General features: G+C 37.2%; 3 protein-coding genes across 7 annotated transcripts; 1 reads left to right on the forward strand and 2 right to left on the reverse strand.

The window, feature by feature from the left end:
- Nucleotides 1-12624: 12624 nt before the first annotated feature.
- LOC306866322 (coatomer subunit zeta-1-like) lies at nt 12625-26925 on the reverse strand. 2 transcript variants are annotated; one of them, XM_079411436.1, is made up of 10 exons: nt 26862-26925; nt 24662-24730; nt 23953-24037; nt 22339-22430; nt 22040-22095; nt 17411-17488; nt 16792-16843; nt 14961-14999; nt 14742-14774; nt 12625-13508 (listed from the first exon to the last, which is right to left on the reverse strand). In XM_079411436.1, exons 1-10 carry the CDS (start codon nt 26877-26879, stop codon nt 13461-13463), a joined length of 570 nt encoding a protein of 189 aa, XP_079267562.1. In that variant the 5' UTR covers nt 26880-26925; the 3' UTR covers nt 12625-13460. The 2 variants fall into 2 exon arrangements, with proteins under 2 accessions (XP_079267562.1, XP_079267563.1); XM_079411437.1 differs by lacking the exon at nt 14742-14774.
- A 1428-nt stretch (nt 26926-28353) lies between these two features.
- Nucleotides 28354-44319, forward strand: LOC306868973 (endoplasmic reticulum membrane sensor NFE2L1-like). The gene is made up of 6 exons (XM_079415478.1): nt 28354-28536; nt 32338-32978; nt 39452-39643; nt 39907-39996; nt 40096-40239; nt 40962-44319. Exons 2-6 carry the CDS (start codon nt 32457-32459, stop codon nt 42183-42185), a joined length of 2172 nt encoding a protein of 723 aa, XP_079271604.1. The 5' UTR covers nt 28354-28536; nt 32338-32456; the 3' UTR covers nt 42186-44319.
- On the reverse strand, nt 43888-56001 carry LOC306868974 (chromobox protein homolog 1-like). Of its 4 annotated transcripts, none has more exons than XM_079415481.1 (7): nt 55802-56001; nt 53556-53667; nt 50376-50535; nt 49973-50141; nt 49311-49405; nt 45916-46064; nt 44213-44790 (listed from the first exon to the last, which is right to left on the reverse strand). In XM_079415481.1, exons 2-6 carry the CDS (start codon nt 53605-53607, stop codon nt 45920-45922), a joined length of 621 nt encoding a protein of 206 aa, XP_079271607.1. In that variant the 5' UTR covers nt 53608-53667; nt 55802-56001; the 3' UTR covers nt 44213-44790; nt 45916-45919. The 4 variants fall into 4 exon arrangements, 3 of the variants coding, with proteins under 3 accessions (XP_079271605.1, XP_079271607.1, XP_079271606.1); XM_079415480.1 differs by having other exon boundaries at nt 44215-44790; nt 45890-46064; XR_013784141.1 differs by having other exon boundaries at nt 44334-44790; nt 44873-46064.
- Nucleotides 56002-72089: the final 16088 nt, after the last annotated feature.

A 72089-nucleotide genomic window follows, 5' to 3' on the forward strand; every position in this document is an offset into this window, starting at 1 on the left:
TCAACCCTTGGGAGCACCCTAAAATGATATAATGGACAGAAAGGTGGGCCAGTCACCCAGGCAAAAAAGGATGATACAAATGGGCACACATGTACATTCTATTATATCTGTATAAATGTACCTCTTGACATTTCTCTGTAGACTTGCATGCGAGACTGCATGGTTTCTCACACTCACCTATCGCTGATGGACAGCTCGTGTTTTGAGCTCGCTCAGCAGTCTGTCACTTGATTAGACTCCCCGCCATGGCACTTCTTTCCTCCGTTGCCAATGTTCTCTCCCCCCCTCCACTCATGCATATGGAGAAGCTTAATTTAAAAGGACAACAGCGCTGCCTTAAGATCTGCCGCAAAGAGACAACATAGACTGACACATGAGTACAAAACAATGCAGGCCATTCGGTGTCCAGGGCAGTACTGAATGTGAAGGAGCTTTTGCGAGCCTTTGAAGGGGAAAAACTGATTTTTGAATTAGATCTCTCCTTTTTTGAAGATGAAATGTATAATTTTGGTACATTTGGATGTTTAAATATTATCTTCCATTATGGTTTAGTGCACAGACCAAAAATATCATGAGTTTTGCAGTTCTTTGTGGTGAAGAAATTATACACTTCACCTTTAAGTAACAGGCGTTCAAATCCAGCATTCACATTCAATGTCCACTCATAAACAAGGCAAACATAGTTCATTTAAGTTTAATTTCATTATTCCAATCAGATGTAGTATAAAGTCATTTACTTTCACGTATACATTGATGGTCGAATTACCTAAAAACAAACACACACACACACAACTCTTAACTAGGTATAATTCATCCAAAAAGTTTTTAAAAAATGCACCCACCTTTATGGTTTCAAATCTGTGTGACTGATATTTTGAAGAATGCTGGCAACCAAACAATTTCAGTTCCCATTGACTTCCATTGTATGGTCAAAAAATACAATGGAAGTCAATGGGAATCAAAACCATTTGGTTACCAACATTCTTCAAAATATCCTCTTTTATATTTTAAAGAATGTGGGTACCCAAATAATTTCGGCTCCCAATGTCTTCCATTGTATAAACAACACAAACAAAAACAATGTAAGTCAATGTGAACCGAAACTGTTTGGTTTCCAACCTTCCTACAGAAGTCAGTCATACAGGTTTGCAACGACATGAGGGTAAGTAAATGATAACAGAATATCATAGTTTTTAGGGTGAACTTTATATTCTCCATTTAGTCTTAGAATGAATCACTTATGTTGTAACATTCCTCTTTTGTATGTTACTTTGTCTAAAAGCACCTGCTGCTAAATTAATGAATATAAGTAAACTTTCCCACGTGTCAAATGCTGCTTCTCATTAACTACCAACATCTAACTCCTTGCATTTGTTTCAAGAAACAAGCCCTTTTTGACTTTATACTGCTCACAAATCAGCAGGCAGATCCAGATCTGGCCTACGGTCGTCTGTTAACATGAAGCTGTGCAACCTGCAAACTTTCTCCCAGAACATGGTTCTGTTCAGCGTCAGCCATTTCTGCCTTTGAGGGATTAGAGTGATGTCATCGGTAAGGTCTCAACCCTTTTTGCTGTCATCCTGGCTCAGGTCGCCGTTAAGTCCGAGCGGCGCAGCTTTTGCATGCGCTATAATTCAGACTGTGACTTTGATGATAATAGCACTAATAATGGCCTGACAGTGACGGATGGGTGCAGGCAATTTGGGGGCCCGTGAAGTGACCCTCGGCCCAGTCAGAGCACTTCCAGGTTAAATGTGACCCCAGGCAGCCGACAAAGAGGGAGAAATGTTGAATGGATGAAGGAGAAAAAGAAAGAGTGAGAGAGAGAGAGAGAGAGAGAGAGAGAGAGAGAGAGAGAGAGAGAGAGAAAGGCGAGGCACTGAAGTGAGGAACACTCCTCAGGATAGTAATTGCTGCTATACGCCATTTCTTCCCCGTTTGGATGCTTCTGCAAGATTCCAAGAGTAGAAACTCTGTCCGCTAACCACAGAGGCAGCCGCATTCAAATCCCCAGAGCTACACCCGAAATTCTGCCGCGTTGCCAAAACCTTTCGGTTTCACAACCCAAGTCTTTGGCCACAAAAACAGTTCTCTTAATCAGTCCAAACACCTCCCCGGGCAGCAGTGGGAATGCTTGGCCAAGCCATGTGTTAGACATTAAACGCAATCAGTGACGGCGTTTTTTTGAGTGCTGGAGAGATTGAGAGGAAGGGAGATCCAGGTTGATAAATAGCAGAGCCACTCAAATGCCCGTCTGTTCACGGGGAGTCTGGGTAATCAAACCGAGGCCTGTTTGCTTTATTTATGCCGCACGTCAAAATGAGAGATTTATCGTTATTGCAAGGCAGCTCTTGATTAGTGAGGAGAATGTGGGAAGCTAACTTGGAAAAGCTCCACTGGCGTTTAGCGTCTTCTTGTCGAGATGAGCACAAACCGAACAATGGCTTGCCAGTGAAACGCATGTTGGTAAAGATGAAGAAGTGACAAGAATTAAGCGTTCTTTGTGGCGAAAGCAACTCTCTGCGCAGCATTTTCTCATTGTTACTTTACAAAAGCGCTCTTCAACTCGGTTCAGAAACAACTAACATCTGATTGCCATTCATCCTTTAGCGTTATCATCTGCAGATGGGAATTGACACCAAAGAAAATATGAGCTATGGAAATGATTAAGCAAGACCTCAACAGCAAATAGCTCGGTTATGCAGTACTACTATTTCAATTTCTTTTGCAAACAACTATTTCAATATACGCCTGGACAAACCAAATAAACACTTCTGATGTACTTACAGTTTCTTGAGACATATAACCTTTTATCTTTCCCTGCCAGAAGCAAACGGCATGTTAAGAATTAGCTCAAGGTTCTTCCCTCTAGGTCAACACCGTTCCTCACCGTTCCTGTACTTTTCCATTAATCCTCCTCCATCTCCCTTAATCATACCGTTGGCCCGGCGACTTGAGAGGCGCCAAGTAACACGCAACCTGTCAGATCCAGCAAGGGAAATATGAATTAAGTCCAGAGGGTAAAGTTGGGACGAAGAGAAGTGTGAGTGGGCTGGGTATTGAGCCCTGGGGCACCCCGAAAGTCATAACTCAGAGCTTAGGTACTGTGGCCCGCCTGAGGAGTTACCGTCTGCCAATTGATTTAGTGTCATCTGAGGTCTTGGCCGCCTCTTACGATTATGTGCCTTATTAAGTGATTCTCTGAGCATGACAGCTTTAGGATATTAGGTGGTACTTTCTGTGGCCCTTTCTAAGTACATGAATCGCCTGCTTTTATTACTCTGAAGGACACTGCATCTAAGGTCTGGAATGATGGTGTGAAGCCTTTCCTATGTAATACTGACTAATAACTATGGCAGTTGCTTTAAAATACTTATGTCGTCCATAAAGCGTATTCCCTCTTCAGTTTTGAGGGATTTGTAACATCACCAGTTTTCACATTTTGAGGTCGCAACCCTCTGGACGTCGATGTTTCTAAAAAAACGAAACACAAATATTTTAGTACCAAAACATGCTGTAACACCAAGTGAGCGTGTTTCCTTTAGGAGGACATTTCATTTGGAGAGTGTTTGTTTTCTTTCACCTTTGTTTGATGGAAAGGTTAGGCAAACATATATAAAATAATTATTTTTGTTTGATGTGTGTATATCTGTGCCTGTGTGTGGATGTTTATACGTGTGCAAAGAAGCCAGAATTGTCAGTTAAATATTGTCAAAGACACTCATTAGCCAAGTGCAACAAGTACAGGGGACTTTTGACCAAAGTTACAACTGCAGGATTATTTTTATCAGAAATCACATACACAGAGTTCCCAGAACTCCCCAGGAGGAATCTCTTCATCCACCATGTTGGATAAAATTTGTGAAGTACTAGAGATGCTGTTTACTATGACTCCAGGGCTTCATGCATTACTGGAAATAGACAAAGAGAAACCAAAAAAAGATTAAATAAATATTACACTTAATATTGTTAAGTGTAACAATAATGTCTTATAATGACTTAGTAATGTCAATACATTTCCTTTCGGGTAAAATTGTCTTTTGCAAGGTTATTTTATTATATGAATCATAAAGAAATGTTTCTTGAGCAGCACATCAGTGATTTCTGAAAATTCATGTCACACTAAAAACTGGACTAATGGCTCATGAAAATTCAGCTTTGCCATCACATGAATAAATTACATTTTCAAATGTATTTAAATAGAAAACAGTTGTTTTAATATTTCACAATATTACTGTTTTTACTGTATTTTAGATCAAATAAATGCAGCATTTGTGAGCATTAAAGACTTCTTTCAAAAACATAAACTAACCCCAAAATTTTGAATGATACTGTATATACAGTTTAACAATTTTTTATATTTATTAAATAAATGAAATTGATCTCTCTGTCATCCTATAATGCTGTAAGGCTGTAAAACAGTCACAACTTTAAAACAAAATTTGCCTTCATGCTGTTTCCTTTGATTTGACAAACTTTTACATTTCTTTTACAGTTTAAATTTATAACTGAAATTGCTGTTCTTCATCGTGCTGGATGCATATTTATTATATGGATGTATATTTATTATATTAATTTAAGATTAAATATTTAATATTAAATATCTTTTTTTTTTTTTCAAAAATTTTATTGGAATTTAAAAGGCATTCTCTATTAAATTCTGAATGGCACACAACCAGATTTGAATTACATCAAGTGACTGCATTGTGAGACATAGAAACCTCATACTGCCCCACACTACTGTCGAAGGATCATCTCAAACTTTACATTTATCAAAAATATAAAACAGCAAACATGAAACTGCATTACAGCCAAAGTGTTAAAGCTATAATCGTTCCACAAAGACAACATTCAAAACAAACTGTGCTGAGAAAATTTTATGTTTCCAGGGTCAGGACTCTGAACCATCAGTCTGCTGAATCTTTGTGCCAGGGGAATTTGACAACATGGCATTATGTGCAATTTATGTCAGGCTTGGTTTTGTGTGTGTGTTTATGTGCGAGAGTGTTTGTGAAAAAGAGTGTGACAGAGATTGCATTCATATGTATGACCTTCCTCTTTAGAGGCACCATCAAAGATCACAGTCGGTGTTGACAGAGATATTTCTCCCATGCATTGCAGCGGTGAGGGCTGCTGTCTAAATGCTTACTCACCAGGCGCCGACTGCACAGGCCGCCAGCAGAGCCAGCCGGTGGCCCTGAATGCCCTTTTGCTGAGTAGACTCTAGCAGCCAATAAATGGAGCTGTCACTCCTGTCAATCTTGCTTTCCCTGACACAATCGCCCTATCACGCCCACACATGCCGTCCTGCCCGCCTCAATTATGTCCCTAAAAGGACAGATTTCTGTGACAGCTCTGCCTCTTGCATGACGGAACGCAAAGATAGCCAATCATCTCATTCTCCGCCCTGGGGTTTGAGAGAGAAAGAGAGAAAGTGAGAGAGAAAGACTTAATGCTTTTTTATATATATAAAATGTGTAGCTTAACAAATCAGCCTCTTTAATTCTTTGAGCATATTATTTAAAAAAAATAATTCCCATAAGATATGAGCATGTGATACATCACAAAACTCTCAGTAATCCAGTCCATCTCATGATGTTTCATCATACTTACAAACAAACAAAACAATTAAGAAATTGACTGAAGAAGTAACGCCACTCTGTACCTTCATATTTCTCAGATTCTTGTAGTTTCATGGATAACATAAAACACAAGGCAAGGCCAGAAGCACATAGCGTACATAAGAGGTGGTTTAAATCAGAAATTTGGAAAAGGCCTCAGAACCTCTTTTGGAGGTTGTCTGGTCCAACTGCATCTTGATGCAGCATCGCTCTCTGCTGGATGTAAGGTTGATGCGCAGTCTCACTGTAAAAACAGGCAATAATAATGAGTAAAATATTTGTTCTTAATTAGACAGTTTTTTCAATACATATAGTTTCAAAGAAGCATTTTAGTGATGGCAGAAATGACAGCTATAACATACAAATGTGTCATATTAATTTAAGCAAAAACAATGAACTTGTTAAAGCAATGATTATAAGGACAATTTTAAATTAATCCAACTTAACGTTAATCAATCTTTTTTTTTTTTTAAATCTTGTTCATAAAAGTATTTTACTTGATTAATATTTATACTTTTTCCTCAATCACATTTTCATAACTCTTTTCATAACAACAAAAATATCAATTTCAGAAATTCTAATGGAGTGTCACGTGATCTTTCAGAAATCATTTTAATATGCTGATTTGGTGCTCAAGAAACTATTCTATACTTATTCAACACTGACAGGCTACCTTTTTTGGTAAAACGTTTAAAATAATATTTTTCTCTAGGTGGATATCTACTATGCTTGTCATCTTCTAGCAAATTGGACTTTTGACATTTAGTCTATAAGTGGAGCCCACTGTGGCTCTCTGCCTGAAAACCTTATCATTTATTTCTCCAAACGACTTCGCCTACACTTTCCCTTGATTACTTTCCTGTTGACTGTATAGCTACTCTGTGAAACCTCTCCATTGCACGGGTCTCCTCATATATTCAGAGCCCTGTCGCCCTGTTTGTTTACCCTTTGCGAGGATAAATCGTATTTTTTCCCGCGCTTAATTCCCGCGCGTTCTGAATGGCGCGAAGGTTTATTTGTTTAGGAGCGCGGCATTTGCTCTGTTTGGGCAGATGGTGGGCCTCGCCGCGCCAAGTGGACCCGGGTGTTTATTTGAAATGGGGCGTGCGGCACGCCAGGGTATTGAGGAGCCCCGCGGACCATGTGTTCCTCTAGGCGCCCTGATTGGATGGAGTTGGCACTTGGCAGGCGACCTGACGAGAAACAGGAGACAAAATGGCGGGCGTCTCTCCATGAGCTCAGGCCTTCCATACGGCGTTGGGTCTGCTTGGAAGGGCCTGGCTTCATGGATGGATTCATTTCATGAGATCTCGAGATCCAGCCCAATACATATTTTAACATGATTTTAAGTCCATGTGACAGTGCGGTGTAATTTGGTACGATACTTAAGGAAAGGACCCTGATAGTTAAATAACACAAGCCTCCAAAATACACCATACTGTTCATTTCTTCCAAGAAACGGACGATTAAAATAGTTAATTTCATACTTTTTTCTTTCAGCAGTTTGAGTAATAAGTTAATATTCTGGAGGAACATGCCAGGAACATGAATGTCACGAACACTTGATGTATTAATCGTTAGCTATAGCTTGAAAAATAGGTTTTCATCTGTTATTTTACCTTCATTTTTAGGTGCAGTTTGACTGATTTTTTGTTTCCGTTATGCCATATTTGTCTTTAGTATGACTGAGCTAAATAGAGAAATTGTTAAATTGTTCAGCAGATTAAAAGTGAAATTTTGTGTTTGTTTGGTATGCATGAAATACTTGTCTTTTATACAAAAGTGTTGATAATCCATGGTTTAAATTATAAATATTGGTAAAAACTGTTAACACTTTCTTTTTGTGTGGAGGGCCCGCGGTGATTGACAGCACACATTAAATTAGCCACACCCCATAAGTTTAGCCCTGCCCTGCATTTGAGAACGTCATTTTTTAGAGGAACCAATCAGTAAAGATCCAATCCATCAATGTCAGCTCCTTAGCCAATCAGGGAGAGTATGCTAAACAGCTGCTGACCAATCACGCTCAGTTTCTTCACTCCAGCTCCTATATATGCAGCAACCCCTTGCTGTGCTGCATGATTTGACTGAAAATGTGAGCGAGGTTAGACTTTAATGATTTGTGCTGCTCTTCGGATGATTATGGATTTTAACTTCTGCAACTGAACACAAAGGAATATTTTCAGATTGCTGAACTGTAAAGTGAGGCTGGTCATATCCGGCAGAAATGCAGTCACAATCACCACATAGGCTACACGATATCTAAAAATACAAACACCCAGCACAGACAAAACTTTCATTTTGTGTCCTGTACTTCCAATCACTATACAGTTCACCATGTCTAAAAAAGGTTAAAACTACCACACAGTCTCTGTCACATGAACTCTAGCTCTTCCTGTTATCCGTAACCGATCGTATCCGAACAGACTAGCAGTACGATTTCCTCATGTCAAGCATGACACTTGTGCCAATAAGTGAAATATGAGGAATAGTTCAAAGGTCCCACCATATGCCAACTGGCTCCTGTGATGTAAAACAAAATCCACATTGCCTGTACTTCCCAGATGCCACTTATGCCCAGTTATGGGTGGCCATGCGACCAATCAGTGTTTCAGAACTGAACCCCCTCATAATTCATTGATTTATAGAGCCAGCTTGATGTTTTGATCAATATTATATGCTTTTATCTGTCTTAAAGCTCATCTTAATACACCATGAAGTGTGATTGTAATTTATTACTTAATTAGGTGCTTTTATTTTGAAGGCTCAGCAGCCATATATACACATATACAGTGAATTTGAATTTAGTTTACTGGGTCAATATATATATATATATATATATATATATACATATACACACACATGTATGCATACACACACACACACACACACACACATATATATATATATATATATATATATATATATAGCATGGGTATATTTATAGCAAAAGCTAAAACACATTGTAAGGGTCAAATTTATCAATTTTTCTTTTATGCCAATAATCAGATATTAAGTAAAGATCATGTTCCATGAAGATATTTTGTAAATTTTCTACCATAAATATATCAAAACTAAAATTTTGATTAGTAATATGGATTGCTAAGAACTTCATTTGGACAACTTTAAAGGCATTTTTATCAATATTTTGATTGTGTTGCACTCTCTGATTCCAGATTTTCAAATAGTTGTATCTGAGCCAAATATTGTCCGATCCTAATAAACCATACATCAATGGAAAGATTATTTATTCAGCTGTCAGACGATGTATAAATCTCAATTTCCTAAAATTGGCCCTTATGATATTTGTGGTCCAGGGTCTCTCTCACACACACACACACACATATTCAGTAGCCTATATATATATATATATATATTAAGGCATTTCACACTAATGTAATATGCCAGTTTTGGTGATTGGTGATATCGGCTCCTGAAAATGTTTGAGGGTGAAGTACCCTGTAATGAATGTCTCTTATTATTTGTAAAACATAATATAGTTATTATGTTATATTCTTGGCTTTTAATTTACACATAAATATGAGTTTAAATATATTTTATTAATTAGTTTAGATCCTAATGAAAATGAAAGATTTAATTATTTTAATAAAATGATTTTTTAATTAATTGTTTATTTAAATTTGCCATCATGTGACACACTGTGAATGTACATGGCGAGACAAATATGCCCTTATACATAAGAAATGTCTTTGGTATGGCTGTCACACTTGACTGACAGCTGTCAGTCTGACTCCTCCTGCTCCTATTGTGTTAATGGATCTGTAAGCTCTTCAACATGTCAACTCTATGCTTGAATTATAGAGCTTACATGAAAGCATTTGTTTGACTTTATGAATGCCTATAGCTTTATTTCTTTCATCATGTCAATAAAGTACTCAGAACAGGGGAAACAAGGTCAGTTTTCTCATGGCAAAAAAAATGAGAAATATGTAGACAAATCCTCTCAAGGTTAAGTCCTTGAGGAAATTAGCGTGCAGTTGTGACCTCGTGGAGGACTGTATTTTGGGATGAGCCCACAGCATTGCATGTCTCCATCCCATGAAGAGGTCTGTAACAGATGAAGGGGCGTTCTTTCATCCGGCGCTTCTTCACTTTGAAGCACTTTATGAGAGCAGCTGCAAGCGATCTGAAATCTATTAACACCCGCTACTCTCTGAAAAGCACATTTCCTGAGGATGTGAAGATGCAGCAACATGTATGTGTGTGTTCTCTTTATGACCCCTCTGTATAATTACATGCAGGAAACATGATGGTTTCCTACAGGGGTTAAAAATACCTACATGATATGTTTGGGGAAAAGGATGCTGCAAAGAGATGCCGGTTTGCTGGTCCTAGCTGGTTTTAGAAGGTCTCACATCCTGGACAAGCTGGTCTAATTTCCCAGCCTGGCCTTGTTTAACTTCTAAACCCAGCCAACAGACTGGTTTGACTAAATTAGACCAGAAGCCATAGGCCTTAGGTTTAAAGGGATAGCTCACACAAAAATGAAAATTCAGTCATACTCACCCGTATGAGTTTCTTTCTTCTGCAGAACACAAAAGAAGATATTTTTTCCAAACAGTTCCTGGAAGCCATTGACCTCCATAGTATTTTTTATATATTTATTCAGTGGCTACCAGCAACTGTTTATATATCTTCTTTTGTGCTTAATATATTTAATTTACATTAAGCACAAACGCCTTTGATGCTGAGAGTCTGGCTTTCTGAAGTTGACAGTGTAGGTTTCCATTTGTCCACTGGATGGCGATAAGGACAAACACAACAATCATTCACCACTCCTGGCAACTTGAGGGATGAAAGCGACGAAAGTCAACATCTGTAAAGCTACTTGTGCTTCTGAGAAAACACATTCAGTGACAGTATTAGCTACAGTTCATCCATTTAACTTTTTAATAATTAATGTCAATTCTATTCGATTTCACAGGTTTTTAACCTACATTCAGCTTGATTTCAATTCAATTCAAACTCGTAAAAAATTTAATTACTTTCACCACTGCAGTCTACATCACTGTATTTTTAACACTGCACAATGTCTGCACAATAGGTATTTCTAAACTCAATTTCATCATTTCTTGTGGCTGATTTTAAGGGAAATCCTGTAAACTGTTAAAACAATAGGCCTATACCTGCATGTGAATATTGACAGCGTTTGGGAACTTCATGATATGGCAGAAATAACTCATAAATTCTGATTATAAGGCACAAATTCATTAAATTTAAATTAATTAGAGGATAAAACAACAACAATATTGATGGTGTTCTAAGCGGAGTAGGCTATAGCTATTTTGTTGAGGGGGGGGGGGGTCCCCCTTTTTTTCCCACAAAATTAATATATTAATTAATAAATTGAATTTAATAATAAAGCTTTGTTCAACCTCTCTCTCTCTCTCTCAACATATAAATAAAGAGATTTAATAAACAGGCCAAAAATGGTAGGCTATTGTGGAGGTACCTACACCCACGAGGAGCCAAAACAGAGGTTCAAACAAACACAGAAGTAGGAGATCGAATGAAGAAACGTATTTTATGGCAGGGAGGAAATGAAGACAGTAAAAGTCCGGAGATGTTAGCTGGTTCTGGTCAGTGCTCAGACGCGTCCAGGACACGTGCATTACGCGCCTAGTGCTTTCTCTTTGTCGCTATTTCTTTCTATTTAAATCGGTGTATGGTCATTTAAAATAACATTTTAAATTCAGAAACGTTCATGGATGGCCTAAGTTTTTAGTTAAATTTATAGCAACCGTTTTAAATAGGCCTACATATTTAAAAATAAATAAATCCAGTCATTTTTAGTGATACATTTTTTAGTGTAGCCTATACCGTGATAGGCCTATTAACATTTTGCAAGAGTTTAAATATTATGCTAATAAACAGATGATTTATAATTTCAACAACTGTCTCCATTTTGAGTCTCAATATTAGTCATGTTGCATTTTTTTGTTTTTTGTCTCAATATTAATCATGTTGCATTTTTTGTCTCAATATTAGTCATGTTAAATGTGTTTTTTTTGTTTGTTTGTTTGTTTTTTACTGGATGCGCATTAATGAACTTGTGCACACGAATCACTCAGATATTTTTAATGATCACGATATGATAAATACGAAATCGCCATAACACAAGCTTTAAAGCTGCTTCCAGACTAAAATGAATCCACTTTTATTATGATCTCTGGCATAACCATTTATTTTAGTACAAACCGTTCTGGTTTTCATGTTTATGGTGAAAAGGGTTTTGCTCTGTCAGTGATTATTATTAGGCTATTATTATTATTATTATCATTATTACCTATTATTATTCGATGTGATCACCTAATACTGATAAGAATAAAATTAATTAAATATAATATTTTGATATAAGAACGGAATATACTGTGTATATATATGTTTAGGCCTACTGTTTAACACGTGTTAATTGTAGGCTATACTATGTACTGCGCAAATTGTGCTTACTTTCTCATACCCTTAGGCTATTTATTGTAGATTGTGATATGGTGGGCTATATGCTTTATGCTATTTGTTGTTATTTTTGTCAGCTCTAAATTATCTTCACTAAAATAAACAACTAAATGTATCCTCTAAACTTAACCAAAACATCTGGGTAAGTGGTTAATGTTTTATTTGGGCTAGTAACAGGTCAGATTTGGCTGGCACCGGCTGTCTACGGAGTGAAATGTGATTGGGTGTTAAGGTTCACCCACTTTCTAAACTCCACACCCAGCTTTAATATCTGCGACCAGTCACGCCTCGACGAGTCTCTTTGGTTCAGTCGTGTAGGCGGAGCCTCGGCTTCGCGATTTTCATTGGCCTACGGCATCCAATGGCAGTCCAAGCCACACCCTCATTTTATTACGATTAAACATATAAATATTATGCAGAATATTCATTATGGAACAAATCTGATTGGTTTACATTCACTGTTCTCTCACCAATAGAGAATCAGCATCGTTGTAATATTGTCACAGACTGAAACAACTCAACAAATAGGAAAAAAAACATATTTAATAGTTTTAAGTGACATTTCTGTGCGTAATTATTTCCTGAAACCATGGTTTTAAAAATTAAACAGAATACACAGCTTATTTTACTAGAAAATAAAATATATGGAAATGTTACTTTATTATTATTTTGTAAAATACCCAAAACAAAATACTTTTTAAAAAGTCTTTGAATTTTATATCAACCTTTTTAAAGATACTTTTCATACTTCTAAACTACAGTACATGTAGTGTTTAGTTGTGGCTTGTCAGACAATCGTTATTATTATTAGAGTGGACATATCATAATATTAACTGACTTTCACAATATTACCCTTTCCTCATTAAAAAACACATATATAGATAAATATTTAGTTATAAATAGGCCTAGAGTAACAGAACTTTGTCAATTATTTTTTGACAACAGGTTGTAAAGCGAAACAAAAATACCAAAACTGATAAAAGACAAGTTTAGACAAAGTTTTGACATGTGATCATTTAAATGAGAAGTTATGCTAAAAGAAAACATAACTGTCTAAACAGAACAGCAATATAGCCATATTTGCAGGGGTTAGAAAGAATTGCAGTTGCTTTAAAGCTGCTTTAGACATAGACAGGTATTTGTGTATTGGCTGATATTTGGATCAGAGCCCACTGAGCAAATGTGCCTCTTTATATCATTTAAAGAACACAAATGGCCTCTTTGACAAAAAAAAAAATATATATAAATATATTAGCACTAAACATGAGATGCAACTACTCATGTACACTACTTCAATAATTAATTAAATTACAAAAAATAAAATCAAATAAAAAATTCCCTTGCAATAATTTATGGAAAATGTTATTTTAGAATTGACCACTTGATCTGCTCCTTTGCTGACTGTAACACCTGAAAAATAAAAAACAATGGATTAGTCAGATCAACCCCCAGAAAACTGTAACACAATTACTCCTAATGACACTATACTATGATACTGTGTGTGTGTGTGTGTGCGTGTGCATGTTTATGTGGTTTATGAGGACACAAATTTGTATAATGACATGGGTATGACAGAGGTATTACAATATGAAGGTGGTTTATGAGGACACTGCCTGTGTCCCCGTAATTCAAAAGGCTTAAAAAACATACTAAATGGTGTTTTTTTGAAAATCTAAAAATGCACAAAGTCTCCTGTGAGGGCTAAGTTTAGGTGTAGGGTTGGTTTAGGGCAATAGCACACACAGTTTGTTCAGTATTAAAACCATTACGCCTATGGAGAGTCCCCATAAACCACAAAAAACAACATGGGTGTGTGTGTGTGTGTGTGTGTATATAGGATTTTATATTTTGTAGCTAAACAACATTATGGAATCAAATATGCAAGCAATTAAAATTATTTATTTTCATAATACCAGACTCATTAGCGCCATAAGGAGGTGTATGCAATAAAAATATGTTCTAAGAACGTTTTGCAACTGTTTTCATTAAGTTATGAAATCACTATTTTTGAATGTTTTTTCAGTGCCCAAAACACCCAGTTTGTTTTAAATAAATAAAATATAAATCGATAAATAAATAAATCCTACTTATGAGAACATTAGATAATTTTGCAAACATTATGGGAATGTTACTTTTGAATGTTCTCTAAAACAAGGCCAAGAAGAGGTCTAAATAATGTTTTGTGCTAATGTTTTGACAACATTATTAAAGACCAGATAACGTCGCACAAATGTTCTTTTAAGGTTACTGGAAAAACACTTGTTCGTGTCTTTGAGAGAATCTTGCCAGAACGTTCTGAGAATGTTTCCTGATAGCTGGGTATATTATAATGATAAAAAACTCCCCATCCACACTAACAATTTCACATTATGGCCAAAAGGGGGCATCTGAAGACCACAGCACAGTTTCTTAACAAATGCTTCTATCCTCTTCTAGAACCAAACTTCACTTTAGACTAGTTTTAGTCCATTATCTATGATATTACACCTCTGTTGTAATACACCTGTGTTATAAAGTTTTAAAGATTTACCTAAAAGGCTGAATAGCTTTTTTAAGAGCTTCAATGCACATGCCTGCTCACTTCAGCATGCATTCATGTTTGGCTGTCCAATAGCACATATGTGTGAGTGTTCATGCACTTACATTAGAGGTGAGAGCCAGTTTTTCAGTGATGTGCTGTCAAGGTTAGAGTTAGTGGTTAGAGCGAGACTAAAATCAGTGCAAGCATTGATGGTTAGACAGAGCGAAACATTTCAGACCAAGTTTTGAGCTTTACAAATGTTTCATGACAAATATGTTAAAAGAAGGGAAAATGCATCAGTGTTTTTAATTTTCTATGTGCGTTCTTTATGCGTTCAGTACCTGTGCCACACTCTGTTCTGATAATGGGTTGTCATCTGCCTGTAAAATAACCAAAAATCAAGAATAATTATAATTAAAATAATAACTAACCAACATAAACCACAACCAACCAAGCTAAACATATCATGCAATTTGTTTGAAACTGTTACTGTATGCCAAAGTGAAGGTTAAAGGTCAACAACACACCACAACTCAACTGCTACTACTGTTAAACATCAATAATGGCCAAAAACAATGTCCCGAAGCTGTAGCAAGAATGCACAGAGAACATTTGAAGTAGTAATAGGATCTGCAAATTTCAGCCTGATTTGAGATTAATAGCACTGGTTGATAATAATGCCAGCTTGCCCAGTTAACAAGTGTTAGCTCGCCTTAATAGGATCTTCGACAGCCATGATAATGGATATTAAACATTTTCTGTTGTCAATTAAGCAAATGTTTTGTAAATATTATGGATGTATTCTTTTGATTAAGTTTATTATGTATATATTGGACTTATTTTAAAACATAATAAATTCAATTTAATTCATTTAAATTTGCCAAATAAATTACATTTAAAAAATAAAATAAAACCGTTTAAGATTTATTTTAAAATACGTTTGTCTAAATGTTAAAGTTAAACCTTAGTGGGACAACAAATTCCCACAGATGACATCCCAGCAATGTATATGTGTACCTCATATAATACATTGCAATTGTACTACTAATAAAAAAAAATTATACATATAATTAACATTTTTAATTAATAAAAACAAACAAAAAGTTTTAAAAATGCATTAAAAATCTATATTGGTCAATCACTGTACTGGAGCAGAACCATCACTAAAACGGAGTCTGAAAAACATCTAAAAGATGACAAATGGATAATACCTTTTACTGCTAATAATTTTGTTTTTGCTAATAATAATTTTTTTTCTAATAAATTAAAAATAATAATAAAGTATATATTGACAATATACATTTGCCTGTGATTAGAATTTTAGATAGAATTTAAAGATTAATTTATCTATTTGTATTCTATTTTGTAATGTATTTCAGTCTTATTTTATGGGTGGATCTCAGTAGGACAACGTCTTCCACCCTTGCACATGAATAAAAAAATAAAACTCATAACAGCATAAATCAGAAGCATGGACTGAGGTCAGCTGCGCTGAAATCATGCCCGGTCATTGATTGAGTGAGTTTATGTGAGCGTAACTCAAAGATGTGACTCAGTGTCTCCCACTCTGCAGCAAAAGGTTTATGGTCAGATGTCAGCGAGAAGTTTTCTTAATATTGATCGCCCGCCTGGGTTACAGCTGTTCCTCTTGTGAGCCTCACACACATTTGTGCATGCCATGCAGTTACCTGCCCACTTTCTCACCCTCGTCCCTCTCTCTCCCGTCTCTATCCTGCTCTAAATCGGATGGAGAGAGGGAAGGAGAGCTACAGTAGCTGCCGTCTCTCTCCTTGGCCCACCACGTTACCAGTGATGTAATCAAAAAGGACGAAGCCATACGCTTGCTCCGACAAACACTGACAGGGCAAGAGAGGCGACATTTAGTCTGTGTGTGTGTATGTATGTGAAAGGGACACATTAGTTATAAAATAACGGAATGGAATCTTCTGTTTATCTCTCTTTTCCACATACACATTCAAAATAAAAGCCACAAACTGGACAAAAAAAAGGCCAGCTTCCGGTCAAGCTGAAATGATGCGCCGAGGTTGCTGTCACATCTGACAACTGTCTGGGGTTTAATAATAAGCTGTCAGAGCAGAACCCCTAAATACAGGAAACAAACACCGTCTGTTCATTACACAATGATATTTGCTTCTCTATACAGTCTCTTACCTTGTAGTTGACCTTTTCAATGACCTGCTGGGGATCACTCTCCAGGATCACCCTGCAAACATGTCAACGAGCAACATATGAATAGAAAATCGTGAATTATGAGACACAAAATTGTCAACGGTGACATTTTTTATGTTTCAACCCTCGTGATAATGATAAACTCAGTCAGTCTAGTTGAGTATATACAATTTCAACAAAAATATTAAAGGTTTGGTTTACCCAAAAACGTCATTACTCACCCTTGTGAGTAACAATATCCTTCCTACCTTTATGGGCCTTGAATGTGTCAGTTTCATTGCTATCTATGGAGGATCAGAAAGCTCTCGGATTTCATAAAAAATATCTTACTTTGTGTTCTGAAGATGAACGAAGATCTTACGGGTTTGGAACGACATGAGGGTGAGTAATTAATGACAGGAGTTTCATTTTTGGGTGAACTAACCCTTTAAGAAGCACAACTGTTTTCCACATTAATAGTAATAAGAGATGTTTCCTGAGCATCAAATCAGCATATCAGAATGAATTCTGAAGGATCATGTGACACTGAAGACTGGAGTAAATTTAAATTCAACTCTACTAACTGACTGTGAAGGTTCTAAAAGAGAACCGTGCTACTTACCCTCCATCGATGATCTCATCCACCACTAGGAACACTCCATCCATATTATCCAGCAGAGTCCTTTTCTCCACATTCTTCCTGTTGGAGAAGAACCAGACATCTGAGCACACAAGTATTCTTCTGTAACATCCTGTGCTGCACTTCACCAGTTTTTGTGGTTACCACTGGAGGCTTGATGCCAAGAATTCTGGGAATTCTGACATGATTTTGCATATAGGCAGCTAGAACTGCACATAGTGTTAGAATGGAACTGTTCTTAAAGGGGTCATCGGATGCAAAATTCACTTTACAAGTTGTTTGAACATAAATGTGTGTTGGAAGTGTGTGTAATTTGATAAAAATCCACCCAGTGTTTTTTTTTTTTAAATCCCTGTTTTAAAACCAGTGTTTTGCAAGTTACTTCCAAACTGTAATACATTACAGATTACTTGTTACTGTTATTTAAAAGTAATTCCTTACCTTACAATATTACTGTCTCAGTAATGCGTTACATGACTCCTGTATTACTTTTGAGTTACTTTTGAGTGTCCGACTGAATACCTCTTACTGGCAAATTCTCTCTCAGAAACAACAAAGTGCAAATGTGTGTCCGAATCTGTAAGATATTAATTTCATAGTGTAAACAGCTTCAGTGATTCTAATGAGAGTTTTTGAGAGTGCTTGAACTAGACTCAGTGAAAATGTTCTTTGATAATGTAAATGTTCTTTGCTCTCTTTCTGTACAATGAAAGTGTTATGATTAGTAGCCTAACGTGCAATGTTTTTATTCACATTAACTTTCAATGTTAAATTCACATTAAAACTGGCATGACACCCATAAACAGACAGGTTTTTATGCATAGCCTAGTTAATAGATTACATTATTAGACCATCGTCCACTATTAAGGTGAGAATCAAGATATTTCATTATATAGTTAATGCGTTTGGGAATGTTTCGAATAAAAACGAAAAAAATAAATAAAGCATAAGTGCTGTTCTGGCTGCTGTGTGTGTGTTTTGTTGTTGGATGTAATAATGAATATAGCAGTCGACATTTACTCCCGACATCTGAGCCGCTGAAGATGCAGAGGATTAATGTTACTTTCACTTTGAAGTGAATGCCCCGATCCCGATCTGCCTAAATATGTCTATATTCTCGTGAATAATTAGTGATCCAGCTTCAGCTTCTTCTACAGAGGAAGTGAGAATAAGACAGGGGTGTCCAAACTGTGGCCCGTGTATGAATTTTAAGCGGCCCGCAGTTGTCTTCTATAGCCTATATTATACAGTCAGGTCCATAAATATTGGGACATCAACACAATTCTAACATTTTTGGCTCTATACACCACCACAATGGATTTCAAATGAAATGAACAATAAACAACAAATGCATATGTGCCTCCCACTTGTTAAGGGACCAAAAGTAATGGGACAGAATAATAATCATAAATCAAACTTTCACTTTTTAATACTTGGTTGCAAATCCTTTGCAGTCAATTACAGCCTGAAGTCTGGAACGCATAGACATCACCAGACGCTGGGTTTCATCCCTGGTGATGCTCTGCCAGGCCTCTACTGCAACCGTCTTCAGTCCCTGCTTGTTCTTGGGGCATTTTCCCTTCAGTTTTGTCTTCAGCAAGTGAAATGCATGCTCAATTGGATTCAGGTCAGGTGATTGACTTGGCCATTGCATAACAGTCCACTTCTTTCCCTTCAAAAACTCTTTGGTTGCTTTTGCAGTATGCTTTGGGTCACTGTCCATCTGCACTGTGAAGCGCCGTCCAGTGAGTTCTGAAGCATTTGGCTGAATATGAGCAGATAATATTGCCCGAAACACTTCAGAATTCATCCTGCTGCTTTTGTCAGCAGTCACATCATCAATAAATACAAGAGAACCAGTTCCACTGGCAGCCATACATGCCCACGCCATGACACTACCACCAGCATGCTTCACTGATGAGGTGGTATGCTTAGGATCATGAGCAGTTCCTTTCCTTCTCCATACTCTTCTCTTCCCATCACTCTGGTACAAGTTGATCTTGGTCTCATCTGTCCATAGGATGTTGTTCCAGAACTGTGAAGGCTTTTTTAGATGTCGTTTGGCAAACTCTAATCTGGCCTTCCTGTTTTTGAGGCTCACCAATGGTTTACATCTTGTGGTGAACCCTCTGTATTCATTCTGGTGAAGTCTTCTCTTGATTGTTGACTTTGACACACATACACCTACCTCCTGGAGAGTGTTCTTGATCTGGCCAACTGTTGTGAAGGGCGTTTTCTTCACCAGGGAAAGAATTCTTCGGTCATCCACCACAGTTGATTTCCGTGGTCTTCCGGGTCTTTTGGTGTTGCTGAGCTCACCGGTGCGTTCCTTCTTTTTAAGAATGTTCCAAACAGTTGTTTTGGCCACGCCTAATGTTTTTGCTATCTCTCTGATGGGTTTGTTTTGTTTTTTCAGCCTAATGATGGCTTGCTTCACTGATAGTGACAGCTCTTTGGATCTCATCTTGACAGTTGACAGCAACAGATTCCAAATGCAAATAACACACTTGAAATGAACTCTGGACCTTTTATCTGCTCATTGTAATTGGGATAATGAGGGAATAACACACACCTGGCCATGGAACAGCTGAGAAGCCAATTGTCCCATTACTTTTGGTCCCTTAACAAGTGGGAGGCACATATGCAAACTGTTGTAATTCCTACACCTTTCACCTGATTTGGATGTAAATACCCTCAAATTAAAGCTGACAGTCTGCAGTTAAAGCACATCATTTGAAATCCATTGAGGTGGTGTATAGAGCCAAAAATGTCAGAATTGTGTCGATGTCCCAATATTTATGGACCTGACTGTATATGGCCTGCCAAGCATAATTTACAAAATAGGTCTGTGCAGTTTCACAATGTCTACACAAGATGAAAGCATTAAATTTTATACAAGATGTAGCAGTAAAACACGAGTGATAACAATTTGATAACTCATATGCACTCTCATTTCTTTAGTGCGTGCGAATTCCTAAACATGCCAAAAGCAGAAGAGCGCAACTCCTTTGAACCGCTCCGCACGTACCGTTATTAGCTCTGCCTAAAGACAGCGCAGCGCAAGCTCAGAACAAATGCGTTTACTTGCTGACTGATCTCGATCATGAGACCACAAAAGTTAGACAGCGCTGTGAGGAGCGTTTGAGTTTGGAGCAGAGGTTTCCACACAAACTACAGATGTCAAAGGCAGATGAAACAGCACTGACATTCTCAACAACCCTAACGTGGAAAATAGGATAAACATTGTGCGACAACAATGCTGTAAGAATACTTTTCAATCCACAAATCACCAACATTTACAATTGATTTACTGTAGTAACAGTAACTGTGGTATTGTGGCAGAAATGTTGCATATTTATATCTTATATTATTATTGTAGACATATAGGCCAATTGAATGTAATGTAAGGGAGTTGTGAAATATAGGTCAAATTACATACATTTTTCTTATAAGCAGTTTTGTGCTTTCTATTTATACCAAGTAAATGTGTTAATAGACTAAATACCATAAATCAATTCGATGTCATAATTATTAAAGCTTTAAAAACAAGATATTTACATATTTTTACATCTTCACCAAAAACTCAAGCTACTGCTACTGTCAACTCAAGCCACTGTCATTTATATTTGTGTGTGTGTGTGTGTGTGTGTGTGTGTGTGTAGAAGCATCCGGCCCCCCAGTGTTTCCACGTCATCGAATACGGCCCCCGAAGTTTGGACACCCCTGGTATAAGGGTGTTTTTTATGAATCTTTGTAAATCGCCTTTCCTAATAATGTACTAGATAGTCAGTTTTGTGGCTGAACTTTACGGTCTGCTCATAACCCCATGGAAGAGAAGGGCGGGGTCAGCAGAGCTCATTAGCATTTAAAGCAACATGGACTAGAATGCTTGATGAAAACAGAGCTGATTTTGACAGGGTAAAAAAAGTGTTTTTTACACTACCAGTGAGAAATTTTAACCACAGTATGTTAAAGACTTTTCATTAAGACCCTAAAGAATCATATCAACTTGTGGAAAATGGGCATCCGATGACCCCTTTAAAAATCAAAACATATATGTGAATATTACATGGCCTCAGATTTCATATACAACCGTTCAAAAGTTTGGGGCTGGTAAGATTTTTTTATGTTTTTGATATAAGTCTATGAGCTCACCAAGGCTGCATTTATTTGATCAAATATTATAACTTAATATTATTTTAATAATAATAATAATATTATTTACAAAAAAAAAAAAAAAAAAAATTTTTTTTTTTTTACAAATGATTTCTTCCTGTGATGCAAAGCTGAATTCTCAGCATCATTACGCCAGTCTTCAGTGTCACATGATCCTTCAGAAATCATTCAAAAAAAAGGTTTTCCGCTTTCTTATTATAAATGTTGTGCAGCTTAATATTTTTGTTGAATCACTGATATATTTTACTCAGAATTCTTTGAAGAAAGACTGCATTTACAAAGGAACTGAAAAGAACAGAAATCTGTAATTGTCTTTACTGTCACTTTTGATCAATTTAATGCATCCTTGCAGAATAAATGTATTAATTTCTTTTAAAAAAAAAATCCCACTGAACCCAAACTTTTGAATGGTAGCTGTATAGAGCATGAACTCACCTCAACATCTGACTGAGAGACTCAAACAAGCAGTTCAACACTGCCATCAGCATGAGCTGAGATCAGACAAATACAGGAAAAGAGAGAGAAAGATAAAAAAGGAAACGGAATGAAACACAGCTGACTTTTTGTTATATGTCCATCCTCTTTGACAAACAAAATGGCACAGATATCAAATAGTGTCCAAAACTGGCCAGCTCTCCATAATGGTCAAAAAGAATTGCTGTCATGTGACAAGATTGGAGAATGAACAGCACTTCAGCCAATCACAGGCCAGCTCATCTGCATACAAGTCTTACCTCATTCTCCTGAGCGCTGCCAACTACATAGAAGAACAAGTCTATGCTGCTCTTGTAGACTATCGTCATTCCCTCTAAGAAGGTAATTTCATCTGCGCAAACAGAAAATAAACACATAAAATACATAAAAATATTAGAGATACCGAACAAACATTTACCAATCTATATAAACTATTTTACACTTTTGGGTACAAACTAAATTAAATATTTTTGACAAAAAAAAATTCTCAATATTTTAAGGAATATTTTGATAATGATAATTAAACAATATTTTGCTGAGTGTGTTTTTGTGCTGGTTTAGGCTTGTCATGCATAAATAAATATGATACTAAAACCACCACTAGGTGGCAGCAAGTCCCCGCCTTAATGAGTGATTCATTGAAACCATTCGTTTAAAATGCCTGATTCCTTTAGAAACGAAGCATGTGACTGTCTTTATGAATGGATCATTGACTCAAATGATTAGTTCAAAAACATTAATTCAGGAAAGAAACACCACAGTGTTTCTCTAATGCCGAGTTCACACTGCATGATTTTCAAAGTCATCAGATCGCCGTTGTTTTCACACTGCAAGACTATCTGGGGTAGCAAACTGTTGCTGCTGTGTTCACATTGCAGGATGGATCGGCGACAGGAGGTTACACACTGCATGACTTTACAATTGGAAGAATCACCAACAACTCTGTCTGGTCCGCAAACTACATTTCACAACCAAACACATGTGAAAAGTGATACACAGCCCTACTTTTAGGCAAGTCTTTGTCAAGCCAACATCAAAGTTATTTTCATCAATGATCAACATAATAGACAGAATGAGACCACAGAAACTGCAATGATTGAAAGCAATATGGAGCACACTAAAAATATCACATACCATTTTAATGCTAATTGAAGATCAGTTTCATTTTTTCTAAAATGTACTAGGAAAACTGATCCCAGAACAGTGTTTTACTCTGAGATGCTGTGTTGAAAGGACCGGGTGTCTGATTACTGAAAGTTTCATGTGAAGCGAAACAATTGCAGGTCAGAAGCTATTTCTGGCCCTTTTCACCTAGATTAATCTCTGTATGGTTGTATGGATATCTGATTGAAGAATAACAGCAAACTCCAAGAAATTTCACACACAGTTTCACATTTCTCCAGGTTCACCTTTAAGAGACAAATACAGGTGTGTATTTTGACCATGTTAAATCAGTTAACACCTAAACAGGTGAAAGGATCAGGGTGGTTTTGTTGTCCCGGTGTCACACTCCTTCACCCCACAGGGCAAGTGACAGAAACATTTATGAACTCTAGAACAGGTTCTCCACCCAGTTTTCCAGTAATCTGACCTGCAAACCACAGAGGAAGCTTGCAAATGCAAGTTCAAATGAACAAGGACCACTGTAAACTAGCAACTTGATCTGGGACGCTTATTGTTTTACTTTGAGAGTGGTTGTGGTCCTAATCAGCACAATCAAATCTCTAAACTTCCTTGAATTTACTATGAAACGTTGATCTGAAGAGCTTAAACAAAGCAGCCGATCAGGTCTACTCACCACAAGCAATACATTTGGCAGTATATTGGTTAGTGCAAAGCAACATACAATAAGAGCTATTAAATAATGAACTTACTGTCAGCTTTGTGTGTTTTGTTGAAGACATTCTTTTCAAAATTCTTCTGCTCTTTCATTGAGGGATAGAGTTCTGGGTCATAGTACTGAAACAGCACAGGAATCATTTGTTATAGTACATGACTATGTATGCATAATGCTTAACTCATATTTCCACTTTTTCATGTCTGCACATGTTTGTTTTTTCTTCATAAAACAGCTCAAAGTTCATTTCCAACACTGTTCTAACAAATATGCTTGTAATTTTCTTATACTTTTCGAAATAAATTTCTTTTTTGAAAATTCCAGATTGTCTGGGAAGGTGTGTTTAATTAGTGCTGAAGATAAACCCTGCCAGAATTTCTACAGGAGCATGATTTTGCACCTCAATCGATATAAAGTGTTGATTATAAAGCAGCATCAAAGTTCATTAGTTTCTGTTACTCTAAAAAGAAAAATCATAGAATTTCAATGAATAAAATTTTAAATAAAATAAATATAATTTTTTTTTTTAAATGTCATTCTTTGATAGGAAGTTCCTTCATTTCTCTTTCTAGATATGTAATTAGATTATATCTCTGTTCTCTTCCATATTATTGAATGGCTAATGTGCCAATAGTTTAACAATTGCAACGTTTTTGAAAATAACCTAAATGTCTAAAGTACAAGAATGAATTTCATCTTCAATGACGAGAAATAATATTTAAGAAGGGTACATGGGGTCTATGCACCTTTGAAAGCAGTCTGTTTCCATCGTTGTCTACGATGAAGACAGCCTTCACAGTGTATAGCGAGGGTTCCTGGTTGAAAATAAATCGACGTTATTTTCAAACATTCAACATTTTTTTCCTATCTCAGATGTCATAAATACCCTTGAAATAATACAGTTGCATGCCTACAGACAGGAAAATACTATAAAAAGAGAAACTCTAGTCAGAAGAGGCTGATTGTTGGCTCTCACTCGACTGCGTCCATCCGGGCCAAAGTTCTGTCATGCACTGACTACCACTGATTCAAAGTCTGAGTGTATCACAGAACTTGAGCCAGGTGAACAGGAGGAGAAAACTATCATCTTTTCAGGTAGTCTGGTTTGAATACAAGAGAATCCTGTCTCGATGTGGACCTTCAGGGCCCAACAATGAATCTCTGTTATCTATTTCACAGTAACACCTTACACTACAGTGGCCGAGAGAGCTCAACGCGCTGCAACTTCAGAAAACACATGCAAATAGAAAAAGCACCAGCAAATCAAGAAAACATCTTCATCAGTTTGAAAGCAGGTGGTGCAAATGCTCACAACACAAACAAATAAAGAATTTTATTTGCAGCGTTTCTTTGTTTGGTTGTGTTGTGAGTTTTTGCAGTGCGTTCCTTTATTTGGTTGTGTAGTGAGTATTTGCAGCGCGTGCGTTGTAAAATTGAGGAAGTTGTTTTCTTAATTTGCAGGTGTTTTTTCTACTTGCAGCTCGTTGAGCTCTCTCGGCCAACGTATTACACTGCAAATCCATCTATTAAAAGTGTTACCAATGACCCTTTCACTAATATAAACTGTTATATATATAACAATAAAATATGCAGCATATCGCCATCCATTACATCCAATGTTACTTCCATGTATGGGTTCCTTTAGTGTTCCTTAATGAGTAAACAGTGCAAAGCCTTGTGTTTTTACAAGAATAGTAATGAATTATTTTTTTTGTTTGCATAATATACGTTCTGTGTATATTTATTATGTATATATAAATACACACATATATTTTGAAAATATTGACATGGATAAAATACTTATGGATAAAAGCGTGTGCTAAATGACTAAATAAATAAATATATAAATACACACACACATACAGCATATATTTAGAAAATATTGACATGTATTTACATATTCATAAATTTTATATTATATATATATATATATATATATATATATATATATATATATATATATATATATATATATATATATATATGTCATATATTAACAACATATTTTTCTTAAATATATACATGCATGTGTTTGTATTTATATATACACATAATAAATATACACAGCACACACATAACAAGAACTTTTATTTTGAATGCGATTAATCGTTTGACAGCACTAAATATATAAGTCATTCTTCGTCTTATATAGTTTAATTTTTTTTTTTTTTTTTCACTTTTCACTTGTCTACCTATAAAAAGCACTAAAACGCCGCCAAACCGAGGTGCTGCCATTTTTCTACAGCTACAGTATTAATCATTTGCAGTTAGTATTGATGTTGTCCATATAGGTGAACGCATAAGGGTATTAAAAAGTCCATGGCAAGCAGTATCCCTGATCTCCTCCAAGTGTCCACCTGTGGAATCAATCACGCGCTGCGCTGCGCTCCGGCAGAGACGCGTCGAGGACGTGGCATCCACGTCCCACTTTGAAAACCCACATCTCCCGCGAGTAGACGGAAAAAAACTTTCAGAACAGACCGAACACAAGTGGAAAATGAATAGCTATAAACAAACCCGTAGTGCATGAGACTCGAGAACACATTACAATGGCACTACAATGTATGATCCGTTCGTAATCGGAAAAATAATGTTATGGCTTGTTCCCATGAATATTTGTTCGCTCGCAAAGAGAAACTTGATCGGTTTCTGGCAACAGCAAATTCGTTTTGGCAAGAATAAATGCATGCACGAGCGTTTATAATACCAGACACGAAATATTTCCAGTAGTTCACAACTGTGGAGTTTCTTAAAATATTGTTCAACTTAGCACGCTAAGGCTTAGAATAATATAAAGAGTAAACAGCTGCTGTCGAAAACATATTTTTCTATTCAGTCAAAGACAAAAACTGCGTGCAAGCTACCAAAGCCAGTCGATCTACTATTTCAACGCTTACAGTGAGTAAAGGGATTAAAAACAGCGATTAAAAGGCACGCATCTCCTACCAGAGCCGCGGAGTCCATGGTGGTAGCAGTGTTGACGTGGACAGCTTTGAGCTGTCATTACAGTAGCGCTCCTAAAACCCTCTGACTCACAGGGGGCGTGTCTGCAACTACAGCCCTTAAGCCACCATGTTGGCTCAAACCCACCATAGCGTTCTGCTTCGGCAGCGCTGCTGTACAGGAGCCACAATGGCGGCTTCCAGTGCAAGCTCGCTTACGCTCTGCTTCTCACTCTAAGAAGTCTTGAGAATGAAATTTTGGGCGACATATTATTTGCTCTAATGAGCAACTCACAAGTAAGTTTAATTACGCGTGACTGCCACCAACGTCAAGTCTTGAACCAACAGGATATGCAATGAATAGATAATGAACGGCTGCTGTAGGCAAATTAATTATGTCACCTCTTACTAGCGCGACAGGGGGCAGCAAAGCTGAAAAGGTTTCAGGGATCAGGGGGTGAAGCTTGCTTACACACAGCTTACTGTCGATACACTCATTAAAATGGCTAATTATAATAATAATAATCTGCTCCTCTTTTCTCCTTAAAGATATGGTTCACCCAGAACTTACAAAATAAATAAGTAAATAAATAACAATTTACTCAGCTGATGGAAGCCACTTACTTCCATATATGAAAAAAACAAAAAACAAATTCTGAATTCCTACCATTAAAGAGGTAGTTCACCCAAAAATGAGAATTCTGTCATGAATCACTCACCCATGTCAGTGTAAAGCAGTAAGACCTTTGTTCATCTTCAGAAAACAAATAAGATATTCTTAATGAAATCCAGGAGCTTTCTGACCCTCCATAGACAGCGTCAACTGACACGTTCAAGGCCCAGAAAGGTAGTAAGGACATTGTTAAAATAGCCCATGTGACGTTAGTTGTTCAACCGCTACGAGAATCATTTTTGTGCGCAAAGAAAACAAAAATAACAACATTTTTGTCTGTCAATTTCTTTTTTTCTTCTCAGACTTTGATGCACGTTCACAAGAGTAGTTTTTTTTTTTCTTTTCTTTTTTGTGGTCTGAGGATGAAAGGAGGTTTTATGTGTTTGGAAGGACATGAGGGTGAGTAATTAATGACATAATTTTCATTTTTGGGTGAACTATCCCTTTAACATTTTGCTTACCAACATTCTTCAAAATATAGCCTATTCTTTTGCTTTCAACAGAAGAAATAAACTTATAGGTCTATAGGTTTGAAACAAGTGAATGGTGCATAGTCTAAAAGATGTCATAATTTTAAATTTTTTGGGGTCAACCATCCCAATAAATATTACCGCACATTGCATAATTTGCCATTATCCAAATATGCACATGTGTAGATAACAAAATAGTTCAGAGTAGGTATCATTTTATTCCTGTCAGTTATTCCGTGGCACAAGTCTCATGGTCCAAAGATAAACGCGAAAGCTCTAGAAAACACATGATGTGTTATTGGAAATATCTGCAATCTCTTCCAAACACTGACTCCAGCCGAGAGAAAACCGAAAGTCTCATCACGTGACGTCCTGTGGGGAGGAGACCAATACTTTCCACCGCTTACTTCTGCCATATAAATACACTCGCGCACTGTTTATAGAGCATGTGATGTAGTGTGATTCATATCATCCAAGAGGAGTATCCCACTCTCACGTCTGTCTAGTGACAGAGAGACCTCTCGTCCGCAAACAAGGTAATGTTTCATTATACATAGCATTTATAAATAGAAACATCAGATATTGTGAACACAGATATGCGAGCTGTCATGAATCTAATAGCCCTGCTGTTCATTTGATAATGATTAATCACTTAAAAATTACCAAGGCGACCTAATGTTTGTCCTGTTAACTGTAAATGTGTGTTGCATCGCTATTAATCCTGATCGCCACCTGTATGAGTTATGAAAAAAAAAAAAGTAAAACGTTTTGCAATATTTTATTACTTAAAATGTGTAACTTTTTTATTTTTTTTTTTCTGAAGAAACCCCAACTCTAGTCGCCCTGAAACACTAGTGTTTATTTCATGAGAAAGGTTTTGGTTACATCATGGGGTGACTCAGTCGCCTGTTGCCCAGTTATGAGGAAATAAATAAGTGGATCAACGGGAGAGTCAAGCGATGATGATTGCTGTTTATGATCTTGAGTGTTGTGCTCAAGATAACAGAATATTCTCGCAGTGTACAGTTCATTTATGTTATGTTTGAAATTGACAGCTGCCTATGTTTGAACTAAAAAAAAAAAAAAAAGAAAGAAACTGCATACACAGCACAGCTCCCCATTGCCCCCCCCCCTCCCCCCCGCCCATTTTTTAAATTTAAATTTTATTCTGTAAATTAATTAGATAATATAGACATAACACAACGTTGTGTGTGTTATTTCAAAGTAAACAGCTGGAACGCTGTATTGACCAATCAGAAGCAGGTTCTCAACAATGCATTTAGGCTAGGATAATTAGGCTATTATACAAATTAATGATGTTTCGCGCGTTTACACTGAATAAACCTGAGGGCTGTTTCATAAAAGAGGCTAAGAAAAGTGGGGTTTAAAGTCCAAAACCTGACTTGAAATAACCTAACAAATCAATCTGGACTAAAGCAGTTTCATAAACGACCATTCAAGTTCACGCGATCTGACTAATTTGATCCAGGTTCAGTGAGTCGGGCTAATGTGACGTGCACGCCTATTCGTAAGCAGCCCTTAATGTTGATCATGGATCAAATCGATCCACCATTGCAAACAGCGAATATTTGTGCTGTTTAATGCATTGCGCTTTCCTCAGTGCATAACTGACACGTCACAAGTATATTTTTCATCAATAAATGTTAGAAAGTCATGCAAATATATCCGTTTTGCTGTCAGGAGTGGGCGAGGCTTACGCAAGCGAACGAGCGCTGCTGTGCGCATGCGCGCGCTACACAGAATAGCATAATAGCGCAAGAATTCAGAATAAAATATACATTCTGACAGAATATTTGTTGATAGAATTTTAATCCTACATATAAGTGTATTTTTATGATAGCAGTAACTGTAAATGTAAGCTGACTAATACTAGCTCAAAAATGTGTTCCTCAGTTAAAATGTAGTCTGATTTCTATCATATATTTTCATTTTTAATTCAGTGATTTTAACTTTTAATTTAGTGTTTTTAATGCTTTAAAGAGCAATTTTAGATTGTAATGTTTTAATAACCATAAAAGCTGTCATAAAACCAGAGAGAAAGGCTGCATGGCTAGAAACTGTTGATTAACTGAATGCACAAGTAACAACTGTTACAATGTTTTCATATATCTTAAAAAAAGGTCATTACATTTTTGGCACAATACATTAAATACAGTTGGTTGTAGCCTATTTTGTTTGTACTTATTTGATTATTTAAGGTGCATTTTCTGTATACTTTTATTTTTGGACTAATAATAAAGTCAACTAATTGTATGTGAGAGAGAGTAATATCAGTCCGTGTTAGAGGAGCTCAGCTTAGCCTGACAGTTAGCCTGCTCCTGACCAGGGGGCTGTTCCATAAAAGACGCTAAGAAAAGCGGGGATTAAAGTCCAAAACCTGACTTGAAATAACCTAACAAATCAATCGGGACTAAAGCGGTTCCATAAACGACAATCCAAGTTCACGCAATCTGACTAATGCTATCCAGGTTCAGTGAGTCAGGATAATGTGACGTACACGCTTATTCTGAAGCAGCCCTTAATGTCGATCATGGATCAAATCGATCCACCATAGCAAACAGCGAATATTTGTGCTGTTTAACGCATTGCGCTTTCCTCAGTGCATAACTCATACGTCACAGGTATATTTTTTACATCTGTAAATGTCAGAAAGCCATGCAAATATATCCATTTAGCTGTCAGGAGTGGGCGAGGCTTATGCGAGAGAACGAGCGCTGCGGCGCGCATGCGCGCTACACAGACGGAGCAGAATAGAATACTAGCGCAAGAATTCTGAATAAAATATACATTCTGCTAAAATATTTGTTGTTGGACATTAAATGTGACACATAGAATTTTAATTTCCTACATATAAGTGCATTTTTATGATAGCAGCAACTGTTAATCACTGGCTCAAATTAGTTAAATGTGTGTTCCTCTTATCAGTTAAAATGTACTTGATTTCTATTATAAATTTACATTTTTAATTCAGTGATTTTAACTTTTGATTGTGTTTTTATGCTTTAATGCTTTAAAGAGCCATTTTAGATTGTAATGTTTTAATGTTCTAATAACCATAAAAGGTACAGCTGTCATAAATTCAGAGAGAAAGGCTGCATGGCTAGAAACTTCTGATCAACTGCATGCACAAGTAGCCACAATGTTAAAATGTCATTCGCCTACATTTTGGGCACAATACATTAAATACAGTTGGTTGTAGCCTATTTTTTATTTATTTGATTAAGGTGTATTTTCTGTATACTTTTATTTTTGGACCGATAATAAATTAAACTGACTGTATGTGAGAGAATCAGTGGTAATATCGATGCGTTCCTATTGGTCAGTGTTAGAGGAGCTCAGCTTAGCCTGACAGTTAGCCTGCTCCGGACCAGGTTAGTTTGCCAGCATAAGTTGCCACAGTGACTGAGTTTGAGCTATGGTAATTTTGCTTTCAGAAACCAAATCAAGTGAAAATAAATCAGAATTACTGAAATAAGCCTGGCTTATTTGGTAAACTAGTTTTATGGAACAGGCCCCAGGTTAGTTTCTCAGCACAAGTTGCCACAGTGACTGAGCTTGAGCTATGGGAATTTTTCTTTCAGAAACCAAATCAAGTGAAAATAAATCAGAATTACTGAAATAAGCCTGGCTTATTTGGTAAACTAGTTTTATGAAACAGCCGCCTGTTTATGTAGAAATAATTTTCACTTAGAAAATTGCTAGTAAACTTTACTATTAATTACAATAGGCAGCAAGTATCACCGAATTAAACATGCAATTTTGAAGTAAACTTTATTATTTTCTTATAAAACAAAATCCAGTAATATTTATTTACTTCGAAAAATAGTGTACAGTCAGTAAACAATGTTATTGCTCATTATCCATTATAACTAAAATATGATTTCCATTTACCACTCTAAGTAGCCTATTTTATTATTATTAGTATTATTTAGTCATTTAGCAGACGCTTTTATCCAAAGCGACTTACAAATGAGTATGATTATTTTACATCTCTTATTTTTTTTTTTTTATTCAATGTGGAAGTAAGCCTATGGGTGAGACTTCCGGTTCATTAGCCGTAAATAACGAGAATAACAACGTGCAGTAAATGGAAAAACTGTTTACACTACAAACCAGTGTGTTCATAATTAAGATAATACATTATAATAATTTTGAATATCAAGCAGCAAAACGAACTGTTTTGTACAGCTAAAAATAGCTGGATGCAATGAGACCAGAAGCTAGACCCATACAAGAAAAAGGTGGAGAAGCTAGGCTACATTAACGGAGAATGTATGAAACTTACATTCTTATATCATTCTGCTCTTCTGTTTCAGGATTTTGTGTAAAACATTTTCTTTTCTTTTTTTCTATGAACTAAAAATCAAAAACAAACGCTCATATTCAATTTGAGACTGACTTGGCTCATTCTTTGCTCTTGGCACTGGTTTGAGCCATGCCGGACCTGAAGAAGTACCTCACAGAGGGCCTCATCCAAGTAGCTATTCTTCTCAGTCTGGCTGGGATGCGTATGGATGTGGATCCCTACCTGCCCCCTTTTAGCGAAATCATTCTGGGCCCAAATTCAGCTCTAACTCAGACTCAGTTCCACAATCTTAGAAACATCCTGGATGGATATAACCTGCACCCAAAAAGTGCAGATTTGGATGGATTCTTCACAGCTCGCAGGCTTCTGAACTGGATTCGCTCCCTAGACTGCCTGCAGGTGCCAGCGGCGGAGTTGGAAGCCTGGTTGGTCCACAGGGATCCTGATAATGAAGTCTCCATTCCAGCTCAAGTGGGTCTCCTTGAGGAAGGTGGAGGACTTGAAGATGTGGAGGAACCCTCAGAGCTAAGCATGAGGTTGGGAAGTGGAGGAGAACTGGGTTATGACGTAGCTGAGGATCAAACCCTTGGAGCTTTGGTGCACATGCCAAGAAACCTCGACCATACAGACGATGATGAACTCATTAAAGAGGTAAGCGGTGAAGACAGTGAAAACTTAAAAAATGTTTGCCTATTTCTGTCAATGACCTGTTTTGTGGTTCGTTACATAATAGTTCAAGTAAATATTTGAGGAAGGGAAGTTGGTGCTAGCAGCTATTGTTATAGCTAAAAAGCAAGAATAAAACAAAATTATATAAAATAAAATTGTTTGGAGAATACATTTTCATACACACTACTAAGAATAAAATTAAAATTAAATAAAATTGTTTGGAGAATACATATTCATATACACTGCCTTTCCAATGTTTGGGCTCAGTACGACTTTTTAAAAAGAAATTAATACTTTTATTGAACAAGGCACATTAAATTGATCAAAAGTGACAGTAAAGTAAATTTATTTTCAAATAAATGCTGTTCTTTTGAACTTACTATTCATCAAAAATCTTGAAAAATATGTATCATGACTAATTCAGCTTTGTCATCAAAGGAATTAATTATGTTTGAAAATATATTGAAATATATATTTTTTTAATTGTAATAAATATTAATATTTCACAATTACTGTTTTTATAGTATTTTTTGAATGGTACTGTAAAAATATGTACAGTCAGGTCCATAAATATTGGGACATCGACACAATTCTAACATTTTTGGCTCTATACACCACCACAATGGATTTCAAATGAAACAAACAAGATGTGCTTTAACTGCAGACTGTCAGCTTTAATTTGAGGGTATTTACATCCAAATCAGGTGAATGGTTTCATCCTGCTGCTTTTGTCAGCAGTCACATCATCAATAAATACAAGAGAACCAGTTCCACTGGCAGCCATACATGCCCACGCCATGACACTACCACCACCATGCTTCACTGATGAGGTGGTATGCTTAGGATCATGAGCAGTTCCTTTCCTTCTCCATACTCTTCTCTTCCCATCACTCTGGTACAAGTTGATCTTGGTCTCATCTGTCCATAGGATGTTGTTCCAGAACTGTGAAGGCTTTTTTAGATGTCGTTTGGCAAACTCTAATCTGGCCTTCCTGTTTTTGAGGCTCACCAATGGTTTACATCTTGTGGTGAACCCTCTGTATTCACTCTGGTGAAGTCTTCTCTTGATTGTTGACTTTGACACACATACCCTGGAGAGTGTTCTTGATCTGGCCAACTGTTGTGAAGGGTGTTTTCTTCACCAGGGAAAGAATTCTTCGGTCATCCACCACAGTTGTTTTCCGTGGTCTTCCGGGTCTTTTGGTGTTGCTGAGCTCACCGCTGCGTTCCTTCTTTTTAAGAATGTTCCAAACAGTTGTTTTGGCCACGCCTAATGTTTTTTCTATCTCTCTGATGGGTTTGTTTTGTTTTTTCAGCCTAATGATGGCTTGCTTCACTGATAGTGACAGCTCTTTGGATCTCATCTTGACAGTTGACAGCAACAGATTCCAAATGCAAATAGCACACTTGAAATGAACTCTGGACCTTTTATCTGCTCATTGTAATTGGGATAATGAGGGAATAACACACACCTGGCCATGGAACAGCTGAGAAGCCAATTGTCCCATTACTTTTGGTCCCTTAACAAGTGGGAGGCACATATGCAAACTGTTGTAATTCCTACACCGTTCACCTGATTTGGATGTAAATACCCTCAAATTAAAGCTGACAGTCTGCAGTTAAAGCACATCTTGTTTGTTTCATTTGAAATCCATTGTGGTGGTGTATAGAGCCAAAAATGTTAGAATTGTGTCGATGTCCCAATATTTATGGACCTGACTGTACATTTATTTGTGCATCTCAAAGCGATGCAATGTATTTGTTTTCCACAGAGTGCAGAAATGTGCTTGGACAAGTATAACAAGAAGAAAACAATTGTTACATCTGACTTTACTGATCTTTCAACTATAGTTATATTTCCTTATGGCACATCATTTCTAGTTAACTTGTACCCTACAAAATAAGGAAGTGTTTTCACCTATGAATCTTATTATTATACAACATACTCATCAGCGAGTTGCAAAATAAGTTAATGCACGTACACAATTACTTAAAAAAAAGACTATACTATACATCATGATATGCATTCATTCAGATATTGTTAATACATAAGTAGCTTAACCACATCAAACAAACTCATTTCACTAATAATTCTGTAAACACACACCCAGACAGAACTGACTGTCATGTCTGGTCCGGATATGCAAATGGTTTGTTATTTAGTTGGACAAACATGTGTCCCTGTCTTTGCCCTGAGGCACAGCTGAGTGTTAAGCAACTTCAAGCATCTGATAATTCAGCTTGGCTGGGGTTCCTCTCCATGCGTTACTTAAGTGTTGCATGTTGTTTTCTGTTCTACTGACCATAAGAGGTTCATGAGGCCCAGAGTATTCTGGGGAATGGGGGTAACACATGATCGCTGGCCTGTATACTAGCATGTTATATAAGTTTCTATATTGTAAACACAACTGGAACTAATGATTTTCGGACTCAAGAATAAGTAGAAACACTTCAAAATATAAATAAAATATATTATACCTCTTAGATCAAGGGAAACATTTGTTAAACCATGATTTTGTGAAAAATTGTAAGAGCAAATAAAACACGAGTGACAAAGTGAATAGTTCACCCAGAATTGAAAATTTGCTGAAAATGTACTCACCCTCAGGCCATTCAAGATGAGGATGAGTTTGTTTCTTCATCAAATTTGGAGAAATGTAGCATTGCATCACTTGCTCACCAATGGATCCTCTGCAGTGAATGAGTGCCGTCAGAATGAGAGTCCAAACAGCTGACAAAAATATCACAATAATCCACACCACTCCAGTTCATCAGTTAACAGCATGTGAAGTGAAATGCTGTGTGTTTCTAAGAAACAAATACATTATTAGGCGTTTTAACTTTAAACCATTGCTTCCAGCTAAAATATCAGTCCATAATCCACAATAAAGTTTCCTCCAGTGGAAAAAGTACATCCTCTGTTGTCCTCTCAACTGACATATTTGTTTAGAACTTTTTTTTTTGGACTTGTTTATAAATGGTGCTTTGTGGATATTTCTCTCTTGTTTCAGACGAGATGACTTGGTCAAGTATTATTATGGATTAAGGACTCAAATTTTACACGCTTCACAAGACATTATTTGATGGACTAGAGTCTTGTGGAATACTTGTGGATTATATTTATGTTTTTATCAGCTGTTTGGACTCTCATTCTGACGGCACCCATTCACTGCAGAGGATCCATTGGTGAGCAAGTGATGCAATGCTACGTTTCTCCAAATCTGTTCTGATAAAGAAACAAACTCATCTACATTTTGGATGGCTTGTGGGTGAGCAAAATAATTTTTTGGCATAAACTATTTGTTACGGGATTTAGTGGTTGTAGTAAAAATAAACAAAGGATCACGAGAACGAAGTAGCATCAACACACTTTCCTTTAATGAATGTTAAATAACATTAAACTCAGGCAAAGACAAAGGGAGAACTGAGGACTTATAAAGGAACAAGAACAAAAGAGCAAACAAGATGATTAATACAAAACAGGTGAATGGAATAAACGATGATTAACTAAACTAGGACAGGAAATACCAAATATGGTCAAAACAGAACTGAAAGGAAACCGACATGTGACACTATTCCTTTGTCGCGTTAAACTGGTTTGTCACATGACCCGCAGCAGACTGCCGTATGTGCACACACTGTCCAGCAGACTATTTAGTGTGACTGTGAGCGTCTGCCTGGCTGTGCTCCCACATTATCAGCATTTGTGAGAAGCATCAAGCCACTTTCTTTTGCTTTCTGTGCACACGCATCAACTCAGTGGGACAGCTAGGGAAATTTCAACTGGATGCTTTTTACTTTCTGTTTCTCCAGTGGGCTTTGTAACAGAATAAGAGGCTGCTCATAGTATAGCAGTTAGTGAGCCTGAATTCCCCTTGAGTAAGGACCCTGTACTTAGAAACAGTTGCCATGCGCTTGTCAAGTCCTCACATGTGCAGACCAGATCAGATTTGACAGGTTTCCATGCACATGATCCACAGGGCTATTTCTGAACCAAGAGCCAGTCTGTTTGTTAGTGTGGTATGTAGAAAAGGCTGCAAATTCAGCCCTATGGTACATTTGGCCATCAGACTGTTGACTTTTTTTTCTCTAGAGATTATTAGAAATATGCAGTTCGCAGAAAAGTGATCCTTCCTCAGAGACTTGAACATCTCATCTGTTCAGTTCAGAGCTAAATGATTAGTTAACATAAGTTAAATTCAATTTAGCTGAGGGTTGGAACATACAATTTTGTGATAGGATTCTGTTGCAGGGTTATGATTATTTCAATGATGAAAAATAGATATTAATTTTGGGATTTTCTAAATATTACATAACAGTGTTTTTAAACGATACATGTTTTAAAACATTAATTTAAATGGTTGAAAGATGACAGCAAATTAGAGCTACATAGCGAACAACTCACTTCAATCATCACTACTCTTATTGTAAAAGTACGATTCGGGAATGTCTATTAATGTCTCTGACACATATGAACAAACTGATGGATAAATCTAATTTTTGTACTGTGTATATTTGGTCTTTTCAACGTCGTTATGATGTAAAGTGGCTTTCTTGAGTCCATCATTGAACAATTTATTAAGTCAATTCGATCTAACACTTTGATTCATTCAGGAACAAAACAACTGAAAGCCATTATGAGCGAGTCATTGAATCATTCATTCAACCGATTTGTTCAAACTTCCTCATTCAAATTTGTAGTTACTTTCAAAAATACAAAAACGTTCAACAAATACACATCAGTAATATATTTAGGCATACTCCCTTAAAAGTGTGTAAGGTTGATATTTTATGTAAACTTTTAGTTAATTTTTTTTACTTGTATATTTTGATTCACATTCTTCAAACATTTTATTGCATTTACATAAACCGAAGAACTGAACATTTTGTCAGAACCTCAAGTAAATAAGGTTATTTACTTCTTTAGTGGTGTATCGTTCAGATTTTATTAATCACTGAAATAAATTTGTTTCTTCAGAATTGCAATTTCAAATTTTTCTTAAAAATTATTCTCATTTATACAGAATCAAGCAGCTCTGCCAGAATCAGTAATCGATATGTAAAAATAAGGTAAATTAACCCTATATTAACCAATCTGATAAATGAAAAACTCTAATCACTCATACTGATATATCTGAAATATCCCTAATATCCTCTGTATAATGTTAGATCAACACAAGGAAAATCAATGAGAAGGTCAAAAAACATTTTTGAAAATCCCCCTGTCTGGATCACTGTAGTTCAAATGAGTGCGTCTGTACTTGACCGGACAGGCTTGTTGTGACCCGTTTGAAGTTTGACCACTGTTAGATATGCCTGAGCATGTGCTGGCTTGCGTCCAGCACCAGCCTGGTTTGTTTCGTAATCCGAGACGACAGGCACATTTGCTTTCACAATGCCTGTTTACAGGCTACTGATCAAGGGTCTGGGTCCATCCCCTCAAATCCAACTCAACGGACAGTACATGAACATCTTCCACTGCTCCACATACCTTAAGATTAAACATAAACAGGCACAGTGACCCTGTCAAAACCTTTCTAGGACTGAGCCTATGTAGGTGTGGATGTTGATGTGTACTGAATAGGTTACATGATTAAGTGACACCCTAACCTTAACTATAAGGCAGGGGGATTGGGTTTGTTATTCCCCTAATACCAAAAAACATATTAGTCAACTACCATGCCTGCCACAAGAACCACAGGGGTCTGTGGAGGCTAAGGTGACTTCCAATAACAACAGCACAGACTCCCAAGAGACCAATCGCTTGCATTAATCCCCCTCCAGAACAGGGAAAGGTTAGCTCTATTTATAGCCAAGAACTGTCTGTTGTCTGTAAACGTATGGATTCCATATATAAAAGTTGTACATCACCTATCTTGATGTTAGAAAAAAAAAGAAATATAAAATAAAACAATCCCCAGGAAGTCGTGCTGCCTTCATGTGGTATCCAAATTATTGTAAATATGAATTTCCTAGTCAGAAATTAGACATGGCCTCTCAAGTCAAATTTACAACTGAGGAACTCTTGAGATAATTTTGATACATGAGCTTCCAAGTTGGACAGACCCTAAGAATCGTCAGCCAGCTGAATATCTTGTGCAGTCGATGTTTTAATGGTTACTAATGAATGGGACGCTACATTTTATTCAAAACCTGTTGGATATTGACTTAATATTTATACATATTATACATATATATCTATACCTTTTGGCTTTAATAAGATTTCCCCAAGAAACAGGCAATAACGAACTCATGAATGGGCCTTCCACCCAGAGTCCTGTTTTTTCCGACAACAAAGCACTTGAACTTGTAATTACAACTTCAAGTGGGATGCTTCCAAAATCACATGAAGGCAGCAATAGACCATTATGACTTACCCGAGACCGCCACTTCCTATCCATTAGAGAACATGCTTCCTGAGATACTAGACATGATGCTTACTTTTACATTTGCAGGAGGGAGATGGTATGTCTTTCTTCTGGGAGCAGGAACCTCAGCAAAATGTCCACCAGGAGCAGCTGGAAAATGCAAGAACCCAACCTCTCAGCTTGTTTAATGAGGAAGAGGAGGAGGAAGATGAATTTCTGGTGGATAGTTGGAGAAATTCAAATCCATTTCACAACCAAATGTTTGACGAGGATCTACAGGTATGACAGTGAACATGTTCAAAATAAGGCACTAAATATTTTATATTCATATGTATTTATGCAATTAGCCGCTATATATATATATATATATATGTAAAAAGCAGATTTTGGCAGTGAATTTATGACCTTGTTGCTGCTGACCTTTATGAAGTTCCACATTCCAAAGCAGTGCACCATTGCTGTCATAGTTTGACCTTGACAGATAACAGAGTGATATGAGTTTTAGTCAACAGTTTCCTGATGCTCACTTGCTCCACTTTCAGTTGTCAGGTGTAAGGGACGACGCTTCTCTTTCCATTGAAGAGTGCTTACATCTCATCGATGCCAACTTCCCCTCAGAAGGAGATCCAGAGGTAGAAACTAAAATTATTTTAGGACTAGAGACAAAAAACCCTCTCAAAAGGAAATGTAGGCTTTCCAAACTACTTCAAAAATCTTCTTAATTCTCTCAGTTGACAGGTCCTGATGTACAGAATGTAGGACAACGTGCACTTTCAGAGTTTCAGAGGCCACTCGTGTCACCCTTGTTGCCTGAACAGGAATCAACAACTTTAGAGCAACAATGGCAAGATGTTCTGGCCATCATGGAATCACAGGTAGGAAATGACTGACATCTTCCCATCGGGTCCCCAAGTTAATCAGTTTGTTTAAAAATTAGTGAACATCATGTAACACGCTCTGACATTTTGAGTAATAGTTGTTTGAGGAGAAACACGATTATATTAAGTTGGAAAAATAATTTCAACTGTGTAACGTTATTTTTATTACAAAACGTAAATTTTCAAGTTATGTCAGTTTTAGAACAAAATTCAAGAATAAATGGTGTTTTGGCGCTATTTAATGCTGTTGCCGCTCCAACACGGAGCGTGTAAACCTATCGTCTCTTATTACTCTTCTCTATTGTAATCGAGTGAAATAACACGAATGAACATCAGAGGATGTGTTCAAATATACACTACAACTTACTGAAATGCATTGTCTCTCATGTAATGACCAAATCATTGTTTGAACCGTGGAAAAGACCTCAACAAAATCGCTAGTGAACAACATGTCACGTGATGTTATATTTACCTCAGAAAACAGCTCATTAGTTGGCTAGCAAAAATAACCTTTGAGAATGTTGTAAATATATAGTTAAATTTATGCACTAATATATATATATATAAATAAATTAGCCAGCCACGATTTAAATGATTATTCTTTATAATGGTTTGGAGTGAAAAATAAAGTTTCTAGGTCAAATACTTAAAATATATGGAGCAGGTGACATGTTTTATTAACCAGGCAGTCAGAAAACTGACTTCTCCTATCTTTACAGGACATGGATACAGCTGAAACAATCTGTATCGATTCTCCTCTCAGTATCAGTGATTCAGACAGAAATGCTGGATCAATGGAAAACGTTATTCATCAGGATGTTAGCCTTCACCAAGCCACTCTGCCAAGATCTGCTGAAGCACAAAATAGCGTCACCATGGAAGAAACCTGTTGTATTGACAACAACTCCATGCCAAACATAAATTTGGACACTACTTCTAATGCAGAAGCTTTTGAAGACTCTGATATCATAGACCTCCTTCTGACTACTGGGACTAGCCTGCCAAGCCTTATAGATCCTCTGCTTGAGGAAGCCATGCTTGATGAGATTGAACTAATAGATTTGGCTCTGGAAGAACTTAGCCAGGTAAAGTCTGAAGAGCAAAACCCAGCAGTTTCTGACTCTGGTTTATCCCTGGACTACAGTCAAAGCCCTGCCTCTTCTAGTGGATCTGAATCTTCCAGTTCCTCCTTATCACTGTCCAGCCCAACCCCTAGTTTGATGCACGAAGAAGGCACTGTGGGCTACACTCATATCAAGGAAGAGGATGGAGCTGTGGGCGGGTACATGCCAGAACAAACCAAAATGTATCAATCAAGCTTTTTGGAAGCTAGACAGTTCCATTGCCTTCCTTGGCTCGAGCACATCGGACACAATCATACCTACAACCAACCCCAAAGCCAGAGGAAACCTCCAAAAGATCCTTCTGACGAGTCGCCAGAAAACAAAGTGCTGGATCATCTTTCCAGCCGGGACGTGAAACGTGCACGTTTGATGAATATCCCGTTCTCCAACGAACACATTGTAAACTTACCCGTCGATGAGTTCAATCGCTTGCTAGCCAAATATCATCTCAATGAGGCTCAGCTTACGCTTATCAGAGACATTCGCCGCAGGGGTAAAAACAAAATGGCTGCTCAGACCTGTCGTCGGAGGAAGCTAGATGTCCTGCTGGGATTGGAGTGCAGTGTGGATAGCCTGCGACGCCTCCGGGCCAAACTGCTCAGAGAAAAGTCTGAGATCTTGCGCTCCATCAGGGAGATGAAGCAGCATCTTAATAGCTTGTATCAAGCGGTTTACGAGAGACTAAGAGAGGAACAGGGACTGCTGTACTCTGACAACTTTACTTTGCAGCAAGACAGCACCAGCCCTGTAGCATCACAGCGCAGATCAGATTCACACTCCAGACGCAAACTTAGCAAGAGACAAAAACACAAGAAGTGAGATGGAGGACTCATGCTATGACTAGGCTCAGGAAAAATGCTCTCTGCTGTGAAGTCCACCTGCTGGTTTTCCACAGTTCAATGGGAATTTGCACCAAGTAGGGTATTATTACCCAAATGATCATCCTTGATAATGTATTGTACTATGTATAGGCACATAGTACAACTTGACTGAACTTTAGGTTTCACAAAGTTTTGATGTTAAAGGGCCACATCAAGAGTTTCCCTGATCTTTTATGCTAAAGGCCTTTACGTACTCTAAAAACCTACTGTAATGGATAGCAAAACCGCAGTTTGTGCGCAAAACAACGCTCGACGCTGTTGTCAATTTCACATGCAAACGAGGCATTGTTTATTTCACAGCGAAGGTGAAAAATTCTCGTTCAAGGAGCCGTTTCACTCAGATATACTGTACGTCACAATAGGAAAGAACAGTTGATTACAACTTCTGTTTCACGTCCAGTTTTATAAACCAAACTGGGCTACAAGAACATAAGGAGTGTCTGAAATTGTTCCCAAAGACGGAAAACCGAAATAATCCCATGTTAGAGCAGAAAATGTGAAATTATGCTTGGAATCCAAGCACTGAGACAAAGTTTTAATGCATTTTAACTACTGGTAAAGACCTAAGTATACCACTTACAGTAGCTATGTTTTCATCCACCTATTTTTATGCGCATTTTGGAATATCAAAAAAAAATAATGCTGGATGGAAACGCCAAGATGCACATACATTCTAAAATTGCGCACAACTAAATAGGATAAACTTTTTATCCAATAAGAAAAATGTGCATAAACTACGATGGAAACACATTTACCGAATAAATTCCACCATGCGCATCAAAAAAAAGTCATGTGACTTTGCACGATCGGACGGGATAACTTAAACCAGCGGACCGATCTCATTGCACAGCATTTGAAATGTTGTTTTGGTTGTTCGGATATGCCCGAGCAAAGTCTGTCATCAAAGTATTTCTGTATAATTGTCTTATACGACTGCATTCCCAAACAGCAGGCATCCACCTCCGAAAGCAATGAGTTGAGAGGCGCAAGTAATTTATCATATGAAAATTATATTTCGTGTAATAAATTTATTATATTATTATACTTTGCCTACTTTTCTAAGTGATAGGCTATTTGGTGCCAGTTTATCAGGAAGTGACGATTTTGTTCTCTTTGACTCGCTGGATGGAAACGATGATTTATGCGATATTCCAGTTCAATTAAATTCAAGTCTTTGGAAGGAAACATAGCTAGTGTGTGAGACGCAAAGTTTTGTCACCAAAATATAATGCGCATACGGTGCATGCAGGTCACACGTGCGCATTGACTTGGTTTTGCACTTATCGGTTGTTCCACAAGGTGGCAGCACTGGCCCGGGCCGTTGTTTCACAGTAGAAAATGAAACCGAAGAGGTGGATCAACAACAAAATAGCAGAAACCGCAACAACAGACGGCCGCATTGACAAGCGCTTGTGTGAGTGTGTTATAAGAGAGCTACAAATTTAGTTCACAAAAAGTACAAAGACATTTTATCAGTCTTAACTTCAGGAGACAAATACAGCAGACAATGGACAAAGGACAAAGATTAGAGGGCATGGACATTTCTAGAGCGCATGTGTCGTCCGCCTGCATTCGTGATTCAAATGCATTCAAATACGAAGTATACTTTGAGCTTTACTGGTATAATAAAAGTGTTGGTTTGCCATCTCTTTATAGGGAGCACCTTCGTGCCACGTGAGCTTAATTTTGGACTAACATTCACTTAAGACTGTAAAGTATTTTTGACCCTCAATGTTTTGAATGAACAGTTGTTCTGTCTTTGAGTACGTGTGGTTTTATTAGAATTTATGTTAGTTTAACGTAATTCATTGATGTAACGTTTTTAAAATACCAGGTCTGGATTTGATTTCATGTTTTAAAAAGCGTTGTAAATAATCTAAACCTTTTTATATTCAGCCGTTTATGTATCTTGTGTTAGAACATTTTGCAGTGAATTCATGTTCTTGGTGACAAGCTGGGATTGTTCTCGTTTCAATTAAAATATATTTATTGTATGTAATTTTCATTTTTTTTGTAAAACAGGGGCTTACTATAACATTAAAAACTAAATTTCTAATAAAATAACCTTAATCATAAAACGGAATTAATAAAAAAAAAAAGTTTATTATAATGAACAAATAAACATTTCCCCTTGAAAATGAAAGAAACATGCTTTTAACAGTACACTTAAAAAGAGAAAACAAAGACAATCAGAAAGGAATATAATGCAGTCACATTACTGATTGTGTACAACTAAAAGTACTTCAGGCTCCTCCGGTACACACAAGTTCATGACACTATCAATACCATGTTTTGCAAAAAACAGTTTCCAGTGATCAAAGCACTATTCTAACCATTTTAAAAACTTTTTGAAGATAGATAAAATTTTAAAACTCTAGCATATTGTCAATACTAACATGTTTATGCTGGTGCAAAGGTGATACTAAAAGACCTGATCTGTAGCATGATAATGTTAGCAAGTTTTTTCACCTTCACTACACATTGACGTCTATGATAAAAAGATGCCTTGAAGCTGTGTAGTACATTCTAGTCCTTGAGCACCGCTGAAAAAGAGGGTAAAACAGCAAAGTGTCAGACTTTATCGATTTTTTTTTCTAAAGTGTTTACGAGCCAGGTCTGGCATACCTTGATCAGCCTATAAAACTTGAAAGATCAGTCTGAAAAGCTGGAATCTAAAGAGCACATTTCCGCTTCACACAGTAATGCAACTGATTAAACACAATGACATCTAATAGTTAAAAATAAAAAAAGTTTATATGAGATTATGGGAAATGCAGTTTACTAAGCTGACTAGAAATAGTTATCAAAAAAAAAAACTCCTTGTGAATCTGTATATCCATACGCAACATATCCTCAAACGGTGAACAAAAAATATGACAATACTGTATACATGGTGAATGCAAGTCGAGAAATACTGCTAAAACAGCAAGACTGCAAATACACAGCAAATTGCTCACTAATAAAGGTGACGACAGTTTTGACAAATGTATTTACACAAAAAATGACTTGAAGATGAAGTCTAAACAAATGAGGAAAAGAAAGCTTAAGAAATTAGGCCATGCCGCCTTATAAAGACAAAACAGTAACTACGCACATATCAGATTAATCAATGCACTCAAACTGTGAATTTGTTTGTTTTTCTACTCAGTTTTAACTGTTGGGTATTTACTGCGTTTTAACTTAGGGTGGTGAATTACAGTGAAATGTTCGGATTTAGACTAAAATGTCCTCCAAATCTTACCAGAAAAATAGAGAAGGTACGAGGATGTGCACATAGGATCCACCGCATTCAGCATATCATACCTCACCAGACATTAACCACCTTTTTATCAGCCGGGAATAACTACTGAGCAACTACTGCAGCATATATACACCCCATTTCCCATAATCCAACAGAAAGAGAAGCACAGAGGAAATACAGTAATCCTGTGTTTCTCACGGTGGTCAGTATTCTGACTAACATTCACTTCTGCCCACTAAAGATGACTCCACGTCTGCATATCTTGCTCTGAATATATCTTGAGTCCAAGTTTTATGGCATTGAGAGTAAAAGAGCTTTTGGGTGTCTGTTTCCCCATCTTTGAACGGCCCATATCCCGAATACCCCCCACCCCGCCCAAACTAGTCTAACACGGCCCCGACCTGCCACCTCTCTCGTTCTCCCTCACAGGCTTAGTTCTTGTCATCCTTCTTCTCTTCTTCCTCAGAAGGGTAGGAGTGCCACGTTAGTCGCTCTTCATAGAATGAGATGACCACCTGTGGGCACTTCACATTGGCCTCTTTCGCCGGAACGAGATCTGCCTCATCAGAGTTTTTCCTGTAGAGAAGCAGCAGAGGGAGAATGATTAAAGAAACCCAAAATTAAAATTTAATCAAAAACTAAACGGTCTACAGTTTATCAATTAATGTCTTGTGAAGTGAAAAGCTTGTGTTTGTAAGAAACAAATCCATCCATGCTTCTGGCTAAAATGCTGGCTTGAAACTAAATTATTATGCAGTCCAAAATCCGTAATAATGTTTCCTTCTGTGAAGAAGTCCATATCCAATGTTGACCTCACAGATTAAAATCCACTAACATATTTGTTTAGAAGGGTCTTCCAAATAAGCAAATAACAGACCGTTTCATTCTGGGGAGAAATATTAGGGTTGTAAATGGACATGTAAAACCGTTTCTGGAGAATTTTTGCCCTTACCTAAGCCACATACCTTCTATGTAGATATCAGAGAACAATTTAAAATATTGTATCAATGCATGGCACCTTTAAAAGACTTTTAAAATCATTTTAGCTCAAAACTCACTTTCAGACAGCAGCGAGTGTTTGAAATAACTTCTGTTTGAGATTCGATGTGGATTACGATCACCATACAAGGCAGAAATATTTATAAGTGATGCAAAAGACTACACGCTATCATTAACATAACCATAGTAAACATGGTAACGTAAACACGACCGCTTGAAGAAATCAGACGTCAGCTTCTCATACTCGATCACAATCGTGTATTTATTTAGTAACATTTCACCTGTCAGAAGTCTCGTCTTGAGACTTTATCGCTGCGTAGCCTGTGTCATAAAAATATAATAATGGTTTTTGTTTGGGAGCTCCCTCTGGTACTCATTTTTGATGGAAAAAAATATAGAAATAATCATTATTTCTAAAGGTGATTATTTCTATACTGTGACTACAAATAAACAGAAACAGACTCAACTGAGTAAGTAGGGTATGTGTCCTTTCTTTTGTGAAATAAAGTTTCCTACGCTTTATTTCTGTGTGACTAATTTTCAATCCTGATCAATTAAATAATTATGATCAATGCATCACTTATTATTGTAAAACATCAATGCTTTTGGATTTAAATCTTTAACAAAACATGCAAACAAACGGCCGCATGTTCGTTTTGTGATCGCGCTAGTTCCAGTGACTTGTTTCTTATTAGTTTTCTGATAACTTCTCTTTGTTGGTGAAATGATGGGGTTGTATGACTTTGTTCCAGAGAGGCATGTAAAGGGTGGGTTTTAGTGAAGCACAGCGTAGCTTCTGGCCTGACGGTGGAAACGCATCGTAATTTTGGGCTCGGTGCTACAGGTCCGAGGCTATTAGCCCCGCCCGGCCCGTTTAAAGCACTGGCCCAATAGTGGAAAAGCGGCTATTGAGTCAAAAAAGTATTTGACCCCTTCGCAAAACATGACTTTGTGATTGCCAACAAGGGTTTTGCCACCAAGTACTGAGGTCGGACGTTTCTTGTAGTTGGCCACCAGGTTTGCACACATCTCAGGGGGGATTTTGTCCCACTCCTCTTTGCAGAACCTCTCCAAGTCATTAAGGTTTCGAGGCTGACGTTTGGCAACTCGAACCTTCAGCTCCCTCCACAGATTTTCTATGGGATTAAGGTCTGGAGACTGGCTAGGCTACTCCAGGACCTTAATGTGCTTCTTCTGGAGCCATTCCTTTGTTGCCTTGGCCGTGTGTTTTGGTTTAATGTCATGATGGAATACCCATCCACGACCCATTTTCAATGCCCTGGCAGTACATGGCCCCATCCATCATCCCTTTGATGCGGTGCAGTTGTCCTGTCCTCTTAGCAGAAAAACACCCCCGAAGCATAATGTTTCCACCTCCATGTTTGACGATGGGGATGGTGTTCTTGGGGTCATAGACAGCATTCCTCCTCCTCCAAACACGGCGAGTTGAGTTCATGCCAAAGAGCTGGATTTTGGTCTCATCTGACCACAACACTTTCACCCAGTTCTCCTCTGAACCATTGGCAAACTTCAGACGGGCCTGTACATGTGCTTTCTTGAGCAGGGGGACCTTGCGAGCGCTGCAGGATTTCAGTCCTTCACGACGTAATGTGTTACCAATTGTTTTCTTGTAGTTCTGGGCTGATTCCTCACCGTTCTCATGATCATTGAAACTCCACGAGGTGAGATCTTGCATGGAACCCCAGTCCAAGGGAGAATGAGTTATTTTGTGTTTCTTCCATTTGTGAAAAATCTCACCAACTGTTGTGCACCTTCTCACCAAGCTGCTTGGCGATGGTCTTGTAGGCCATTCCAGCCTTATGTAGGTCTGCAATCTTCAACCTGACATCCTTGGACAGCTCTGTGGTCTTGGCCATGGTGGAGAGTTTGGAATCTGATTGATTGATTGCTACTGTGGACAGGTTGTCTTTTATACAGGTAACAAGCTGAGATTAAGACTCCCTTTAAGAGAGCGCTCCTAATCTCAGCTCCTTACCTGTATAAAAGACACCTGGGAGCCAAAAATCTTGCTGATTGATAGGGGATCAAATGCTTATTTGACTCATTAAAATGCAAATCAATTTATAACTTTTTGAAATGCGTTTTTCTGGATTTTTGTTGTTGTTATTCTTTCTCTCACTGTTCAAATAAACCTACCATTAAAATTATAGACTGATCATTTCTTTGTCAGTAGGCAAAAATCAACAGTGGATCAAATAATTTTTTCCCTCCCTGTAATGCTAAATTTCCCCAAATCTGTTTGAATGAAAAAGCTAATTTTTCTATAGCTTGGATGGCCTGAGGGTAAGTAAACTTTCAGTAAATTTCATTTGGGTGAAGCAATAACCAGTAGTTTAACTATTCCAAGCACTTAAAATAATGTAATTTAGCCCAACATACTGAATGGGTTTAAAACAGAGGCATTTGGCCGCTGGCTCAACATGCCAAATAGAAACAGTCTGCAAGTTTCATATTCTAGATTGAAGAAAAAAACAAAAAAACCCTAAACTGGGGTGCTTTCCCAAAAGCATCATTAGCCAACTATGGTGGGAAGTCCTATTGAACTCTATTGGTAATGACAGAACTTGCGACCATAGTTGCTTTTGGGAAACGTGCCCCTGGTTGAGTTCATAATCGTACGTTAGTTATGCTAAAAATGGCAACAAAACCCTGCTTTTTTTGTGTGAACATCCAGCCTAGTCACTGTTATCTGGAGTTCGGGATCTGATGTGTTTGTTTGACCAAAGGCGAGGAGTGTTAACATCTCAATTCTATTTTGTGATTATTGTGATATTTCACTCTTAAATCATATTCTTTACATACCATTTCATTAGAAACATGAGCTCGCCGCTGGAATCTGTGGCTCCGATGATACGTTCTGGTTCTAACCCCCGTGCAAAGCCCCTCGGCTTGTCTTGCTGCAAAACATAAACTATGTCAGTATTTTATTATTCACATGCAGTAGAGGTTTCTTCTCAGTCTGAGAAAGCATGAACATTTGAATTGGAAAACAAAAATAAGGAAGATAAAAAAATTTTTGAAATGCAACCAATATTTAATGCGATAACTTTTTGAAATTTAAGAACTTTTTAAAGTGAAAATTAAGACTTTTTAAGATCATTTTAAGGACCAGAACCCATGTATTCATCTTTTTTTCTTCATGCATCATGTCTCACAAAAGGTATTTGAAAAGGACACACAATTGATGAAAGCAAAATAAAATGTTACATTTAAAAGCTTGTTGGTCTGGTAGTTTTTATAAAAAGCAAAACCAGAGATTTCAAAATGCACAAAATTGAATAAACACCTAAATGTGCCTGGCAAATGCTTAAATATAGTACAAGTGTGTACACTGTCTAATCTAAGGAAAGGAAATGTTTAAAAAAAAACAAAAAAAAACACCACATGTAATGTTTTATAAAAACAATGAGTTGTGCATATGCCAATTTTTATACCGAAAGTTTACAAAATCGTACTCCTCTAACCTCATCTTTCCTCTTTTTGGGCCGGCTGTCTTCCCCACCATCTGTGTCAGATTCTCCTTTCCTCTTTCCACTAGACTCTTTCTTGTCATTTGGTTTGTGTTTTTGCATGTACTCTGCAATGAGATCAGGACAGTCCAGGTTGTCCTCTGGCTCCCATGTGTTGTCTTCACTAAGGAAAAGTGAATATATTCTCAATCATCTGACAGATTTAAATACCATCTTTTTCATTGGAGAAGCGCTGGACCACCAACCAAAACCAAAAGCTATATATTTATTAGCAAACCATTTATTCTCCCATAGATCTTTATTTAACGATAAAATGACCAACAAGTTTTTTAGGAATCAAGATCCTTGCCTTACACAAATGCATTTCATTTCAGTCTTGCAGATATTAGTTTCTTACTCTGAGAAGCCCTTCCACTTGAGAAGGAACTCCACTCTGCCCTTCACCACCCGTCTGTCCAGGACCTTCTCCACCACATATTCTTCCTCTTCTTCTTCTACCACATCCTCCACCTTCTTCTTGGTCTGCTTCTTCCCAGCTGTGGCCGCCAGCTTGCTGTCTGTGGAGAAAGAGGGCAGTAAAGAGGAAAAGCGTCAGTCTTTTCTATGGAAAAATCACGTCTTTCAGTATTCAAACAGTTACAACAAATGAAGCGGACACTATGGGGCTGAGCAGAACAAACACAAACAGTGACACTTCACTATAGCAGGGGGTCGTGCGCAAAGAGGAAGAGTGATTATTCAGGGTTTATTTTAAAAAAAAAAAAAAAAGGTATGCCATGGTCAGCAAAGTCTGTTGACAAATCTTCAAAATTTTTTTGCTGTATAGAGCAATGAGTCAAAATCCGAGACATTTTGACTGCTGTGGAAAACCCATAGATCTTTGTGAGGAATTTTTGCTTTTGAGAACAAGGTCAGAAACTACAAATTCGGAATAGACATCAAAATATTTCAGGGTTTCAGTTTATAAAGGGATAGTTCACACCAAAATTTAAATTCTGTCATCATTTACTCACTCTCATGTTGTTCCAAACCTGCATGACTTCAATTCCTCACAAAAGATAAAGATACCTTGAAGAATGTTTCAACTGTTGCCCATTCAATTTAAGTCAATGGGGTCCAAAACAACCCTGCACCCCAATGTCTTCCTTTGTGCTCCACAGAAGCAACACAGGGCTTGCAAAATCGCTAGCCTGACGTCCCGGGGCTATTGTGTTTTCCAGTCGGGCTACCAAAATGTATCACTGCCCTGCCCGATGGGCAACCTTAAATACAGGGCTCCCACGCAGTGTTCCCTCTAAACTGAGCGCGACCGCGTTCTTCTTCCGCCGCGGCCGCGCAGAAGAAATAATGTGTCTCGCGCACACAAAAATGAGTTGGGAAGCCTTGATTGAATGCCGCCAGTAAAATGGAAAGAATAGCAATGCTCGGGCAAACCGCTATAGAGCTGATGTCACGACAGAGTCAGAACCGGTGAATGCGGTTTACAGGTTTCATAGAAAGAGAACGATATGCACCAAATGAGTCGCTGTAGAAACTGAATACTTCAATGGTTGAGGTGCACTCAACACGAGAGACCACGCAAACGCAATGACGTGTGAAATAAAACATCCTCATGTATTAAGTGCTGGAAATAGCGGATTTTGAGTCTCTTGCTCATCAAGGCTGTATTCATTTCAAAAATACAGGGAAAAAAAAAAAACAGTGATATAGTGCAATTTCTAATATTGGTTTCCTATTTTAATACCTATACTTTAAAATAGCATTTATTCCTGAGATCAAAGCAGAATTTTCAGCATCATTACTCCAGCAGTGTCCCATGATCCTTCAGAAATCATTCTAATATGCTGATTTATTATCAGTGTTGAAACTGTTGTGCTGATCAATATTTTTTTGGAACCTGTGTTACTTTTTTCTTTGATTCTTTGATTAATAAAAAGTTTAAAAGAACAGCACTTATTCAAAATATAAATATTTTCTAACAATAGAAGTCTTTACTATCTATTTTATCCATTTAACACATCCTTGCTGAATAAAGCTTATTTAACTTTCTTTCAACTTTTTTGAAGTATTTTTAAAAAAGAAAGAAAAAAATTCTGACCCCAAACTTTTGAATAGTTTATTGTAACAAAATCTCTATTTTGACTAAACACAGTTGTTTAATTTATTTTTTTTTATATATATATATATATATATCTCTCACAGGTCCCAAAAAATACAGTATAAAAAAAATGAAAAAGCAGTACAACTGTTACCAACATTGATTAAAAATCAGCATATTAGAATAATTTCTAAAGGATCATGTGACTCTGAAAATACTGCTTTGCTTCACAGGAATTAATTACATTTTAAAGTATATTAAAATAGAAAACATTTATTTTAAATTGCAATAATCTCTCACAATATTATTTTGTGAAATAACATTCAGTATTTTTTTATCAAATAGATACAGCCTTGATGAGCTTATTTAAAAAACTTTATTGATCCAAACTTTTGAACTGCAGTGTATTGTACAGTAAAAGTGTTTTCTAAGTAACCTAAAATGTACATTTAGTTACATCAAGGGTCAAATCAAATATAAATAGCACATTAAAGTTACACACTTTTTTGTGTGCATGCTGTACAGGTCTGGTATAAAAAAATGCTTTTGCTCAGGTGCCCGAAATGTCCGCAAAATAGAGAAAAGTTTTGCTCAGCAAGAAAAAAAACAGAGGGAACATTGCTCCCACGGGTCCTTAAATTTGATACAACTAAATTGAACAGTTTTTAAGGCCTTAGCCAGTTTTAAATACATTAAATGGTATTAGAAATAATTTTTCTTAAATAGATTAAGAATTCTGCAGATACCATTAGGCCACGACTTCCCCACTCACAAGCTACGCAATATCGCGCTCAGAATCGCCTTCGATAATGAACACGATATTATGTAGCTTATCAGTGAGCTACGGCTCTGTGTATTAAATGCCGCTCCATTTGAAAGCAGGTGATGGAGATTTACCGCTAATCACGGAAAGGGCTTTACTGACGAGATGCACATGATCATCGCGTTCGATATATCACCCAGCCCTACATCAGTTCAGGAAAAAAAATACAATTATGTCTCGTTTGTGAACATTAGTTAAATGCATTAACTATGAACTGACAAAAAGCAGGATTTTCACTGCATCTTTTAAACTTTGTTAATGTTAGTTCAGTTAGTTAGTTCACAGTGCATGAACTAACATTAAAAAACACAAACTGGTCACTTATCCTGATTTTAAAGATGTTCCAAACAAATGAGTACTGTTGCCCAAATTTCGTCACTTTGAAACACTCTGTCCTTTCTGTGCACCAGACCAGAACCAAACCTTTGACCTTATAAATCACCAGAAGCAGCACCTCTATTAGTCACAGGCAGATAATGGATCACATGGCAGATGAAACAGCGATCATGAAAACAGACAGTATCCCGTGATTTAACAGAAGTGATATCAAGGCGTGTTTATCAGACAGAACCATTGAGGTGATCTGAACATCTAGGAAGAACCCTCCCCACACACATTTGCAAGGAAAACAGCAGTGAAGGAGAAAGTTGAGACACCTGCGGTGACGCTGGGAGCATCACTGGCAGCTGTGTCTGTTGGTTCGCTCATGCTCGTCGAAGGGCCGGAGACTCTGCGGAACCTTCCGGTTCCTTGTCAACGTCAACCGTGCTGAACAGAGCGAAAGTGTGGATTAGAGGGGATATCAGGGAAAGAACAAGGCAGGAAACACAATTACACAGCACTGTGCATAACAGTTCGGTGGCTCTAACTAATATGGCATTTCATGACATGCGCGGCTCCCTTTCAATTGCTCTACAGTGCAAAAAAAGATTAACGTCACTGTGAATCTCACGAAAACGCGTCCAGATCACACTAAAAATATTGCGTAAACTATGTTTCAGACAATTAAGTGTTTTTTTGTGAGTGGAGATGTTATTTTCATTCATATTTAAACATTTCCCACCGATTCTAATAAATATATATATAAGATCATTTAAAAATCACAGTGCAGCCTCCCAAAATACTACTTAATTGCATTTTTTAAACATTTATCCATCTTTCCCACTTTCCTTTAAACCACTAGGTATAGTATGATTCCTAATCCTTTTATGTTTTAATTAAGTACAGGTCAGAATAAGCATGTCATTTTATTTTTACATAAATACGTGTTATGTTGAATAATGGTATTTTGACATTTTATATTCCCAAAAGCAAATTGAAACATGTAATACTACACTTTATTGGCATTTAATGTTTTCTATGTATACAAAAGCACTTTTGCAAATTTAGTTTGAACAGAAAAATGTTCTTGAAAACTGCCATGAAAAATTTATTCAGAAAAAAAAAAAAAAAAAAAAAAAAAAAAAAAAAAAAATCCACAGCAGGATTGTGTAAATAAAAAAAAAGCAACACAAATACCTGGCTTGAAGCTCTTAATTTGGACAATTTCTTGTGCCCAAAAAATGTTTTGCCCTCAATTTTTTGTTTTGTCTAGTACATGCTTTAACAGAAAAACCACACACACACACACACACACGTCTCGCTCTTATAGGAATATTAGCAAACACTCACAACACCCTCTTAAAAATCAAGGCGTTTCAAAAGGTTCTTCACATCAGCAATACCATAGAACAGGGGTGCCCAATCCTGCTCCTGGCGATCCACTGTGTTTGATTAGAGTTGGAGCTGAACTTTGCAGGACAGTCGATCGCCAGGAGCAGGGTTGGGCACCCCTGCCATAGAAGAACCATTTTAGTTCCACAAAGAACCATTCAGTCAAAGGATCTTTAAAGAACCATCTCTTTCTTACCTTTTTATAATCTGAATAACCTTATAATTATTATTTTGTGAAACAAAGGTTCTTCAGATGTGAAAGGTTCTTTATGGAACCATTCAGACAAAAAGGTTCTTCTATGGCATCGTGCAGCACCTTCATTTTTAAGAGTGCAGGCTGGAGTACTGAGATCTGTCACCTAAAAAGGGCATAAAACCAGAACAAAACCTAACAAATTAAGCTCCAAGCCAAGAGTAATTAAAGCCTTAATCAGTTAAATCGCATTGACAATTATTCTTTACAATTGAGCTAATTTCACAGCTAAAAAAAAAAAAAAAATATTATGTACAGGATTGTTTTATTTTTACTGATAAACTGCATGTTTAGACTATCACGCCTCGCGCGCACTGAAGTATTTGATTTAACCTCTTCCGGTGGCGTGCACGCGCAGACGCTTTGCCAGAATATTCGACGCTGCAGCGCTAAACACGAACCAGTGAGGCCAAGTAATACATTTTAAGGTGACAATGCAACTGTAAACACCGTGCAAATCTCTGTGAAATGGCTTTCCTGAGCCCCATACTGGACGCCTCGCGTGCACGAGAAAGGCGTTTCTGCCTCGCGCGGAGATGGTGGGCTGGACCCCTTTGCGCGCACGATTGTGGGTCCAAAAGGTATCAAAACATCAACTAAATTTATGCTGTCCGATAAATACACGCACTAAAACGTTCCCACTCACGCTAGTTTTAACTTTACAAACCTAAAATGGCCGTTAAATACGAGACACCGACTAGCCTGCTGGCTAATGTTGCAGAAGCATGGTCGCCACCTCTCCATGTTGACCTGGATCCGATCAGAAAACTACCAACACTTTCTCAAATATAACCGGAATATTATTATAGAGCAGGGTGTCGCTTAAAGCACTCAACACATCCGCCTGTTAAGTGCATGTATATATTTATGCATATAAGTGAGAAATCACAGTCAAGCCTACAGTTGTTTTCACAGTCTGCACGCAACGCTACTTACCTGTGAATTTCTGAATTAAAGGCGAAATATCACCGAATTAGGTGGTTCAGTGCAGGTAGACCGGCTTTAAGCGTCGACAAACAGTTGAAAGCTGTCGATTGGAGAAAGAGTGTGATATTGTTTCACCGAGGTCCTTCAGACGGTCAGACAAAAGGTAACGCGCCAGCAGCAACCCGCCAATTCCGACCGAACGTGCCTGTGAACGTACGCGAGCGGTGCATGCTGGGAGTTGTAGTGTTACGAGCGCACTGTGAAAATGGAAAAAAAAATTAATAAAATTGGTCGAGGCACAATGTGGTTTCTCGGAACAATTGTAAATGCCTCATATATGTGACCACAAACCCAATCATAAGCGTATTTTTTTTTTAAATTAACATTTATTATCATCTGAAAGATGAATGGATAAGATTTCCATTGATATATGGTTTGTTATGAAAGGACAATATTTGTCTGAGATATATCTATTTGAAAATCTGAGGGTGCAAAAAAAATCGAATATTGAGAAAATCACCTTTAAAGTTGTCCAAATGAAGTTCTTAGCTATGCATATTACTAATCACAAATTACGTTTTGATATATTTATGGTTGGAAATTTACAAAATATCTTCATGGAACATGATCTTTACTTAATATCCTAATGATTTTTTTGCATAAAAGAAAAATCTATAATTTTGACCCGTGTATTTTTGGCTATTGCTACAAAATATACCTTTGCTACTTATGACTATGGTTTTGTGCTCCACAAAATTGCTCTGTTGGCTGTGGAGTCAAGACATTTGCAAATATGATTAAAAGATGAATATGAGACAAAACTACAGAATGTTACATTTTATTATTAGCTGTTTCAACACATACATGTTTTACCAAATTAAAAGAACAGCACTTTTAGAGTTCATCCCACTCATTGATGTGAGCGTAAGTAAAGTGAAAGTGAAGTGACATACGGCCAAGTATGGTGACCCATACTTGGAATTCGTGCTCTACATTTAACCCATCCAACGGTGCACACACACAGCAGTGAGTGAAAACACACACACAGCAGTGAACACACACACACCGTGAACACACACCCGGAGCAGTGGGCAGCCATTTATGCTGCGGCGCCCGGGGAGCAGTTGGGGGTTCGGTGCCTTGCTGAAGGGCACCTCAGTCGTGGTATTGAGGGTGGAGAGAGTGCTGGACATTCACTCCCCCCACCTACAATTCCTGCCGGCCCGAGACTCAAACCCGCAACCTTTGGATTACGAGTCAGAATCTCTAACCATTAGGCCACGACTTCCCGTATTGGGACAGTTGGGACAAGTATTGGGACAGTTGAACATAAAGCAGATATAAAAGATTATTTTAAGCTATTATTTAGTTGCAGATCCCTTGCACACAATCACAGCAGTGAGTCTGTGACCCATAGACATCACCAGACTCTTGGTCTCATCCTTTGAAATACTTTTCCCAGCCTTTAATGCAGCCAATTCCAATTGTTGCTTGTTTTGGGGAGTTTCTGCCTTTACTCTCCTCTTCAGCTGGTGAAATTCATGTTCAGTCGGATTTAAATCTGGAGATTGACTTGGGCAATCTAAGACTTTCCATTTCTTTGCCCTTATGAATTCCTTGACTGGACTGGCAGGGTGTTTTGGGTCATTGTCCTGATGCAATATTAAGCACTTCCCAATGAATCTGGTGGCTTTTTCTTGAATATTGGTAGGCAAGATGGTTTTGTACTCTTCAAAATTCATTCTGCTACTGTCATCGTACATTAAGTCATCAGTAAAGTTGAGAGGGCCTGTTCCAGAGACAGCCATGCATGCCCATGCCATGACAACACCTCTGCCATACTTTACAGATGAGGCTGTATGCTTGGGATCATTGCAGTTCCTTTTTTTATCCACATTTTTGCTTTCCCGTCACAGATAAAGGTTCCAAAACTTAAATTTTTCACTCTTTGTTATATTGCAGCCATTTGCTAAAATCATTTAAGTTCATTTTTTTTCCTCATTAATGTAAACACAGCACCCCATATTGACAGAAAAACACAGAATTGTTGACATTTTTGCAAATTTATTAAAAAAGAAAAACTGAAATATCACATGGTCCTAAGTATTCAGACCCTTTGCTCAGTATTTAGTGGAAGCACCCTTTTGATCTAATACAGCCATGAGTCTTTTTGGGAAAGATGCAACAAGTTTTTCACACCTGGATTTGGGGATCCTCTGCCATTTCTCCTTGCAGATCCTCTCCAGTTCTGTCAGGTTGGATGGTAAACGTTGGTGGACAGCCATTTTTAGGTCTCTCCAGAGATGCTCAATTGGGTTTAAGTCAGGGCTCTGGCTGGGCCATTCAAGAACAGTCAGGGAGTTGTTGTGAAGCCACTCCTTCATTATTTTAGCTGTGTGCTTGGGGTCATTGTCTTATTGGAAGGTAAACCTTCGGCCCAGTCTGAGGTCCTGAGCACTCTGGAGAAGGTTTTCGTCCAGGATATCCCTGTACTTGGCCGCATTCATCTTTCCTTCGATTGCAACCAGTAGTCCTGTCCCTGCAGCTGAAAAACACCCCCACAGCATGATGCTGCCACCACCATGCTTCACTGTTGGGACTGTATTGGACAGGTGATGAGCAGTGCCTGGCTTTCTCCACACATACCGCTTAGAATTAAGGCCAAAAAGACCTATCTTGGTCTCATCAGACCAGAGAATCTTATTTCTCACCATCTTGTGGTCCTTTGGGTGTTTTTTTGTATCTTGCACTGAGGAGAGGCTTCCGTCGGGCCACTCTGCCATAAAGCCCCGACTGGTGGAGGGCTGCAGTGATGGTTGACTTTCTACAACTTTCTCCCATCTCCCGACTGCATCTCTGGAGGTCAGCCACAGTGATCTTTGGGTTCTTCTTTACCTCTCTCACCAAGGCTCTTCTCCCCGATAGCTCAGTTTGGCCGGACGGCCAGCTCTAAGAAGGGTTCTGGTCGTCCCAAACGTCATCCATTTAAGGATTATGGATGCCACTGTGCTCTTAGGAACCTTAAGTGCAGCAGAATTTTTTTTGTAACCTTGGCCAGATCTGTGCCTTGCCACAGTTCTGTCTCTGAGCTCTTCAGGCAGTTCCTTTGACCTCATGATTCTCATTTGCTCTGACATGCACTGTGAGCTGTAAGGTATTATATAGACAGGTGTGTGGCTTTCCTAATTAAGTCCAGTCAGTATAATCAAACACAGCTGGACTCAAATGAAGGTGTAGAACCATCTCAAGGATGATCAGAAGAAATGGACAGCACCTGAGTTAAATATATGAGTATCACAGCAAAGGGTCTGAATACTTAGGACCATGTGATATTTCAGTTTTTCTTTTGTAATAATTCAGCAAAAATGTCAACAATTCTGTGTTTTTCTGTCAATATGGGGTGCTGTGTATACATTAATGAGGGGAAAAAATTAACTTAAATGATTTTAGCAAATGGCTGCAATATAACAAAGAGTGAAAAATTTAAGGGGGTCTGAATACTTTCCGTACCCACTGTATGTGTTGAATCACCCAATAATAAAATGTGACATTCTGTAGTTTTGTCTCATAGTCATCTTTTAATCATATTTGTAAATGTCTTGACTCCACAGCCAACAGATCAATTTTGTCTTTACTGTTCCAATACTTTTGGAGGGCACTGTATATTTTCAGTGCCTCAAAACCTTTCCTTGATAGTTGGGCTACACTGAGAGATAACCAAACTGGGAGCCTTTAGAGGTTCTTCAAAGGTTCTTCAGAGAACTATCCGTTTAATGTTGAATTTGCCTTAGGTTTGTTTCATTTTACAGTGGGGGAGGGTGTTTGACAGCTCTTGGAGTGTTAGATTTAGATTTAGTGTATTTATAAACATTGATATCCAGCAACCCACCAATTGCAGCCGAACATACCTGTGTACATATATACGTGGGTGGTGCATCCTGGGAGTTGTAGTTTTACATGCACACTTTAAAAAGGAAAAGATGCTTGAGGCACAGTGTTGTTCTCGGGACTGAACAATAATGGATTAGGTTTACTAACATTGATATAACTTTAAAATGACCCTCTGTCCAGTTCAGCTCCGAATCAAACACACCTGAGCTAATCAAGCTCTTCAAAAAAACAAAAACAATTATTGCATAAGTATTTGTACCCTTTCTGGGACACGTGAAATTCATATTGCTTGTAGATGTTACACTTCGAGTGGAGTTAACTGCTCTGGCAGATTCAGTTGAATGAGTATGATTTGGAAAGGCACACAACATCTCAACAATAGGTCTAAGAGTCCTGAGGTCAAAAGGACTGCCTGTAGAGCTCCGAAACAGGATTGTGTCAAGACACCGATCTAAGGAAGAGTTCAGGAAAAAAAATCTGCTGTATTGAAGGTTCACAGAAGCATGTAGTCTCGATTACCGTGGAAGAAGTTTGGAACAACCAGGACTCTTCCTAGAGCTGGCCTCCTTGCCAAACTGAGCAACTGATGGAGAAGGGCCTTGACTGGTGACCAAGATCCTGATGGTTACTCTGGTTGAGCTCCATGATCATATGTGGAGATAGGAGAAACTTAAACATCACTGCAACACTCCACCGATCTTGGGCTTTATGGCGGTGTGGCCAAACTCAATCTTCTCCTCAGTGAAGACACATGAAAACACACTTGGAATTTACAAAAAAGCACCTAAAGGACACTCAGACTCTGAGAAACAAGATTCTCTGGTCTGATAAACCTCAGTTTCAAGCAGTTTCATGTATGAAGGAAAACAGGCACTGCTCATCACCTGCACTACTTTTTACCATCCCAAAAGTAAAGTGCGCTGGTAGCAGTCTCATGCGGGGCTGTTTTTCAGTGGCAGGGACTGAAGGACACATCAGAGTAGAAGAGCAGAAGCTCAATGCACCAAAATATTGAGATAGCCTTAATGAAAACCCAGTCCAGAGCATTCAGAACCTCAGACTGGGCAGAAGCTTCACCTTACAACAGGACAATGACCCTTAGCACACAGCAAGAGTGGCTTATAGACAACTCTGTGAATGTCCTTGAGTGGCCCAGCCACAGCCTGGGCTTGAAGCCAATCAAATATTTCTGGAGAAACCTGAAAATGTGCGACTGCCCCCATCCAACCTGAAAGAGCTGGAGAGGTGAAGAGGTGAGGAGAAGAATAGCAGATAATTGCCAAGTGCAAATGTGCAAAGCTTGTCGCATATACCCCCAAAAGACTTGAGGTGCTTCAACTAAATACTTATGCAATGTACTTATTTCAGTTTTTGCTTTTTAATAAATTTGCATAGTTGTCACATATCTATAGGTTGTAGATTGATGAAAAAGAAAGTAATTTAAAACCGTTTAAATAAGGCAGGAACATAAAATGTGAAAAAAAGTGGTACAAATGCTTTCGCAAGGCACTGTATATGCCATTTAGGTATCTATGCATTTAGTAACTAATATGCACTTTTAAAGTACTATATAAATTTTGGGGTAAATATGATGCAAAGTGTATTTTGTAATGGTATTACCCTGGTAACAGCTTTTGGACCTTTTGAGTGAACAAGCCTAATGTGATTAAGACCCAAAAGTGCAATGTGAAAAGACACCTGCTGTATAATTGGGAGTGGAACTGAATTCTGGTTCAGGCCAAGCAAAGTGTGAAGACAGCCTGTCATTATCTCAGTGTTTGAGGTAAATTTAGTCCCAGACTGTTGCACAATGCTGCACTTTGCCCCACTGAACGAGAGGATGTTGACCTTGTAAGCACAGGCAATATGAAACAGCTTCTGTTGTATTTTGTTCCACTTTAGTAAGGGGCTCAACTCTCTGGCCTATTTGCATCGCTGCAATCTCGTACTCCACACATAAGAATATGCAGGGAGAGAAAGAGAGAGAGAGAGAGAGAGAGAGAGAGAGAGAGAGAGAGAGAGAGAGAGAGAGAGCGAGAGAGAGAGAGAGAGAGAGTGTGTGTGTGTGTGTGTGTGAGTGTGTGTGTGTGAGTGTGTGTGTGTGTGCTCATGTCGGGTTAATGTAGAGGAAAAAGACCTACTCAGAAATGAGTGGCGAACAAAGGAGAAGCATTAACAAAATCCATCATTTGTCCGAGTGTCATGATTGAGTTAATTACCTCATTACTCAAACAAACCAGCCACACCATCCACAAACAGAGAGATATTTATATTGTCTCATGCAGCGTCTGCAAGGGTGGGGATATGAAATTATAACTCCGCTTCTGTCCTTTCTGTCCAAAAACTTTTAGAAACTGATGCAAAGAACAGAAAATGATCAAAAACTTATGTCAGTACATAGTTACAGGGGTTTTGTGGCACATGGCTGTCAATCCAGATAAGAAATCTGAATGCATTAATGGTAAAGAATGTAACTTATAAGTAATGACTTTTATTATAAGCAATGACAATTTTATTCTGTTTATAATCTTATCAAAATCTCCGCTGCTAAAGATCCCTTTTCATTTCTTGCCAACTTACAGGATCTCAGTAACATCATTTGGTGTCCCTTTTTTGGCACAGGGCCTATTTGCTGGTGAGGACTGCTAAAAACAGTAATATATGAAATACCTCCTCTATTATAAAATGTATGAAAATATATTAAATAGTATCACAATTTATAATGACTCTTTTTAAAAAATATATTTTAAGATATAATTTATTCCTGTGATGCAAAGCTGAATTTTCAGCATCATTACTCCAGTCTTCAGTGTCACATGATCCTTCAGAAATCATTCTAATATGATTATTTGCTTCTGAAGAAACACTTCTTATTATCAATATGGAAAACAACTGTGCTGCTTAAACCGTGATGCATTTTTTTTTAGGATTCCTTAATGAATAAAAGTTTCAAAAGAACAGCATTACTAGAAATCTTTTAAGTTATAACATTGTCTTTACGCTTTACAATACATTTGATCAATTTAATACATCCTTGATGAATAGAAGTATTCATTTCTTTCAAAAATAAATAAAAATACAAATTTTAACAGTTTACAAATGTCAATCAAATTAAAGCATGAATGTCTTTCACATTATTGTACGTATTGTATTGCTTTATTATATCATTATTTGTCAGTATTAAAATGAGTGGATTTCAGTAGCGTCCACTTATTTTAAGGTCAAAAATTATACAAATATGGAATTTGTACAACATTGTAATGCATGATCTTACTCATTTTCAAAAGGCACACTTACTGTACATAAAGCACAGAAATCAAACTCTGGCGGTAATACTGTGGTAAGCAAAGTTACACATTCATAACCTATTTGTCAGGCAAGTCAACAGAGTAAAGAGAATTGTTTCAATTCTATCAATGTTCCCTGAAATGTTCATGCATTTCTTGTTTAATGGCCAGCTTTCTGCATCACTGCAGCAGTTGACACTCGTAACCATGGACACAACCTACAGTTTTATTGAATCCATCACAACTATTGATCTGTAGTGACTCACAGAATGAGAGGTGAGGAAGGACGCAAGAGAGATATTGCAGGTTCCTGCGATGATAAAACCATAGCCTGGCTCACATGGCATGATTTGCACAAAGAATTGGCTGAGCAATTTTAATTTTTTCCGCTATTCAAATCTTGTGGCTCCTGCAACCTCAACACTTGAAAGTTCTAAAGCTACCTGAAAAAGTCAAGTAGATTGATAAAATCATAATGCAATGGGCATTTTAATAACAAATATTCTAATTGCCAAGATTCCTAATATTTTATCAGGTAGAAATTGTGAGAAAAATTATTTAAAAATTCTTATCTCTATGTAAAGCCTGATATAAAAGTCAGTAAGTTTCAAGTTTAGTTTATTTATATAGCACCATTAAAAAAGTGACAGCTGACCAGTGTGCTTTACAGCATCAACTAAAAGAAACAAAAAAAAAAGAGTAAAAAGGTAAAAGATGAAATCACTGACAAAAACAAATCCAGAATAAAATACAAAAATAATAAAAAATAAAATAGAAACCAACAGAACTCAAGTGCAATTTAAAGGGGTCATCGGATACCCATTTTGCACAAGTTGATATGATTCTTTAGGGTCTTAATTAAAAGTCTATAACATACTTTGGTTAAAATTTCTCAATGGTAGTGTAAATAACACCTTTTTTACCCTGTCAAAATCAGCTCTGTTTTCATCAAGCGTTTTTTTAGTCCATGTTGCTTTAAATGCTAATGAGCTCTGCTGACCCCGCCCCTCTCTTCCCTGGGGTGAAGAGCAGTACTGTTTACTTTAGCCCTGAAACTAGCTAACTAGCACATAATTAGGAAAGGCGATTTGCAAAGATTAATAAAAAACCCTTATACTCACTTCTTCTGTAGATGAATCTGGATCACGAATGATTTGCGTGAACAAAGAAGCATTTAGGCAGATCATGGATCGGGGGAATTCACTTCAAAGTGAAAGTAACATTAATCCTCTGCATCTTCAGCGGCTCAGATGTCGGGAGTAAATGTTGACTGCTATATTCATTATTACATCCAACAACAAAACACCTCAATCACTTAATCAGAGACATCTTGTCTTCCCCTGCACCGGACAGCTCTCAGCTCACTCAGGGCGGGTCTAAGGTAAGACGGTATGTCAATCAACTCTCATGGGAGGGGTCTGTGCGGAACTACGCAATTCTGACAGGAACCTCAGAACAGCCTGATTTGAGAAAGAGGATTTTAAAACGGATTAAAAGAAAAATACACTGGGTGGATTTTCATCATTATAGGATGGATGTGTACACACACTTCCAACACACATTTATGTTCAAACATGCAAAAGCATCCGATGAGCCCTTTAAACATCAGGAGACATTAAAAGCAATGGAAAATGAGTATTAAGTAAAGATTAAAAAATCTGTAATGCGATCTAATATGGGCTGGTACTGTTTCAGAGTTTAGGGAACCTTTCCTTTTGTGTTTTAATTGAACTCTGAGCACAATAAGAAAATCAGAAAGTCTATTTTCAATAGTTTATTACATTTTAGACAAAATATACAAAAATGCATACAAGTTTTTTTTTTTATCAGGATTTTATGGCACATATAGTAGGGGCCTAGTGAGAATATGTAGGTCGAAACACCTCATTTTAATTTAGAGACCCAAACTGAGCTAAAACATGTAATTTGGTGTGGATGTTGTTATTATATGGGCAAAAAAGTAAGATAAAATTCTGATAGCTTGTAATGTTAATAAATACTATCAAAATGACATTTAAACGCTTAGTGTTACTATAAAACTTGTGTAGTTTATATATATGTAATGTAATGCTATGCAATGATGACAATCGCTCCTCAAAAGACAATTGTATCATATTTGATTCTTACATTTTTAACGTGATTTTTCTACAATATTAGGCCCATGTTTGGATAATCAAGTAAAGCTAAGTTGCTTCAGTAAATTGAACTAAAAAAGCCCGAGACCCTCTGTCAAACCGGTTTTGTTTTCCTACATTTAGTTTGTTTGTTTCTTTCCTTCTTTCTTGTGGTTATTTTCTATTGCACTTAGTGTAGTGTCTGCTGTCAGAAACACTGGTGTTGAGGCGCGTTGCCCCCTTGTGTCGGGAATAATGTCTTCAAACTGGTGAAAAGTTGTGTTTTTCTGTCATCTACCGGTAGGAAACGAAACAGCTTATTTCCTGAACCATGTGCACTGTCTGCTGCAGAGAATCACAAGCTAAACAAACACAAACCATGGTTTAACAGCTCATATGAACTGTAGATAATGCTAGATGAACAACATTAAACAATGAGTTTGATGGTATTTATACACTTCGCCTCAAGTTTCTCTCGAAATGAGATTCTTGTGGCGTCTTGCATGACACTTTATTGTAATGAGATGATTTCGAATAGTGCACAGGGCATATTTCAGCGGCACATGCTTCAGATTTCCAGAAACTCTTGGAGTGAAGTATTTCCTGATGCAGATGAAGCCATAGGTTAAGTTATCTGCACTGTCTGTTGGGGAAATAAAAATCGATACACTATCATCGAGGCAGAGGAATGTAATCCCGCCCTGAGCATCTGCTTGTCAGATGTGTCCATAGAGCCATTCATAGCATGAAATAGAAAATCCCGGCTGTCCACCGAGGCCCGCTTTATTTACCGCCGAGGCGGACAGAGACCGAGACAGAGCGGCTGCAGGGCCTCCTCTCGCCGCCAGATGACGCTTGGGAGTCATGTGAGAGAGAAACAAGTCACGTGAAAGCAAAAAGATGATTCAAATTGTTGCGAGATCTAAAATAGGCCTATACACTTGTGCTTATGTAATAAAATAGCCTACTGTTTTTCAAAAATACATTTGAAGTATAAATGATATCAAAATACTTTTATACACATCTATTCTATAATTCAGACAAACTTGTTTCAATCCATAAATTGGATGACATTTTTATGTAAACTGATTGCTGATTTTATTTTTGGAGCCTTAAGGTTAACAACAACCAAAAAAAAGCGTTTTAACAGATTAAAAAGATTTTTTAGGAAGTCTCATTAAAAAGTTGTGTTTTCAAATTTTGCTAATATTCTAAATGTTGTCAAATATATTATATAAATATTCAAGTTTGTGATTTTCACGGTTCTAAATAAGTCATTAAGTTGAAAAGGAAAAATCACATTTTGACCTTTTTACGTTTAGGCTAGGGCTAGAGTATGCCTAAGAAAATGACTTTATTCATGATTTAAAAAAAAAATCTCTCTTTTAAAAAAAAAAAAATACATATATCTTTTTATTCAAAAAGCATTTAGTTGCTAGGTTCTTTTTCTAGGCACAAGGACAGCATTTTGGTATTTAATGGTTACACTTCTTGATTTTTAGAGTTGCTAAATTAAATATTCTCTGAAATTAGGAAGCGATTTCCAAAAATACACAGACACACAGATTGCATTTGTAGTTTTTTAAAGTAGGTTTTCAAATAAGACATCCTTATTTGTCATAAAACCCTGTAGATTAGAACCTGAAATCAATACAGGTCATCAATATTTGCAGAATACTATAGTAAAGTGTAAATTTCACTATATATTTCTTGCCTTGAATTTATGAATTTAAAAGCTATAGAACAAGTACTTAAACATTATTGTGTATTTACTTGTAAATTAATTTAAAAGTCATTAGGTGTTTGTTTTGTTTTTTGCTTTTTTTGGTAATGTTTATAAAATAGTGCTGTCAAACGATTAATCGCATGCAAAGTAAAAGTTTTTGTTTACATAATATACGTGTGTGTACTGTGTATATTTATGTATAGGATATAAATACACACACACAGAGTATTTATTTTTTTAAATATTTACATGTATATACATATTTATATTCTTATATTTTATAGTATACATAAATATATTTAAAATATAAACATAATGTATTTTTCTTAAATATATACATGCATGTGTTTGTATTTATATACATAATATACACAGTATACACACACATATTATGTAAACAAAAACTTTTATTTTGGATGCGATTAATCGTTTGACAGCACTAATATAAAATCTTACCATATTCATTAATGCTTTCATATTTTTTCCAACAAGATATGTTGTTATACCTGTAGATGAAATGAGATATGTGTGCTGTTGTCTGTGTGCACAGCAGAGGGCGCGCTAACTGGGATTCCTAAATGTCACCTCCTATGAAGACAGCAGAAGTTGAATAGGCTCGGCCTGCTGTTCCCTGACACTGTAACAGATAGGTGACCCGAGAGAGCTGTGTATCCTCTTGACTATATCTTCTTTTCTTTTGCTTTATTTCTGCCCCCTCACCTCTCGCTCTGTCCGTCTCACTCTTCCTCTCGTTCTCCCGCTGTGAGTCGAGGTCTAATATATCTGTAGCCCATGTGTGCTGAAGTCTTTAACATTCTTTCTTCTGCAGAAAGCCAAAGCTGGCACTGTACTGCGTGAACACATCAAACACCACTTCTTTATCGATCGCTTTCTTGCTGCGATTCAGGGGTCAGAGGTCAGCGTTCCACTTCCTTGCACCGTCTTCCATCTCGAATACCTGCTTTTGTGGTTGTGTTCTTGCATGTTTGTCATATGTAATCTTGTATAGGTTTAAACTGCATTTTTTAAACTTATTTTAGGTGCAGCGGCAGAATCGATCAGCTGTTTTGAAACTCTGTTGATGTGCTTTGCAGTGACAGGACACTGAATCCTGCAGAGTATAAGAGGTTAGATCCCTCTGTACTCCTTTAGATCTGTTTATAATTCGATAGTTGAGTTCAGAGGAACAAGTAGACAGTGAAAATCACTCATGACAGCTTCTGAAGGAGATCAAAATGCACACCGCTGCTGAAGCGTCTTTTGAGTTTATATTTTACAGCATGTTCTTGTTGATTTTACAATTATCAGTGACTGCAATCAGCTCGGGTTTGGTGATGGTTGAGAAAATACACAGAGAAAATAATAAATAAAATATAATAATAATTAAAAAAAATAATAATCATATGAATTGATTTATCCAAAAATTTAACTGAATTATTACAGACATTCACTGAATATATCTCTTTTAGTCAGTTTTTTTCTTCTTCTCAATTTTAGTGGAAAACATCTTTAAAACATGATAAATTTACTTTGAGCAACATTTTGAAAAAAATTCAGATTTGGTTTTATGAGAATATATGTTGACTTAAGGTTTTATTTTACTGTTTCAATTTTTCAAATTGTAGTGTTAATGAAATATACTGAGTAGTTGTGTTTTTAGGATAACTCCGTTTTTAACAATTCTCAGAAATCGTGTTTTTTTAATTTCTAAAGAAATTATTCAAATGATAAAAGTACACAAATGTACTCAAAGCAGATTTTGTAAAGATTTAAGGTTTTCAGAAAATATAGCTTGAATTTTATTTTATTATGTATATTTTAGAGTCACAGAAATTCTATATGAATATCCTAAATATCTTTTTGAGATAAATATATATGTTTTCTGGAAAACAATAGAAGAATACTGATTATTTGCTGTGTTCACTAATCACAAATTTACTTGAAGCAGTGGTTTTCAGAAAATTAATCTGTAATTAAAAAGAGCAAGTCTAAAAAATAACAGTATTTCTTTCTTCATTGTATTGGAATATTGATGTTGTTGATTTAGATTCAGAAAATGTATTTAGTTTACTTGAGGAAATGTTGGAAACCGATTGCACATATCTTCATATTTTAAATGGTAATGTTAAATCCATGTTGAGAATAATAGTATTCAGGTATTTGTCCGCGGTACAAAATATAACTATGCTAAATAATTAGAATTAATTCAGTAAACTCACAATGAAATATTAAGTAACATGAGTAAACATTTAACTGAAATGGGCATTAAACTATATTATGTATTTCTTAATTTACTCGGAGTCAGCTTTTTTGCTTTTAGCCGATTACTTGCATAACTTCAATTATGTCTTTGTTTGCTTTGCTAAAATAAAGCAGTCTGTTTCCAAACATTCTTAATTAAACTGAACTTGCAGGAATTCAGTGAATATAAAACAGTGCTTATGAATAGTGATATTAGCAGTTTTTGGGATGCGTTCATGGTCAGGTCAGGCCAAGCGTTCCCCGAAACACACATCGACGTCAGAGGTCACTCAAAATGAGGGCGCAGAAGAGAAAAAGGAGGGACAGAGGATGATGAAATGGAGAAAGGAAGAGCTTAGATAGTGACCTCTGGCCCCAGGTCTTCCTTTTCTCTTTCACTCTCTTATTCGCTCCCTATGTTTCTTTTCTCATTCTTCTCACTGACTCTTTGTGTCCAGCGTTGATCTGACCACAGGCCGTGATCTCTGCGACCTTTCCAGGGGTCAGCTGGCGGCCATGACGACAGAGAGGTCAGTCTGAGGCCTCGGTTCATCTCTCGGTCAACATCAGGTCACATTTTGGTCAACATCAGTGGTGTGTTCAAGACCCTGAAGCCACGAAGATGGTTTCATCAAAGAGCAGGTGTTGTGTTTCAGCTCGTGAGATTATACTAGTTGTCTCATATATCTGATTGTGGTTTTGTGTTTTTGTTGACTTGAAAATTCAAATTTATGCTGCATGAAAAAGCTGTTTTTATAAAGAATATAACGATTGTTTCTATTAGAAGTATTCAGATTGTTTACGATCAACATGGAGGTCGTCCACCGGTCAATTACAGGGCGTTTTCTCAAAGCAGCAGTAGCAAATTGGCCATGTTGCCTAGTTTCCACTATTCTAATACATATCTGCCCTCGCCACGACCTGAGAGCTGGGGTCATTTAGCAGTCATCGGAGTGTGTTCAGAAAAGCTCCAGATGATTCAGCGAGGTTTTAAACACTGGGAGTTTGGGCTGTCATTATAGGTCACTCGGTAGTCAGCATCACGCTGCAGAACCCAACATTCATAAGATGTAATGGCTTGACCCAAATTATTACTGCTGACCTCCGTGTGATGCACAGAAGCGCTCGTGGGAATGTTTCACCTCTAACTCCACACCACAACAATCCTCCAATCCTTTAAATAAACACTTTTTAGATGTGCATGCTGCTCCATTTACAGACGGTTATAGCCATCAAAGATCGTCATGTGATGTGGAGTTTGGTTTGTCGAAAAATAGTATGTCTGAGATTCAGTGTTAAACTTTGAACAGTAATCTTTGTTATCCTTGGTGCTATAGCCTTCAAGATTACATTTTTGTACTAGGATGAAATTTTTAGAGGTTTTTGAAATTGTCATTGAATAAATAGGCATACAGAGTGAAATATTGGATATTTAATTCTGAATGCACCTATTTTAGATAAAAAATTTAGATGCTAAAATTGTTACATAATATTCCCTAATATTTACGAATGCACTGTTATATTTATTATTATTAATTGGTACCATTTTGGTTCTCTGACGATATTTGATTTTGAAAGCAACTATTTTTCCATGATAATTTTAAATAATACAAATTACATTTTTTATTTAGATGGCCTTAAAAGTTACTAAATGTTAACATCGAATAGAAAAAAATCAAACATTAGATAACTGTAATATTTAGCACATCATTTGATCTTCTTTTTGATGCTTAAATTTACATGTAGCATTTACATGTAACGATTGACTTTTAGGATTTTATTTTGAATTTTAATTGAATTTTAATTAGACGTATTGTTTTATTAATTTATTATATTATATTATAATTATTGGTAGTAATATTAATTATTGGCCTATGGGTATTGGCCAGAATTGTAATATTGTGCATACTTTTAGAAGCAGCATTACATCGTTTTCACCCCATAGCTCCCACCGCATGCTTCAGAATTTTCACACACTTTGATTGTTATTCATGTGACCTCAAATTCACCCGGAATGCAATGCGGGTCGTCTGGCGGTCAGTGGCGTAGGGGTGCTTCTTTCCCCGAAATGCGCTACAATGTCCCTACAAAAACATACCAGCGGCGATCAGTTAGTCTGATCATTCAAATTAGTAGGCTGCGTGTATTTGGCCTCCGTCTGACCTGCATGTAACCGGGGTCACCCGGCAGTCAGATTCAGGGGTCATCTGACGGTCGAATTCCTTGTGTCCCTTCCGAGCCACCGTAGGCTGTTGGTTGCATCCGTGGGGTTTGATTGGCTCGGTGGCAGGGCCCGAAGGCTCATCGATCCTTCCTCTAATCATTACAGATGGAAGACAGCGGCTAAACAGGCATCATTAGGCCACAGCCGCTCGTGTCCACTTTAAACCGCCGTTATGACTTCACAGAAGCATCTGTAACTTGCTCCCCTGGGGAGCGACGTCGAAGGATGAAGTACTTTTGAGATGGTCTTCTATCAGTGAAGTGTGCAGGATTGACAGGGCCGAGCTAATTTAGTCATCCACACCACTGTGATGGTCGGCCTACTGACATGAGAGACGCCGTGCTAGGGCTGCACGATTGAGGAACAAATTTAATAGCGATATTTCTGATAAAAAAATTACAATTCAAAATAAGATTTTACCCCCCCAAAAAATCTAGGTTTGCTACGTTTATTTTTATGGCTGACAATGTGGCCAAAAGTTTACTTATTTAGTTTTTACATTTTTATTTAGCAGTAGTATACAGAGTTTTTAAAGTTAACTAAAATAAAATTAGAATACATTTACATTAATTCATAAAATTGTTATTTGAAATAAAAAATGTTAAATTAAATAAAATATTTAAAAAAAAAACTTATTTCAACTATTTGCCATTTTTAGTTTAACTTGATGTAGTCAAATAACAAAAAAAACTAAATAGACATAAATCAAATAAAACCACAAAAAAGGACAAAAAACTAAAAAAAATTATATCAATACTAAAATGGCAGTAGTAATAATAATATTAATAATTATTATTACCATAATTATTACTAT

Source organism: Barbus barbus (assembly GCF_936440315.1).
Source record: "Barbus barbus genome assembly, chromosome: 4".
Classification (NCBI taxonomy): Eukaryota; Metazoa; Chordata; class Actinopteri; order Cypriniformes; family Cyprinidae; genus Barbus; species Barbus barbus.

Excerpts from the sequence above, each read along its gene's own strand:
- LOC306866322 (XM_079411436.1), bottom strand. Across the intron at positions 22,431-23,952 it reads CAAAACACACAAAGCTGACA|ATGAAATTACCTTCTTAGAG; the intron begins GTAAGTTCATTA and ends CTGTTTGCGCAG. Across the intron at positions 22,096-22,338 it reads GCAGCGCTCAGGAGAATGAG|CTCATGCTGATGGCAGTGTT; the intron begins GTAAGACTTGTA and ends GTCTGATCTCAG.
- LOC306868973 (XM_079415478.1), top strand. The coding sequence starts at position 32,457 with ATGCCGGACCTGAAGAAGTACCTCACAGAGGGCCTCATCCAAGTAGCT. Across the intron at positions 39,644-39,906 it reads TGTTTGACGAGGATCTACAG|TTGTCAGGTGTAAGGGACGA; the intron begins GTATGACAGTGA and ends CTCCACTTTCAG. Across the intron at positions 40,240-40,961 it reads TGGCCATCATGGAATCACAG|GACATGGATACAGCTGAAAC; the intron begins GTAGGAAATGAC and ends CTATCTTTACAG.
- LOC306868974 (XM_079415479.1), bottom strand. The coding sequence starts at position 53,607 with ATGAGCGAACCAACAGACACAGCTGCCAGTGATGCTCCCAGCGTCACC. Across the intron at positions 50,536-53,555 it reads TGCTCCCAGCGTCACCGCAG|ACAGCAAGCTGGCGGCCACA; the intron begins GTGTCTCAACTT and ends CTTTCTCCACAG. Across the intron at positions 50,142-50,375 it reads AAGTGGAAGGGCTTCTCAGA|TGAAGACAACACATGGGAGC; the intron begins GTAAGAAACTAA and ends ACTTTTCCTTAG.